This window comes from Somniosus microcephalus, chromosome 20 (assembly GCF_052327205.1).
Source record: "Somniosus microcephalus isolate GS21.2 chromosome 20, FLI_Smic_1.0, whole genome shotgun sequence".
In the NCBI taxonomy this organism is placed as follows: Eukaryota; Metazoa; Chordata; class Chondrichthyes; order Squaliformes; family Somniosidae; genus Somniosus; species Somniosus microcephalus.
In genome coordinates, this window is record NC_141006.1 from 58961047 (window position 1) to 59033135 (window position 72089).

The following is a 72089-nucleotide window of genomic DNA, read 5'->3' on the forward strand; positions in this document are numbered from 1 at the left end:
CGTGGTCAGATTCTGAGGACCAAGGTGAGAGAGTATAAAGTGCCCCCATGCTGATGGAATAGATGGCAGCTGAAGTAGAGATGACAGAAGCAATCTGTCAATGGTGGGAGAGGTAATGAGGTCAGACTGCATGGAGACTTGTGTAAAGACTTGCAGCATTCTGAATCTGTAGTGGAAATGCAGTTTAGAGAAGCTAGTGGTTAAGGAAACATTTCTCAATCAGCTGAGAGCTTTGACTTGACATTTGAAGCTGTCAACTCATCAGCTGATTCAATGGCAAATGACCTCCCACCTCAGCTTCACAGATGCGGTCTAGGCACAGCGGGAAACTGGTGGGCGACCTGTCAAATTCAAAAAGCTGGGTAAAAAGTATTGTTAAGTGGCTGTAAACAAGCTACTAATGATTTGAATTGGGTCCCCCCGCCGCTGCCTGTCAGGTCTGCTCAACACTGGTAGTCCTGACATTGGGAAATGCAGGTGTGCGCGTTTTGACAGTGGGTTCCCGACCCGCTGTCAATCATTTTAAATTTCACAGTTGACCCGCCACCAATCGGGTCTGCTGAGCGGCGGCAAAATCGCGGCCTATGTCTCCTAAACTGCTTCACCCCAACACCTAAACCAGTGATGTAAATGCACCCCAACACCCTTTATAAAATCTTTTCTCACAGCCCTGCTGATTTCTGAATACAAGTATTGTTTTTGTTCAGCTAATGAGCATATCTCGACTGAGCTGTGTGGAATTAATTGGTGGCGTGCTTAGTGGTAATCAGAAACAATAACTGGAAAAGGTAAGAAAGATTCATATTAATAAGATAGAGGTCAGCTGGATGTACCAATAGTCTTGCCCTCCCCAAAATATTACTTTGTTATTATGTATATGTAAATTTATGTTTCAGAAATTGCCTATATCCTCATAGAAGTCAGTTTTTCAAATAAAACTGGTTGCTATCCCATGGTGTTCTGCGTAGATGAAACAATAGTTATTATGACAAGAACATTACACCATGTAATGTCAACTGTGGCTCAGTGAGTGGCACTCTCATACTGAGGGAGTGCTGCACTGTCGGAGGTGCAGTCTTTCGAATGAGATGTTAAACCAAGGCCCCGTCTGCCCTCTCAGGTGGATGTAAACGATCCCATGGCACTACTTCGAAATAGAGCAGGGGTGTTCCCCTCGGTATCCTGGTCAATATTTATCCATCAAGCAGCAGCATACAAAAACAGACCAGGTTATCTGGTCATTATCACATTGCTGCTTGTGGGATATTGTGCAAATTGGCCACTGTGTTTCCTATACTAGAAGTACTTCATTGGCTGGAAAGCGCTTTGGAACATCCTGAGGTTGTGAAAGGCGCTATATAAATGCAAGTCATTCTATCTTTAATATGCAGCGTATCAAAGTGCTGCTAAAGTGCATCTGTGTTTAATTTGGTGTATTCCTTTAAGGTCACAAGGTGTTTTCCTTTGTCAATTAGAGGCTGATTATTCTTAGCATATCTTCATGTCAATTAGAGGTTGGGGAGGGGATCTTTTTTAACATATTTCTTAAGCATGACTTCAAGATTTGCATACAAAACATTGTGACGGATATATCTCAAAGCTTTATTTGTATCAGATTTATTTATAGAAGATGGCAGCTACTTTGGATCATGGTGGTTTGGCAACAGTAGCAGTGACAAGGGTGTAGATGTGAATGTATTAACCAGGGTTTTATAAGATGGTTATGTTGTTCTTATGGGGTTTGTTACTTTTAGTAAAGCTGTTGCTAACTTTGTGAAACAGAATCATTAAATTGGATGGTTCAATCTTACAGTAACTAATCTGAACTTTTTAAATTACTTTGTTGCAAACAAATCACTATTTTTGTTAATCACTTCGGGAGAGCTTGAAATTACGGTAATTAATCATATATAACAACAACTTACATTTACATAGCGCCTTTAACGTAGCAAAACTCTCATCTAACATACATATCACCCTGGTGGTCACTTTCCAGGGGTGTTTTATGTGGAAAAAGTCAATTCAAGATTTTTCCATGTAATTTAGAATTTTGAGTTTAAGCTCCTTACTCAACTTAAAATGGTGCATGCAGAGAATAATAGCAAAGTAAAAAAAAATGTAGCAAATGTTCCATCTATCGAACAGACTCTTTAGTGATGAAAAGCTTTGGGAACCATTGGCCCAGAAATTCAGGTCGGGGACTTCCCGCGGGTGCAAGCCCCCGACCCGCACTTACCTACCGCGCCGGCTGTTGAGCTGTGGGCCTGCGTGGGATTCCGAACCTGGGCCTGCTCCAACTGCCGGCGCGCAGTGCTTGCGTATCCCAGGGGCGCAGTTAGTTCGATGCGTCCCCTGGGATCACGTGGGCCATGGAGAGCCAATGGTAGCAGGGAATGCTTCATTCATAAGTTTGACAGGAAGAGCTGTCAAACCTATAAATACTATAAGCCCCAAAACATCACTAAAACCTCAAATAAATTTTTAAAAAATCACAGTTTTAAAATAAACTATAAATTACATGAAATAACTATTTTAAACAATAATTTAAATTTTTGAAATAATTAATTACATTTTCTAACAGGGCTAAAAATAAACTTACCTTTCTTTAAAGTATTTAAAAATAATAAACCTGTGGAAAAAATGTTTTAATTTTAATTAATTCACCACTTACCTTATTAAAAGCAGGCCTTACGCCTGCTTTTTAAAAGTGTAACTCCTGGAGACTTACCCTTCCAGAGAACCCTGCAAAAAAAACGTAAGTTCAATGCGCACGCGCTGCCTCTCCGGCACACGCGTTCGACCTCTGAACCTCTTCTTTCAGGGGAACGGAAGTGCCGGTTTCCTGCACATGCGCAGTGCATGCACGAAACCGGCACTTTCGTTGGGCCTACGCGTGAGTACCCCGTGCGTACTCACCCATGGGGACCCGAAGTTCTGGGCCATTGTTTTTAAAACATTTTTAATGTATTAATTCATGGGATTTGGGTATCACTGGCAAGGCCAGCATTTATTGCCCATCCCTAAATGTCCTTGAGAAGGTGGTCGTGAGCTGCCTTCTTGAACTGCTGCAGTCCGTGTGGTGAAGGTACTCTCACAGTGCTGTTAGGGAGGGAGTTCCAGTATTTTGACCCAGCAACAATGAAGGAACGGTGATATATTTCCAAGTGATTTGGAGGTGGTGGTGTTCCCATGCACCTGCTGCCCTTGTCCTTCTAGGTGGAAGAGGTCGTGGGTTTGAGAGGTGCTGCCGAAGTAGCCTTGGCGAGTTGCTGCTTTGCATCTTGTAGATGGTACACACTGCAGCCACAATGCGTGGTGGTGGAGGGAGTGAATGTTTAAGGTGGTGGATGGGGTGCCAATCAAGCAGACTGCTTCCTCCTGGATGATGTCGAGATTCTTGAGTGTTGTTGGAGCTGCACTCATCCAGGCAAGTGAAGAGTATTCCATCACACAATAAAAACAGAAAATGCTGGAACTACTCAGCAGGTCAGGCAAAATCTGTGGAGAGAGAAACAGAGTTAACGTTTCAGGTCGATGACCTTTCTTCAGAACTGGAAAAAGTTAGAGATGTAGCAGGTTTTAAGCAAGTACAGAGGCAGGAAAAGGGGGAGGGGAGGAAAGAACAAAAGGGAAGGTCTGTGATAGGGTGGAAGGCAGGAGAGATTAAATGACAAAAGGGATGATGGTGTGAGGCGAAAGGGACTGGGACAAGTAAAGAAACAAAAGATGGGTCTGGAGGAAGTGTAAATGGCAAAAACAGCTGCTTTCGGAAAAAATGGGAGCCGTGGTTATGATCTGAAATTGTTGAACTAAATGTTGAGTCCGGGAGGCTGTAAAGTGCTTAATCGAAAGATGAGGTGCTGTTTTCGAGATTTCGTTGAGCTTCATTAGAACAATGTAGAAGGCCAAGGACAGAGACATCAGAGTGGAGTGGGGCAGAGAATTAAAATGACAAGTAACCGGAGGCTCAGGGAAATGCTTGCGGACTGAACAGAGGTGTTCCGCAAAGCGATCACCCAATCTACGTTTGGTCTTCCTAATGTAGAGGAGACCGCATCGTGAGCAATGAATACAATATATTAAATTTAAAGAAGTACAAATAAATCGCTATTTCACCTGGAAAGAATGTTTGGGGCCCCAGATGGTGGGGAGGAGGTAAAAGGGCAGGTGTTGCATCTCCTGCACTTGCACAGGAAGGTGCCGTGGGAAATGGAGGGGGCGTTGGGTATGATTGAAGAGTGGATCAGGGTGTGGCAGAGGGAACGGTCCCTTCAGAATGCTGAAAGGGGAGGTGAGGGGAAGCGAGTCACTCACCTCAGAATACCCAGCTTCTGTGTTGCTCTTGTAGCCATGGTATTTATGTGGCTGGTCCAGTTAAGTTTCTGGTCAAGAGTGACCCCCAGGATGTTGATGGTGGGGCATTTGACAATAATAATTCCATTGAATATCAAGGGGAGGTGGTTAGACTTTCTCTTGCTGGAAATGGTCATTGCCTAGCACTTGTGTGGCATGTATGTTACTTGCCACTTATCAGCCCAAGCCTAGATGTTGTCCAGGTCTTGCTGCATGCAGGCATGCTTCATTATTTGAGGAATTGCGAATGGAACTGAAAACTGCAATTATCAGCAAATATTCCTGCTTCTGATGTTATGATGGAGGGAAGGTCATTGATGAAGTAACTGAAGATAGTTAGGCTTAGGGCACTGCCCTGAGGAACTCCTGCAGCAATGTCCTGGGGATGAGATAATTGGTCTCCAACAACCACAAACATCTTCCTTTGTGCTAGGTATGACTCTAGCCAGCGGAGAGTTTCCCTCTTATTCCTATTGACTTCAATTTTACTCGGACTCCTTGGTTCCGCACTCGGTCAAATGCTGTCTTGATGTCAAGGGCAATGACTCCATATTTGAACCAAGGCTGTAATGAGGTTTGAAGCCGTGTGGTCCTGGTGGAACCTAAACTGTGCAGGTTATTGGTGAGTAAGTGCTGCTTGATAACACTGTCAACGACACCTTCCATCACTTTGCTGATGATTGAGAGTAGGCTGATAGGGCAGTAATTGGCCAGATTGGATTTGTCCTGGTTTTTGTGGACAGGACATACCTGGGCAATTTTTCACTTTGTCGGGTAGATGCCAGTATTGTAGCTGTACTGGAACAGCTTGGCTAGAGGCACAGCTAGTTCTGGAGCACAAGTCTTCAGCACTACAACTGGGATGTTGTCGGGGCCTTTGCTGTATCTACTGCGCTCAGCAATTTCTTGATATCAAGTGGAGGGAACCGAATTGGCTGAAGACTGGCAGTTGTGCTGGTGGGGACCTCAGGAGGAGGCCGAGATGGATCATCCACTCGGTACTTTTGGCTGAAGGTGGTTGCGAACACTTCAGCCTTGTCTTTTGCGCTCACGTGCTGGGCTCCGCAATCATTGAGGATGGGGATGTGCATGGATCCTCCTCCTTTTGATAGTTGTTTAATTGTCCACCACCATTCACAATGGGATGTGGCAGGACTGCAGAGCTTTGATCTGATCAGGTCCAAAGTCACACCTGTTCCTCTTAAGCATGTTACACTTACCACATTGTCATGTCTCAAATTACTCATATACTGTATATATTTATACAAATATATATATTTACTAGGGGCCATAAATATAAGATAGTCACTAATAAATGCAATAAGGAATTCAGGAGAAGCTTCTTTACCCAGGGAGTGGCCGGAATGTGGAACTTGCTACCACAGGGTGTAGTTGCAGTGAATAGCATAGTTGCATTTAAGGGGAAGCTAGAAAGACTTGCATTTTTATGGCGCCTTTCATGACCTCAGGACCTTCCAAAGGAATAGAGGGATATGTTGATGGGGTTAGATGAAGTAGGGGCTCGTGTGGCGCATAAACACCGGGATAGACCTGTTGGGTCAAATGGCCTGTTTCTGTGCTGTAAATTCAATGTAGCTCAAAATGCATTACCTGCCAGTTACACACCTGGCGCTGTCAGTTACACCTGGTGGTTACACACCTGACCGTTACACATCTGGAACTGGCAGTTAAACACCTGACGCTGGCGGTTACACACCTGGCGCTGGCGGTTACACACCTGGCGCTGCCGGCTACACACCTGGTGCTGGCGGTTACACACCTGGCGCTGGTGGTTACACACCTGACGCTGGCAGTTACACACCTGGTGCTGCCGGTTACACCTCTGGCGCTGGCAGTTACACACCTGGCGCTGGCGGTTACACCTCTGGCACTGGCAGTTACACACCTGGCACTGGTGGTTACACACCTGACGCTGGCGGTTACACCTCTGGCGCTGGCAGTTACACACCTGGTGCTGCCGGTTACACCTCTGGCGCTGGCAGTTACACACCTGGCACTGGCGGTTACACACCTGTCGCTGGCAGTTACACACCTGGCACTGGCAGTTACACACCTATCGCTGGCGGTTACACACCTGGCGCTGGCGGTTAGACACCTGGCGCTGGCGGTTAGACACCTGATGCTAGCGGTTACACACCTGGCACTGGCGGTTACACACCTGGCACTGGCAGTTACACACCTATCGCTGGTGGTTACACACCTGGCGCTGGCGGTTAGACACCTGACGCTGGCAGTTACACACCTGGCGCTGGCGGTTACACACCTGGTGCTGGCGGTTACACCCGGTGGTTACACACCTGACAGTTACACCTCTGGCGCTGGCGGTTACACACCTGGCGCTGTCAGTTACACCCAGTGGTTACACACCTGACAGTTACACACCTTTCGCTGGCGGTTACACACCTGGCGCTGGCGGTTAGACACCTGCCGCTGGCGGTTACACACCTGGTGCTGGCGGTTACACACCTGATGCTGGCGGTTACACACCTGGCACTGGCGGTTACACACCTGGTGGTTACATACCTAGTGCTGGCGGCTATACACCTGGTGGTTAGACACCTGACGCCGGTCGTTACACACCTGACGCTGGCGGTTAGACACCTGACGCTGGCGGTTACACACCTGGTGCTGCAACACCTGATGCTGGCGGTTACACACCTGACGCTGGCGGTTACACACCTGACGCTGGTGGTTACACACCTGACGCTGGCGGTTAGACACCTGGCGCTGGCGGTTACATGCCTGGCGCTGGCGGTTACACACCTGGCGCTGGCGGTTAAGCACCTGACACTGGCGGTTAAACCTCTGGCGCTGACGGTTACACACCTGGCACTGGCGGTTACACACCTGGCGCTGGCGGTTACACCTCTGGCACTGACGGTTAGACACCTGGCGCTAATGGTTACACACCTGGCGCTGGCAGTTACATACCTGCTGCTGGCAGTTACACACCTGACAGTTACACAATTCACGTACGAACCGGGGTCAAGCAAGGCTGTGTCATCGCACCAACGCTCTTCTTGATCTTCCTTGCTGCAATGCTCCATCTCACCCTCAGTAAGCTCCCCACTGGAGTGGAGCTAATTCACAGAACAAATGGGAAACTGTTCAACCTTCGTCGCCTCCAGACCAGATCCAAAGTCATCCCATCCTCTGTCGTCGAATTACAGTATGCAGACAACGCTTGCGTCTGCGCTCACTCGGAGGTCAAACTCCAAACCATCGTCAACACCTTCACTGAAGCATATGAGAGCATGGACCTTACACTAAACATCCGTAAGACAAAGGTCCTCTACCAACCTGCCCCCGTCACACAGTACTGCCCCCCCATTATCAAAATCCACGACAAGGCCTTGGACAACGTGGATCACTTTCCATACCTCGGGAGCCTACTGTCAACAAGGGCAGACATCGACGACGAAGTCCAACACTGCCTTCAGTGTGCCAGTGCAGCCTTCGGTCGCCTGAGGAAGAGAGTGTTTGAAGACAAGGACCTCAAACCCGGCACTAAGCTCATGGTCTACAAAGCAGCAGTGATACCCGCCCTCCTGTATGCCTCAGAGACATGGACCATGTACAGCAGGCACCTCAAAGCACTGGAGAGGTACCACCAACGCTGCCTCCGCAAGATCCTGCAAATCCATTGGCAGGATAGGTGCACCAACGTCAGTGTTCTTGCTCAGGCCAACATCCCCAGCATTGAAGTTTTGACCACGCTCGATCAGCTCCGATGGACGGGTCACATTGACCGCATGCCCGATACAAGACTCCCAAAACAAGCGCTCTACTCGGAGCTCCAGCACGGCAAGAGAGCCCCAGGTGGGCAGAGGAAACACTTCAAGGACACCCTCAAAGCTTCCTTGAAATGGTGTAACATCTCCACCGACACCTGAGAATCCCTAGCCCAAGACCGGACAAAGTGGAGGAGAAGCATCCGGGAAGGCGCCTCAAGTCTCTTCGCCGGGAGCAAGCGGAAGCCAAGTGCAGGCAGCGCAAGGAGCACATGTCAATCCAAGCACCCCACCCACCTGCCCCTTCAACCACCGTCTGCCCCACCTGTGACAGAGACTGTAGGTCCCGTATTGGACTAATCAGTCACCTGCGAACTCATTTTTAATGTGGAAGCAAGTCATCCTCGGTTCCGAGGGACTGCCTAAGAAGAAGAAAGTTACACATCTGGCACTGGCAGTTACACATCTGGCGGTTACACCTCTGGCAGCTACGCACCTGGCTCTGACAACTACACACCTGGCAGTTACACACCTGTCACTGGCGGCTATACACCTGGCACTTACACACCTGGCACTGGCAGTTACACACCTGGCTCTGGCGACTACACACCTGGCAGTTACACACCTGGCGCTGGCGTTTACACACCTGCCGGTTACACACCTACTGCTGGTAGCTATACACCTGGCGGTTAGACACCTGGCTTTGGTGGTTACACACCTGCCGGTTACACACCTGCTGCTGGCGGTTAAACACCTGGCGCTGGTGGTTACACACCTGCCGGTTACACACCTGCTGCTGGCGGCTAGACACCTGGCGCTGGCGGTTACACACTTGCCGGTTACACACCTGCTGCTGGCGGCTAGACACCTGGCGCTGGCAGTTACACACCTGGTTGTTACACACCTGGCACTGGCGGTTACACACCTGGTGCTGGCGGCTACACACCTGGTGCTGGCGGCTATACACCTGGCGGTTAGACACCTGGTGCTGGCGGCTATACACCTGACGGTTAGACAGCTGGTGCTGGTGGCTATACGCCTGGCAGTTACACACCTGGCGCTGGCGGTTAGACACCTGGTGCTGGCGGTTAGACACCTGGTGCTGGCGGCTATATACCTGGTGGTTAGACACCTGGTGCTGGCGGCTATACACCTGGCGGTTAGACAGCTGGTGCTGGTGGCTATACACCTGGCAGTTACACACCTGGCGCTGGCGGTTACACACCTGGTGCTGGCGGCTATACACCTGGTGCTGGCGGCTATACACCTGGCGGTTAGACACCTGGTGCTGGCGGCTATACACCTGATGGTTAGACAGCTGGTGCTGGTGGCTATACACCTGGCAGTTACACACCTGGTGCTGGCGGCTACACACCTGGTGCTGGCGGCTATACACCTGGCGGTTAGACACCTGGTGCTGGCGGCTATACACCTGACGGTTAGACAGCTGGTGCTGGTGGCTATACACCTGGCAGTTACACACCTGGCGCTGGCGGTTACACACCTGGTGTTGGCGGTTAGACACCTGGTGCTGGCGGCTATATACCTGGCGGTTAGACACCTGGTGCTGGCGGTTACACACCTGGTGCTGGCGGTTAGACACCTGGTGCTGGCGGCTATACACCTGGCGGTTAGACACCTGGTGCTGGTGGCTATACACCTGGCAGTTAGACACCTGGTGCTGGCGGCTATACACCTGGCGGTTAGACAGCTGGTGCTGGTGGCTATACACCTGGCAGTTACACACCTGGCGCTGGCGGTTACACACCTGGTGCTGGCGGTTAGACACCTGGTGCTGGCGGCTATACACCTGACGGTTAGACAGCTGGTGCTGGTGGCTATACACCTGGCAGTTACACACCTGGCGCTGGCGGTTACACACCTGGTGCTGGCGGTTAGACACCTGGTGCTGGCGGCTATACACCTGGCAGTTACACACCCGGTGCTGGCGGCTATACACCTGGCGGTTAGACAACTGGTGCTGGCGGCTATACACCTGGCGGTTAGACAGCTGGTGCTGGCGGCTATACACCTGGCGGTTAGACAGCTGGTGCTGGCGGCTATACACCTGGCGGTTAGACACCTGGTGCTGGCGGCTATACACCTGCCGGTTAGACACCTGGTGCTGGCGGCTATACACCTGGCAGTTACACACCTGGCGCTGGCGGTTACACACCTGGTGCTGGCGGCTATACACCTGACGGTTAGACAGCTGGTGCTGGCGGCTATACACCTGGCAGTTACACACCTGGCGCTGGCGGTTACACACCTGGTGCTGGCGGTTAGACACCTGGTGCTGGCGGCTATACACCTGGCGGTTAGACAGCTGGTGCTGGTGGCTATACACCTGGCGGTTAGACAGCTGGTGCTGGTGGCTATACACCTGGCAGTTACACACCCGGTGCTGGCGGCTATACACCTGGCGGTTACACACCTAGCGCTGGTGGTTACACACCTGGTGCTGGCGGCTATACACCTGGCGGGTACACACCTGGCGCTGAGTTGTACCAATGCCTTAGGGGGAACCTTGTGCTCTTATAATTAAATCTGAAAGGAAAGTGAGGTTGATAAAACATAGTGCTACTTCTTTAATATTTGTCATCACGTATTGATGACATAAGTGCTTTAAATGGTAGAGCACTGCGACAAACTGTGCCTTGCCCCCTCTCCCTCTCGACGGGCAGTTAGTGCGCTCCGGCTGCCGCACCTGATTTAAATTTGCGCTCGCGCCGAGGCGGAGAGCGCGCGCGCGCGCGCGACCAGACCGGCGAAGAGGGGCGGGGTTTAGCGTGGAAGGCGTGGCACGTGACAGGCAGCTGGAGGGCGGGGCTTATGCGGCAACCTAAGACAAAAGGGGGCGGAGTCGGGGGGGCTTCAATCTGATTGACAGGGAAGAAAGGGGGCGGGGCGTAAAGGGAGGCGTTCAACCAGTTGAATGGCCGGGTATGAGGGAGCGGGGCTAAAACGTGATCGACAGGGAGCGGTCAACACACACACACCGCCACCACATCCCCAGTCGGCGATTGGTCAAGGTGACGGCGGAGGGGGGTGTGGCGCCGCGGTGAGCGCGAGCCTGAGTGGCAGTTATTTGAAGCTGGCGCTCGCGCATTGGCGGCTGGCGCGAGCGAGCGGGAAGGCGGGAGTCGGACGGAAGCAATGGCCGAGACCAGAGCGGGACAGCAGCGAGCACCAACCGATTGAGGTAGAGAGAGAGAGAAAGGGGAAAAAAACCAAACGAGCGACACATATATTTATATATACACACACCGGGTAAATAATAACAATAGCCGGTGGACACGGAAGAGCTGAGGGACGGAGAGCGCCGCCTCCCCACCCCCTTTTCGCAGGCCGCTCACTCACTGAGGTGGATCCCAATAGGGGGGGAAGGGCGATTGAGCTCTCGGTGCGGCCTACAGCTCACCTCCTCTTCCCTTTCCCTCCCTCCCTATTATTGTAATGCGGTTTGAGTTCCACCCCCACCCCCCCTTTCCCCAACCGGGGCCCAGGTAGACTCGCAAGCCTCTGGCTGCATTGCATTTTGCAGGCGGTTGAAAGGAGCGACTCCATTGAGGGAAGCTGCAGTCTGAGATGGTGGGGAGGAGGGGCCGGGCTAGGCCACACTTTCCCTTGATGCTTTTCTGTGGCATTTAAACGATTTTTCTGTTTTCCTACCGAGGAATATCTTTCCTCCACCCCCCGCCCTTGCAGCAGTTCCCCTGAACTGTTTATAATGCACTCAGCAGATTTGCTTAACACTGTTGAAAGAAAGAATCTGCATTTATATAGAGCCTGCATTTATATAGAGCCTTTCACAGCCTCAGGACATCCCAATGCTCTTTACAGCTAGTGAAGTATTTTTGAAGTGTTGTCACTTGTAAGAAACGCAGCAGCCAATTTGCACATAAAGTCCCACAAACTGCAATGTGGTAACAACCAGATAATCTGTTTTAGGTGTTGGTTGAGCGATTAAAATATTGGCTAGAACACCAGGGACAACTCCTGCGCTTCGAATAGCGCCATGTCATCTTTTATGTAAGTGGACAGGCGGGGCCACGGTTTAATATCTTGTTTGAAAGACGGCATCTCCGACAGTACGGCACTCCCTCGGTGCTCCCCTGGTGTCGACTGGGATTATGTGCTCGAGTCTCTGGAGTGGGATTGTGAACCTTCTGACTCGGGTCAGGGTGATGACTCCTTCATCACAGTTGTCAACTGGGATTTCACTACTGTGTAATGGTGGATGTGTGAATTCCCCCTGCACCCGCCACCCCTGGCAATTTTCTCCCCTTTCCAGAAGATGCTGATTGTTGCTGGGACGTGGCTCCATATGTGTTGCCTTCCTTGGTACATAGTTACATAGAAGATAGGAGTAGGCCATTCGGCCCCTCGAGCCTGCTCTGCCATTCAATGAGATCATGGCTGATCATCCAAACTCAGTACCCTGTCCCTGCCTTCTCCCCATATCCCTTGATCCCTTTAGCCTTAAGAAATATATCTAACTCCATGAATATATTTAATGAATTAGCCTCAACTAAAAAATTAGTATTTGGTACTTCACCCAAGTACTAATTTTTTTTTAGTGAACTCTGAATGTTGGCAGGCTTTACAATCCCGAGGGTGTCACAGCTGAGTTTTATTCTTGTGCTTTCTTGATATCTGCATGCATGTTTTAAAAAAAATTCTTCTGTAACCATTTAAATTCAGAATATCTGGGTTGTGCTCATAAAGACCGTTTGAACTGTATAACTGGGTGACATAGTGATAGTTGCAGCAATTTAAGGTGCTGAATTAAGATTAAACACAAGTGCATTGGCGTAAGTGATTTTCATCCCCCTCCCCTCCCCAAATAGTGTATTGGTATCAGTATGCTAAATAAGCCTATAATGATTCTGCTTGAGTTAGGGATGCATTTAAGTGTTGGCAAAACAGATCTGTCAACAGTAGGGAAATGCAAGCTAGGCTGAGAAGGATGGCTACCAGCAGAAACAAACATAATATCTTTCTAGCATTTTCACTTCCAGCATTTACTTTTTTTTCCTAAAACATCAGGCAAATGTAAGTAATAAAACTGATTAGCAAGACTTATAGATTGTATATTTTAATTGCTGTACATAAATATTAATCTCCAATTTTTAGGACATTGTATCCAAATGGGTCGTTTATTAAAACCAATATGTGTTGCTTCCAGTGAAATATTCTTGATCAGATTTTAATTCATCTTGCTCTCAACAGTAGCTGCTATTCAGTTTTAGATGGGTTTGGAGTTGATTAGTTTCACTCTTTTAATGCAAGTCTAGCTCTAAGATTTTCATAATGTTCGTTCTGTTCTATGTCTGCTAGTGTTCCAAACAAAATATGGGTTAATTGACTTTCCAGTATTGGAGATGGATTCTTTTAGTATCAAATGAAGTTGATTATGTTCTGTATTTAATAGCTTCCCATAGAGTATTTGTTATATACCATAAGTGATTACAAAATAGTAATCTGATGCATTAAGGGGGAAAAAAACTTGCATTGGGCTGAATTACATCATGAACCATGGAAATAAAGCATAAGTAATACAATATCCCTCAAAGTTACTGTTTTGCAATCACTCCATGTATTTTCTCATGTAAACATGATTGTTTCCATGTTTACACCTTTAACAGCCCAATGGACAGGATTTTTTTCCACAGTACTTCGTGTATCTCCAATATAGCGCTTTGATATAATCGAGTCATGTATGTGCCTCTGGGGGAAAGTACAGTGGATGCAAATATGAAGAAGCAAGACTTGCATTTAAAAAGCCTTATCCAATCTCTGAGAATCCCAAAGCACATTGTTATAAGTTAAGATAGCATCACAAGGTGTAATTACAAAGCTCATGTAATTTATTGGTGTTATCTGATCCCTGAAATGTACTGCATCCTCAAAAAGCACCTAAACCTATATTCTAAGCAGTAAACATTTTTTTCTGATTATGGCAGCTATTGTGAACCATGGTAAATATTGATTTGAACACATCAAGCTATGTAGTAGGTTTAATGGTTAAAATTATATAATGCATTCCTTGTTTTAATTTTATTTTAAACTTTGAAATCCTGTTACAGTATGGGAGGACAAAATAATCTGAATTTATCTATACACTCTGGTAATTCTGCATGAATAAATTTCTCTTAACCCCTCTCTTCACTCTTGGTGACAATTTAAAATTGATTGCTCCTCATCACTGATTATGCAACCAGAGTAAATAATCTTTCCCTATTCACCCTATCAAAATCCTAATTTAAAAAAACCTATGCTTGTACATTATAAATCTTGTGCAAGGCATCTACTTCCTGACTGCAAACCTTACTCCCTGTTGTTGTGATTTTTGGTCTTGCCATTGTTTACCATTGTAAGTTGCTATGTCAATATTTCCCAATTTTGCTATGTCAGTTGCCACTATATAGTTGCAGATGGCTTTCTGGAGTGAGTTTCTAAAGCCTCCCTCCCAAATCTGTCACCAGCTTTTAAATAATATAAAACAAAATTATATTAATCAACTAGCCATGGGTAATTTATTAGCTAAATCTTTTTTTTTTCTTTTAGCACTTTAGGTATGTTTGGAATCATTTGTTGGGGAGGGGGTGGGGTAAATGGACCTCTGTTGCTCCAGTTCTTGCTGCTCGTTGTACTGTGCAAGATGGACAGTGACAATTTTGTTTTACATCTCTCCAACTCTCCCCTCCATCCTCATACCCAAGCTTTAAGGAAAACAAAAACATTTTCTTTCTTAGCCTTTCACTTGATATCTGCCTATGTTGTACTGCAGTGGATATATAAAATTTTGGAAATACTCAGCAGGTCAGGCAGCATCTGTGGAGAGAGAAACCGAGTTAATGTTTCAGGTCAATGACACTTTCAGATTTCCAGCATCCACAGTATTTTGCTTTTATATAATATAATATTTTGGTTGTTTTAGGAGAATACTCTGACTTACTGAACAATGCTATTGGTTAATTTTGAGAAAGGGATGTTTGAATTGATCCCTCCCTTCCCAGTTTAATATTCTATTTATGACCCTGGTAACATTTTGAAATGAATTTTTTTTGAAGCCCAATATAACACTTTAGACATTGTGTTGTAATTTCTTGTTATGGTCATATGGGCAATGAGGAAAACCCTGAACAAACTTGATGTAATTCTGTTAAATTTCTAATGCAGAAATGCCGAGCCACTTTTCAAAAAGGCCTGTGGTTATTTAGCAGTTTCACCTTCTGACATACGATTTCTTGAGCACTGTTTTTGAGAAGGAAAATTGAACACTGCTACATGAATGGGATGGGGGTGTGTGTGTATCTGGGTTTGTGTGCCTACGTCTGGGTGTGTGTGTATGATTTTTTTTTATTTGTTACTGTGATGTGGGCATGGCCAGCATTTATTGCCCATCCCTAATTGCCCTCGAAGGTGGTGGTAAGTCGCCTTCTTGAACCGCTGCAGTCTGTGTGGTGAAGGTACTCCCACAATGCTGTTAGGGAGGGAGTTCCAGGATTTTGACCCAGCGACGATGAAGGGAACAGCGATATACTTCTGTCAGGATGGTGTGTGACTTGGAGGGGATCTTGGAGGTGATGGTGTTCCCATGCGCCTGCTGCCCTTGTCCTTCTGGATGGAAGAGGTCGTGGGTTTGGGAGGTGCTGCCGAAGCAACCTTGGCGAGTTGCTGCAGTGCATCTTGTAGATGGTACACACTGCAGCCAAGGTATGTCGGTGGTGGAGACAATGAATGTTTAAGGTGGTGGATGGGCTGCTTTGTCCTGGATGGTGTCGAGAATTAAAGTAGTTTAAATTTAGTAATAATGGAAATTTCTGTTAACTTTATTTTTGACATTGACTTTTTAAAATTTCATATTTGGTGGCTGTCTTTTTTTCAGTTATTCATTGACTTTGTGAATAAAAGGGAGCTGCAACTATAGTGTGGAGACTGTATCATTGTATTGCTGAAGAAGCCCCATACTTTAGCCACCTTTTCAACTATTTTCTGGGGGAAATTCAAGAAGGGGAAGAGATTGAGATAACTTGGAGGAATGTAGAATATTGGAGTAACACTGAAGGATACGGATGTTCATGTGCTGCAAGAGTTTGAGTTGTGTATTGTAATATGAAAAAGAACTCATATATTTGATGAAGACTATTTGAAAGATGATTTTAGAGATTGAATGGACTTGACTTGAGAAATCAAGGTTTGGAAGAGGATGTCATATGAGGGCTATGATCCCAGAGTATTGAATGCTTGGCCTGATACTATACTGTACGTGATGAAGGTTGTCACATGAATAATTCATAGTCTGTTATGTAGTATAGTGTTACTGTCTGTTTATAGAATTTTTGACTATTTGACCTAAGGTATTTTGGATGAAGTCACAATAATACAATGCTATGGAGTTAAATTCATCTCGAGGTTAAATCGACAACTTAACAGCTATTGGGTATGCAGATTAGAGTTTAGCACAAAAGTGATTAGAGCTGGATGAACTGGTTGACAAATAGTGTTTCTCGCATGCCACAACAGTTTGAGACAGTGGTGGTTTGTTAAATCATTCCAGTAAACATTCACACATGATGTGTTGAAATGACTGCATTCATGTGAGCTCAGAGGGTTAGCTGACAGGAACCCATACTTTACAATGGAGGATAGTAGGTGTTTTGATTGGTAGCTCAACTGGCCAATTCCCAGACATGGCGAGCACGTAAGGAAGTTAGACCTGGTGAGTCTAGCTGTATCCTTTAGTGCTGAGTAGATTTGGGATGATTGCCAGTCTGAAAAGTGTATTTAGCCTGCTAATGGTTGTGTACTTCATTTTCAGTGTCACGAGCAGAATTACACAATAATTTGAAATTCACTAAACAGTACTCTGTTCACATACAGGTACTATATGTAAAATAAATAAGCTTAATAATTTAGAATTAGCCTTGTCTCACTAGAGTGTTCACTTGTCTGCCTTTCAAAAAAAATAAAAAACATATTTGGGGGCACACGCAGGATTACATCCGCTAGCTTGTAAGGGGTTTTCATTGTTACGGCCCTTGTGTCATGCTATTGTGTGACTAGATAATGAGCAGTATAGAAAACTCCTGTTTGTAAAGGTTATCCAATCTGCCAATAGAAGGGACCAGTGACACTGGACCTAAGAGGATATCTAGTGCAGACCCAAAATTTGTAACAGCATGTCATCTTGCATCATATTTACAGCATAGAAACAGGGCATTCGGCCCAATAAATCCATGCTGGTGTTTGTGCTGCACACGAGCCTCCTCCCACCCTCCTTCATCAAACCCCATCAACATAGCCTTCTATTCCTTTCTCCCTTGTGCTTCTCTATCTTCCCCTTAAATGCATCTATGCTATTCACCTCAACTACTCCTTGTGGTAGCAAGTTCCACATTTTAAGTGCTCTCTGGGTAAAGGAGTTTCTTCTGAATTCCCTATTGGATTTATTGGTGACTATCTTTTATTTATGGCCCCTAGTTCTGGTCTCGTCCGCAAGTGGAAACATCTCCTCTACGTCTAACCTATTGAACCCTTTCATAATCTTAAAGACCTCTATCAGGTCAGCCTTCTCTTCTAGAGCAAAGAGCTCCAGCCTGTTCAATCTTTCCAGATAGGTTATACCTGTCAGTTCTAGTATCATTCTAGCACCTTCTCCAGTGAATCACAGAATCACAGAATCTACAGTGCAGATAGAGGCCATTTTGGCCCATCGAGCCTGCACCGACACATATCCCACCCTATCCCCGTAACCCCACGTATTTAATCCCCTAACACTAAGGGTCAATTTATCACAGCCAAATCAACCTAACCTGCACATCTTTGGACTGTGGGAGGAAACCGGAGCACCCGGAGGAAACCCACGCAGACACAGGGAGAATGTGCAAACTCCACACAGACAGTCGCCCGAGGCCAGATTTGAACCCGGGTCCCTGGCGCTGTGAGGCAACAGTGCTAACCACTATGCCACTATGCAGAGTGCCTCTGTCCTTTTTTATAATATGGAGACCAGAACTGTTCACAGTACTCAGTGTGGTCTAACCAAGTTTAACATAACTTCTCTGCTTTTCAATTCTATCCCTCAAAATGAAGCCAGTGCTTTGTTTGTCTTTTTATGGCCTTATTAACCTGTGTCACTACTTTAGTGATTTTATATCTTATTTAACAAAAACAGGAAATGCTGGAAACACTTGGGTCAGTCAGCATCTGTGGAGAGAACAGATGTCGAACTGTTGACAAGGATTTACACCTGAAATGTTAACTTGTCTGTTCTCTACAGATGTGGACAGATCGGAGTGTTTCCAGCATTGTTCTATTTTGTTTGTTTAAAAAAAAAAAAAAAAAAAATTATTTTTGTTTCATATTGTGTGCAATGCTACAGGAGGTATGTATCATACATACAATTTGACCAATAAGATGATCTGAATGAATGTAATGTATACTTTAATCGCATGGCTAATATAAAATTGGAATCATGTAATTCTATGCCCTTATTTTTATCGCCTGGTATTATAGCCTATTGGTGACTAGTTATCTGAAGGGATCCTGGTATCTTTAATAGGATTTCTGGTCCTGGTGGATCAGTGCGTCAGCCCTAGACATCAGAGTTCAAGCATTCTCTCCTCTTTGTGCTACTTTAGTATGAGTGTTCAGCTGAGCATAGCGTGCAGGATTCAATAGTGTCAAAATTATCTTGCATCATCTGGGCAGTTTTCTGAAGGTCCTTAATCTCTGCAGCAAAAGTAGTTTTGACAGTGATAAATTCTGCAAGCTCTAATTTGCCTCAAGATCAGCAAAGGCAATGCAGACAAGAACTGCAGAAGAGAGAATCTGTTTAATGGTAAGAAATTGGACCACGCGATGATGAGTGCGAAGAAACCAAGAATTTAGGTTTTTTTCTAGCCCCCTTTTTTTCTTTGTACTAACAAGGTGCCATTCCCTTCTGAAGTGAATTTATACACTCTGCATTTAAGACAGCAAAAATGACAGAACTAAATATGGGAGCAACAGCACAATTTGGGATAGGGGTAAGGGAACTTTCATGATTTAGCATTTTGTGTTGGGAGGTCTTTTTGTATGGGGCTTGCATTTTTCTATTTTGGAAGCTTGCATTGTGTAATCATGTGGCCCACTCGATGGCTTTGCATGCATTATACTTCCCCCCCCCCCCCCCCCCCCACTCCGAAAGGTCGGTCACCCCTGACATCTAGTATAATTATGGGAAGTGTAAAAGGTGAGGCAAATCAGCACACATGCACAGATTACTTAGAAGGAAATACAGTAATTAAATCAAGAAACTGAACTAGATCTTGTGTAAGCCAAGAACTGTTGTAGAAGGGTATATAACAGTTTTGTGATGTCCTGCGAACGTCCTGACTCTGACCAATGTTGTCTTGCTACTGGTGGGTGGGGCAAAAGCCAAGTAGCACGGAGTTGATTTGAGGAGAAGGTGGGATCTTTCTGTTGCTGTAAGGCAACATGTTCCTTTACTTTGCAGAGGAATGAAAGGTTTGAGATACGATGGTAGTTGGACTGTAGAGGCGCTTTGGGGGAAGTTAAATTGGGTTGTCAGAAGCAGGATGGGATTAGATCAAGGATGTATGTGGTAAAATTTATGAATGAGTGAACTGATGGAAAGATGGTTGAAGAAACTGCAAAGAACAGGAAAGTGAGGGGACATTTAAGTGGCGAGCAGATAGGGTGAGCTGAGAATTTTGCAGAATTGGGTGGGTGGGGGCTGCTCAGTCAGGTTTCGGTGGCTTCAATTTTGGTATTAATTCTTGAGGTTCTTGCTTTTGAGTCTGGTGAGGGTTGAAGCTGTGAAGAATGATTAGTTGTGGAGAAAAGGAATTTGGAATAAAAACAGAAAATGCTGGAAATACTCCAAGTCAGGCAGCATCTGTGGAGAGCGAAACAGAGTTAACATTTCAGGTCGCTGACCCTTTGTCAGAACTGGAAAAAGTTGGAGATGTAACAGGTTTTTAAGCAAGTGTAGGGGCGGGGGGAGGGGAGGAAATAACAAAAGGGAAGGTATGGGATGGAAGGCAGGAGAGATTAAGAGACAAAAGGGATGATGGTGCAAGGCAAAAGGAGATGGTAATGGACAAGTTAAGAAACAAAAGATGACTCGAGGAATTTGGAGCTGTGTTCTGGGATAATCCTGGCGTGGTAAGCAGTTGTGACTAAAGCGAGGGAATTAAATTACAACTTGAAATGATCGAAACAGAGCTGCTGCATGACGGCCAGGCCGGATGAATGCAAAGTTTTGAGTTGTAGCATGGTGATTTGAGGCTGTGGTGGTGGTCAATGCAAGAGCAACCATGGACAGTCCGAATGCACGATGAATAAATAAGTGTGGAGGACAGAAACGGGAGCTTTGACAAAAGGCTGATGAAATCCCAAAAGCAGCACTAGTAATTAGGCAAAACAACTTGTAAAAATGTACAGGAAACTTTGTGCTATCTGGCACCGACGGGACCGAGCCGTTGCCGTCCCATCAAAACTGCCGGACAAACCAGCGCTAATGTTGAAACATATGGAGATTTTGAGCTCCGTATCTGGCAACAAACCCACAGCTTCTAAACAGTCGGCCGTACTTTACAAGCGTCTCTGTAGCTTAGCAACAGCTTCAGCGAGACCTTGCAGAGCCTGACTGGTGGGGGGGAAAAAGCAACGAAAAGAAAAAACGAAACGGCTCCTGATTTTTGCCGGTGGCTCGAGCATTCTGGACAATTAACCTCCGGATAAACCAAAGTTTCCTGTAGTGCTAACTTGCAAGTCACTTTAGTAATCTATGTAAAAATCTGGCTGAAAGTCCCTAGAATTTTGGGCCAGTAAAACCTGGGAATCTTAGTACTGTTGTCAATGAAATGTTACTAGTGGTTGTAGTGTATTCGGTGGTAAAAATCCACTAGCATGTTGCTGGATAACCTTGAGTAAATTTGAGCCAGGTTGATGGTCATAATGATGTGATGTCATACTAGACTGAAATGTAGCCAGTGGCTGTACAGGGTAAACAGCACCACTTTTGCTATTGCAAATTTTGGTGTTTTGCTGCATTAATGCGATAACGTGTACACTTCTTAAAGGTGATGAAGGAAGACTGTTGTAAGGACTTCGGTGTCAAGAATATAACAGCACTGATGTATATGCTGTAGCAGTAAAACCTATAATCCATCATTTTGCCTTTTTACTTGGGTGGATGCTAAAAGGTAAAGTTTATGCACAATGTTGTATGTTTCTGACTTGTTTTATTGATGCAATTGGAGTAAATATAGGATAACTCATGTGTTGCAGGTAGAATAAGGTAAAAATGGTATGTACAATAATGCATCAAGAGTTTTGGGTAAGGACAACCCCTGTGCCCAGCTTCTGTATAGTCCACCCTGTATTAAATATTTAGGCTGGGAAGGTTTCCAAACTCTCTCTTGTGATTAACACGTGACCACTTTTTTGATGAGAAAAATAACAACCATTGGAAATCTGCAGTCAAAACTGGAGCGCACAAATAATTGATCAGCACCATAAGGGAAAGATTGGAAACTATTGGTCCTATCTGCAAGAATTTCTCTTTTTTGGGTAATTGACTTCTGTATTTTCTAGTGTTTCCTATTTGTAGTTTTATTACACTATGTTTCGGGGGAAATGATCATGTATTATAACTTTCCTAGTTAATTTAAAGTTGACAGTATTGAAGTGATATGGGGAAGATGTTCAGAATGATACAGATAAAAGTAATGAAGGTCAGTAATGTTGCTGTGAAGAATGTATCATGTAACATCATGTGAGTTGCACCATTAGGCACCTCCCTATGGTGTCATGGCCCAGATCAGGAATTCAGTATGTGGGGAATAGCTTATCATTCTAGTGCATTGCATTTGTTTCAGTGTGGAGCATCACTGGATTTTTTTAGTGAATATGTATGCATTATAGTGAACATGTAAAATCTGAAACTGAAGTCAGCAGAATACAGGGTCAAAGCTCTCGCCATCCTTTGGCAAGATGTTTTGTTGCAGTATTCTCCACTTGAATCTTAAATCTAAGCTTATTTCTTCCCTCTGTGGTGATTATTGCATTTTTCATCAGTGCTGAAGTGATCTTATTGGATGCTGCTGATTGCTATGCAGAACCAGAAGATATAGATTTGCGTAGCTCCCTACTTTAGCGGCTTGCTAACAAATTCTGTAACTGGTGTTGCGAGAGGTTCTCTGGTGACTTCAGAAGCACTGTACTGCTTTAGTGGTACTTCAGTATATAGGCATGTATTTGCCATTTTTAATTTGTGTACAGCAGCTGCCTAATTTGACCTGGAAATCCTGTTCTTCATTGCAAAAATGTGAACTATGTGAATGCAACTAATTATAAATATCCAGTACATAATTTTTAAGTGACTGCCATATTTTGGTACAACCATTGCATGCAATATTTTCAATTGGAGGTAGTCAGTTTGTGGGTGAACAATGATTATCGCAAGTCTGCAGATGGAAAACAGAAACTTATAACTGAGTGACTGCTGCCAACGAACCGGAAGCTGCGCAGAAGCATTCTGCGCATAAATGTTAACTTGCATAAACCGATAGAAACACCAATTCAACTTTTAATTTTAACTTTCTTTTTGGCTCAGTTTGGCAGCACATAAATGTTAACTTTCTTTCTCTGCTCCGTTCGACAGCAATGATTTCTTTTCCCCACCCCCTCCCCATCTTTCTCACCAATCTGGGCAGGCTGGCGAACATCCAAAAAGCCACTGGAACTGCGCATGCGCAACTACTTTATTTTGTTGGCAGCAGTCATGTCCAACTTCTAATGGTTTTCTTGTAGTACATGAGTAGATTCATTAGTTCCAATTTACAAAACCAGAATGTAAGTTGGAATGTGATGAGCCTGGTGGTAAATTGAACAGCTGTTATGCTTCTGCAAATATGTGAATTAAAAAATATTGCAAAAAGTTTTTATACAAAAGGAGTTTTTTTTCCTCTTCCCCTGTGTACCAGATGTTTGGGTCAAGTAAAGGAAAAGTAATAGCTTGGATTCCAAAGCTTAGTGTTGCAATTAGTCTGTAATTATTTCAGCGAGGCCTGATTTGAGTAACTCTTCTGGCTACATTAGTCAACATGGTGTTTAAACTTTGTTTTGGTGCACTTCGTGTCCTGTTTGATGTGTGGGCTATAGCTTGTATAGATCCATTGGCCAATTCTAGTTCTGATGGCACGAGAATACCTTAAATTGAATTTTCCTACTACTTTCATTTATACAGGTGTAGGTTTGTGTCATAAGAAATAGGAGCAGGAGTAGGCCATTTGGCCCTTCAAGCCTGCTCTGCCATTCAGTGAGATCATGGCTGATCTGCCTCAACTCCATTCACCGGCCCTATTGCCATATCCCTTGATGCCTTTACTGGTCAGAAATCTATCGACTTCTGTTTTGAATATACCCAATGACTGAGCCTCCGCAGCCCTCTGAGGTAGAGAATTCCAAAGATTCACCACCCTCTGAAGAAATTTCCTCATCTCAGTCCTGAATGGCCTACCCTTTATCCTGAGGCTGTGGCCCCTGGTTCTAGACTCGCCAGCCAAGGGAAACATTCTCCCAGCATCCACCCTTATCGAGCTCTGTAATAATTGTGTATGCTTCAATGAGACCCCCTCCTCATTCTTCTGAATTCAAGAGAATACAGGCCTAGTTTACTCAATTTCTTCTCATACGACAGTCCCGCCATCCCAGGAATTAATCTCGTGAACCTTCGTTGCACTCCCTCTATGGCAAGTATATCCTTCCTTCGGTAAGGAGACCAAAACTGTACACAATACTCCAGGTGTGGTCTCGCCAAGGCCCTATATAATTGGATGGAGTAAGACCTCTTTACTCCTGTACTCAAATCCTCTTGTAATGAAGGCCAGCATACCATTTGCCTTCCTAATGGCTTGCTGCACCTGCACATTCACTTTCAGTGACTCATGTACAAGGACACCAAGGTCCCTTTGAACAGCTGCATTCCCCAATCTTTCACCATTTAGGAAATACTCTGCCTTTCTGTTTTTTCTACCAAAGTGGATAACTTCACATTTATCCACATTATATTCTATCTGCCATGTTCTCGCCCACTCATTGAGCCTGTCGAGATCCCCTTGAATTCAATTGAACACGTCAATTCAAGATGGCGACCGAGGCGGTCCGGAGCTAAGCGCTCTCCTGCTTCGGACGGCCCTCCCCCCCCCCCCCCCGCTCCCGATGCCGGAGCGATGTGTTCGGCAAGTCGGGCGGAAGCGGCAGCAGCAGCCACGAAGACCCGCTTCGGCATGTCGCCTGGCAGCTCCTCGTCGTGAATTTCTGTTTCGGACTAGGAGGGGGGGGGAGCCGGGCATGGCGGTTGGAGGCCGGACGTGCGCGTGAGAGGCAGGCCCTGGGCCGTTGCAAATTTGAACCGGTGACAGTGTGGGAAGCTCGCAGTTCGAGGGGAAGGAGGGAGAGCCGGGCATGGAGACCTGAGGCCAGACGGTGAGCGTGAGAAGAAGGATACCATATTGTGGAGCCAGCAACGGGGAGGAGGAGTCCACGGAGACGGAGCGGCTGATGGACATCGCGTTCCCACTGCCATTGGACGCAATTGAATTGACTTTTACTGAACATGGCGCTGTAGAATAGCGACGTGTCTCTGTGAGCTCCCATAGCCTATTGTGGAAGTGATCGGGGAGTAAAAACATTCCATTGTAGTAATACATATGGCAAATAAAATTGATTTTTGAAGCCTCGTCACGTCCTCTTTGCAACTGACACTGCCACCTAGCTTTGTATCATCAGCAAATTTGGAAATGTTACATTTAGTCCCCTCATTCAAATCATTGATATAGATTGTGAATAGCTGGGGCCCAAGCACCGATCCTTGCGGTACCCCACTAGTCACAGCCTGCCATCCTGAAAAAGACCCATTTATCCCTACTCTTTGTTTTCTGTCTGTTAACCAATTCTCAATCCATGCTAGTATATTACCCCTAATTCCATGTGCCATAATTTTGTTCACCAACTTCTTGTGTGGGACCTTATCGAAGGCCTTCTGAAAATCCAGATACATCACATCTACTGGTTCCCCTTTGTCTACTCCACTAGTTACATCCTCAAAGAACTCCAATAGGTTTGTCAAACAGGATTTCCCTTTCATAAATCCATGTTGACTTTGCCCAATCTTGCTATTAGTTTCAAAGTGCCCAGTTATTGCATCCTTTTATAATAGATTCCAGCATTTTCCCAACTACTGATGTGAAGCTAACAGGTCTGTAGTTCCCCGTTTTCTCTCTCCCTCTCTTAAATAGCAGGGTTCATTTGCTATCCTCCAATCTGCAGGAACCATTCCAGAATCTATAGAATTTTGGAAGATGACAACCAATGCGTCCTGACGTAAGAAAACTACTAGGCACTTGGTCTGAGTATTAAACAAGGCTATAATCGACTGTTTCACAACATGGAGGTCTAGTTGTCCTTCACTAGTTCCTGTTTACAAAATGTCCTGAGCAAGATGGGCCAGTGCCCGAGTATTTATACTCTCCCTGGACAGCGCCACCAGCAGGCCGCCAAGTATTATTTCATAAGTAATTTCTACATGAATGGCAAGATTCATGTCACGTCCACTATCCCAATGGCCACCTCTTTCAAAACCCTAGGATGTGGGTCATCCGGTCCTTGGGATTTATCGACTTTTAGTCACATTAATTTTGCTAGTACTGTTTTTTACTAATTTCTTTAAGTTCATCATTCTTGCCACACCCTTGGTTTTCTTGTATTTCTGGGAGTTTTTTTGTGTCTTCCTCTGAAAACAGAAACAAAGTATTTATTTAATTTCTCTGCCATTTCCTCATTTCTCATTTTAAATTCTCCAGTCTGACTGTAAAGGACCTGTGTAGTTGATCAATTAAATTGTTTTCGTGTTAGGTACCTTGACAATTTCACAATCTGGATTGGGAAACCTTGAAACCATTGCATTTGTGGACTACTGTACTATGTTAAATCCAGCATAGAAATTTGAACATTATAGAGCTTTATGGTTAAGTTGGTCCTATGCATAAAAATGTGACTTCAGTTTTTACAATACATAAAGTGTGTAATTGGCAAATTCACATTGGGCCAGAAAGTCGGGTCGGAGGCTTCCCGCCGTCGCAAGCCCCCGACCGGCACTTACATAGCGAGCCTGCCGTTGTGCTGTGGGGCCACGTGGGATTCTGATCCTGGCCCGCCTCCAGCTGCTGATGTACAGTGCTTGAGTATCCCAGCGGCGAAGTTACTTCGCAGCGTCCCCTGGGATCACATGGGCCATGGGGAGCCAATCGGAGCCCCAAAACTTAAGTAAAACTTAAAATGTGATTTTTTTTTTTTTTTTTTTTAAATAACTATAACTTACATAAATTTAAATTTTTGTTTAAAAGTTAATTTTTGAAAATTAAGTTTTTAACGGGGCTAAAAATAAACTTGTGTTTCTTTAAAGTATTTTTAAATGATAAACCTGTGGAAAAAATGTTTTAATTTTACTTAATTAGCCTCTTACTTTGTTAAAAGCAGGCGTTGCGACTGCTTTTTTCACGCGCAGCTGCTAGGGCCTTACCCGCACGGAGAAACCTGTATTTAAAAATAAATAAATACATTTCGGAAATTCCAAGTCTACGTGCTGCCTCTCTGGTACACGCGTTTGACCTGTGAACACCTTCCTTCAAGGGAACGGAAGTTCCGGTTTCCAGCACATGCACAAAACCGGCACTTTCGTTGGCCCTACGCGTGAGTACACAGCGCATACTTGCCCCCGTGGAGACCCGAATTTCTGGCCCATTGTTGCAACCAGCATATCTGGGGGACATATCTTCAGTGTTTTGCTACTTGCACGAAAGCAATGGATTAACTTTACATTGCTTTTGACAGTATTGTGAAATCAGTGTTCTACAGGATTGGATATTGCGTTGGGTAATATTGTTCAATATACAGTACTATGCTCTTGGATTCGCACTTTATCTTGGTACAGTTTTTTTACTTTAAAAATTCCTTATTACATTCTGTTGGAAATATTATAGTATCCATCAGTAGTATCCCAATATTGACTCCAAAACTGGGAGAATGTAATTGTTGGCATTACTTCTGATTCTTGTGAACCATTGCTTTCATTTATATTAAGGGAATCAAGGGATATGGGGATAGTGCAGGAAAGTGGAGTTGAGGTGGATGATCAGCCATGATCATCTTGAATGGCGGAGCAGGCTCTGGGCTAAATGGCCTACTCCTGCTCCTATTTCTTATGTTCTTATTTATTGAGGTATAGTACTTTTTTCAATATCTCAATAGTGACTATACTTGCAGTTTTAAACTCTAAGCAAAATCCAACATAACAGCTATGCAAAATCCAACATAACAGCAAAGCAAAAGCAAAATATTGCGGATGCTGGAAATCTGAAATAAAAACAGAAAATGCTGGAAATACTCAGCAGGTCAGGCAGCATCTAAGAGAAACAGGGTTAACGTTTCAGGTCGATGACCTTTTGTCAGAACTGGGAAAAGTTAGAGATGTAACTGATTTTAAGCAATTGCAGGGGGCAGGGAAAGGGGAGAGGAGGAAAAAACAAAAGGGAAGGTCTGTGATAGAGTGGAAGGCAGGAGTGATTAAATGATAAAAGGCCTGATGGTGCAGTGCAAAGGAAATGGTAATGGGACAAGCAAAGAAACAAAAGATTTACTCGCAGACTTATCCCTCCAACAAACTATAGTTGTATTAATATTTTGAAGCAATGAAAGAGAGCAATTGGACGAGTTTGAGATTCTGAATGGCTTCTGTGCTGCAGAGAGGAAAAAACTGGTCCATAAACCTTTTAATTGTAGCACAAAGGATAGTGTACACCTGATTTTCAAATCATGATTAATATTTGAGGTGCTGGTGACCAATTGGCATTTTCTCACTACTGCTTTATAGTTTGGAAAAACTTACTGTTCCTAAGTAAGTCAATAGATCAGTGATAATGCCTCGTGTTACTTAAAATCCCAAAACTAACGCTATAATACATTTATAATAATGGGTTTAAATATGATTACTGTCTATTGTATACTTTGTGTTGCCCTGTTGATTCAATTTCTATTGACTAGCTGCACATAGCTAGTGCTCAGCATTATTAATTTTGCAAGGCAACAAAGCCTAGTAAGTTAGAGCAGCTATACTGCTGACAATGTGTATATTAGAATTTAACATTTAATGATGGCAGAGTAGTCACAAAGACATAAGATTTACTAACATCCGAAGGGAAAATAAGTAATTTATTGCTGTATGTCTACGCAATATTACTAATTCAAGGTTGTTTTGCCTCCGAAGACATTCTGAAGCCTGTAGCCTTAATATTATGTAAATTCTGTTAAATAAAATAATGATTTACAGTCATCAAAAATTACTGTCTCAAAGGCTTATGGCTTGAATCTCTAACATTTCACTCGCATCACTTTGTTTTGCCATGTGTTCGAAGCACAGCTATATTTCCTGTTGCTTGTTTGTGTTCTGTGAAGCAGAATTTATTACTTGATTTTTTTTTTTCTCTCCAGTTTAAAAAAAATATTGTCCATGGCGAGTAGTAGAGAGCCAAAGTACAACTTGGTGCGCGAGTTGGGACGTGGCAGTTATGGTGTAGTATATGAAGCAGTGGTAAGAAAGACTGGAGCACGGGTAGCAGTCAAGAAAATTCGGTGCCACGCACCTGAGAATGTGGAACTGGCCTTGCGAGAGTTTTGGGCATTAAGCAGTATCAAGAGCCTTCATCCTAATGTGATCCACCTGGAGGAGTGCATCCTGCAGAAAGATGGAATGCTGCAAAAGATGACGCATGGATCATCCTCTTCCCATTACTTAAAGGTAAAAGTTTCACTCTTTTTGTTCCAAAAGGCTGCTGATAGTACACCTCTAACGAGGGTGGGGAATAAAAGTCAAATAAATGGTTGTAAACATAACCCTAGTTTTTCATATTTGGCTAATTTTTGAAAATGGTTAATTGTGAATCTCTATTTCAAAGACTGCAAAACTCCCATAATTTAGATGCAAGGTTTTAAGTGTAAATGGGTAAGGGGGAATGTCTTTGGTTTAGATCTATTTGTTGGATGTAACATTGATGTGCATATGATTGTTGTAATGAGGATAAGGTCACCAAAGCATGTTAAATGGCAAGTGAACATAACATAAGAAATAGGAGCAGGAGTAGGCCAATCGGCCCCTCGAGCCTGCTCCACCATTCAATAAGATCATGGCTGATCTGATCCTAACCTCAAATCTACTATCACTCTACATCCCTCCTGAACCCATGTGATCTCCTGGGAGAGGCGAAAAACCAGATTAAAAAACCCAATGGCCAATTTGGGGGGAAAAAATCTGGGAAATTCCTCTCCAACCCATCTAGGCGATCGAAACTCGTCCAGGCGATCACTGTCCCTATTTTCTACAGTACTTACCTTCTGTAAAAGGTGATCTCCACCCCAGCCAGGAACAGGAATAGAGCCATCTCCTGAAATCTAACACATAATTAGAACACAAGAAGTAGGAGCAGAACCAGGCTACCTGGGCCCGCTCCGTTACCCACAGGGCCATGACCGTTCCGAACATAGACTCATGTCCAATTTCCTGCCCGCTCCCCGTAACCCCTAATTCCCTTTACTTTAAAAAAAAAAAAAAAACTGTCTATTTCTGTTTTAAATTTATTTAATGATGTAGCTTCCACAGCTTTCTGGGGCAGCAAATTCCACAGACCTACCACCCTCTGAGTGAAGAAGTTTCTCCTCATCTCAGTTTTGAAAGAGCAGCCCCTTATTCTAAGATTATGCCCCCTAGTTCTAGTTTCACCCATCATTGGGAACATCCTCACCGCATCCACCCGATCAAGCCCCTTCACAATCTTATATGTTTCAATAAGATCGCCTCTCATTCTTCTGAACTCCAATGAGTAGAGTCCCAATCTACTCAACCTCTCCTCATATGTCAACCCCCCTCATCCCTGGGATTAACCGAGTGAACCTTCTTTGTACTGACTCGAGAGCAAGTATGTCTTCTTAAGTATGGACGCCAAAACTGTATGCAGTATTCCAGGTGTGGTCTCACCAATACCTTGTACAACTGCAGCAATACCTCCCTGTTATACTCTATCCCCCTAGCAATAAAAGCCAACATTCCATTGGCCTTCTTGATCACTTGCTGCACCTGCATACTAACTTTTTGAGTTTCGTGCACCAGGACCCCCAGATCCCTTTGTACTGCAGTACTTTCCAGTTTCTTGCCATTAAGATAATAACTTGCTCTATGATTTTTTCCTGCCAAAGTGCATAACCTCACACTTTCCAGTATTGTATTCCATCTGCCAAATCTCTGCCCACTTACTTAGCCTGTCTATGTCCCTTTGCAGGTTTTTTATGTCCTCCTCACTCACTACTTTCCTTCCCATCTTAGTGTCACCTGCAAACTTTGATAAGTTACACTCGGTCCCCTCCTCCAAATCGTTAATATAGATTGTAAAGAGTTGGAGACCCAGCACTGACCCCTGCGGAACACCACTAGTTACTGATTGCCAGTCTGAGAACGAACCATTTATCCCAACTCTCTGCTTTCTGGTCTCTAATTCCTAATTAATATAGTTTGGTGATAATTGTATTGTCTGTTGTGAGGAAATCAAGATACCACAACTTAATTTTGTATTTGGCACTTATTATGGTGAAGGATATTAATACTGCAGAATGGAACACTCTTTTCATTTTGGGCATCTTGTCAGCATCAAGAACTTCCAGGCCATGTATAGCTGCATGGCTAAGATGCAGATTACGTCCCTCTTTACTCAGCGCCAACAATGTACTTTCAGTTTAACTGGCAGATATTTTCTTTTATTCATTCAGTCATTTATCCTGATTCTAAAGTGAGATTGCTAATTGAGCCAAGTGATGGGCAGTTTTGTGATGTGGATTTATGCTCACTTGAAACTGGATGAGACTGTTGTCCCATATTAGTCTGAGATGGATTTTTTTCTCTCTCAACTGCCTTTTCACTTAATTGATACAAAAAACGATGTATTAATAGATTGCACCAGTATTTTGTAACCCTGTAAGCAATGTGCACATGTTAGACTAATCTCTATTTGAAAACCTGTCAATAACAAATATTCAGCTAACGGGCGAATGTTAGGGTGGGAGAGAATGCATTCTTTACAAGCTGGATTACTCCATAATGAGGGTATACATATCAGGAAAGGATGAACAGGCTGGGTCTCTTTTTTTTTCTCTTTAAAAGAAGATCCAGGGATGGATGGGCGGCGCAGACACGATGGGCCGAAGGGCCTCTTTCTGTGCTGTAAAACTCTATGACTCTATGAAAAAGAAGGCTGAGGGGTGACCTAATAGAGGTCTTTAAAATTATGAAAAATTTTGATAGAGTGGATACAGAGAGAATGTTTCCACTTGTGGGGAAGAGCATAACTAGAGGCCATTAATACAAGATAGTCACCAAGTAATCCAATAGGGAATTCAGAAGAAACTTCTTTACCCAGAGAGTGGTGAGAATGTGGAACTCGCTACCACAGGGAGTGGTTGAAGCGAATAGTATAGATGCATTTAAGGGGAGGCTGGACAAGCACGAGGGAGAAAGGAATCGAAGATTCTGCTGATAGATTTAAATGAGGAAAGACGGGAGGAGGCTCGTGTGGAGCATAAACGCCAGCATGGACTGGTTGGGCCAAACGGCCTGTTTCTGTGCTGTATATCCTGTGTAATAATGTGATTGTATTGCTCAGAACATTGCACTATATACTGAAAAAGAAATGCAGAAGTAGTAAGATTAGCATTGGGAGCCAAGTCTTTTTGGTTGCTGATTTGGACAGTGCAGGTATTCAGCCCCACTCGTGTTTTGCTTTTGAGGTAACAGCTAGGTATTAACCACAGTTAATGTGGTTTCCCTTGCACAATTTTCAAACATGCCTCCTCCTGAATGAGAGGCCAAATATTGCTGTTAAATTTAAGAAAAAGGTTTTGTGCCCCTATAAAATGTGACCTGGCAATTAAAATCAATTTGGATACCCAGTATTGGCTGTCCCAGGTCAAGCATGGGATGTAGAATAAAGCTTCTTGTACTGTTCTTTTAGCCCCAACTTCCAAAGAGTGCCCCGAGAGTAACAGTCACTTCACTTTCTCTCTCTGACTTGCTATAACATGGCAATCTGAAGGCTGACATTTGGACAGGTTTGAAGATGATGCTTTTGTGTTTATGGGTGTCCATTCAGATAAAATAGTTGCTGCTAGTAACTTAAAAATATATTGATGTAAATCCTTATCCAAAACTTTTTCTTTGAACTAGCTGATGATTGTTTGCACAAACTTCAGTAAATGTAATAAGAATTACTGTACATATGTTGACTAAATCAGGTGCTGCAGCATTCCCCGGTAGTAATGTCTAGATCGGAACAAGAATGGAGGCTCAATAGCTGGAAAGCTGCATTTTCTGCTAAAAGTGTATGTATGTTTAATGGGAACAAACTTTTATTTGTATTTACTTTTAAAGCTGGTGGAAACTTCACTGAAAGGGGAACTCAGCTTTGATACTAGAAGCTCCTACTATCTCTGGCTTGTAATGGATTTCTGTGATGGTGGGGACATGAATGAATATCTGCTATCGAGAAAACCCAACCGTCGGACCAACACTAGTTTCATGCTGCAGCTCAGTAGTGCTTTGGCTTTTTTACACAAAAACCAAATTGTGCACAGGGACCTGAAGCCAGATAATATATTGATTACTGAGACTGGATCGGAAGCTGGAGGAGGAGGTCCCGTTCTAAAAGTGGCAGACTTTGGTCTGAGTAAAGTCTGCTCGGGACTGGGAGCAGACCAAAAGGAACCGGTTAATGTGAACAGATGCTGGCTTTCTACAGCTTGTGGGTCAGATTTTTATATGGCACCAGAAGTTTGGGAAGGTCATTATACAGCTAAAGCAGACATCTTTGCACTGGGAGTCATCATTTGGGCCATGTTGGAAAGGATTACTTTCATAGATTCGGAGACTAAGAAAGAACTATTGGGAAGCTACGTGCGTCAGGGGACAGTGATTGTACCTCTCGGCGAAGCACTATTGGAAAACCCCAAGATGGAGCTCAACATTCCTGTAAAGAAAAAGTCCATGAATGCAGGAATGAGGCAGCTAATTAAGGAAATGCTAGCAGCAAATCCACAGGACAGACCTGATGCTTTTGAACTAGAACTGAGGATATGTAAAATCACATGTAGAGAGTGCAGCCGGACTGCGTAAGTCTAAGAGTGCATGTGAAAATAAGAAATGTTATACAGGGCTGGCTCTGACCAATTTTGAGGCTTGCCAAAAGTTTTAAATTGCAGGCAAGTTTTTTTTTTGTGCCACCCCTGTCCCCCAAAGTATAAATTCAAAAGTAGCTCTCTCAAAATTTAACCTACAGTTCTAGAGTGCTGCTGCTCATTGGTACCCACATCCTAACTTGGAAACCGACTCCGCTGCTGTTACGTTGCCAGATCCCCGGTTGACATTTTTGTCCCTTAGCCTTGCAAATCACTTAGCGGATGTGTGACTGCAGTTAAATATTATTCAGTACTGAAGGGTGTAATCTGTTGTATGGTTCTGATAGAATGCCATTTGTTGGGTTTCTGTGGGGTTTTAGCTGATAAATGAACAATGCTCTCTCTTTTTTGCAGAATACCTGAAAAATATCTGTCATCCATTAATTACTTTTTCACAAGTTCACTTTCTCTTGTTTTCTCCCACCCCCCTCGGCAAAACAAAACTCTTGACCAAAAATGTCTTAATCATTCTCGAGCAGTGTTCTACTCTTAAATGGCTTCTGATGGCCCCTTAAGGTTTTCTTTTCAGTCAAACCTTATTCTTTCCTCCACATTTATTGATTTTTCCTTTAGAAATTGTTGATGCCACCTGATTCACCATGGCTTCCTTTTGTTGGAAATGCCAGGCAATGTACTTTTCCACAATTGATTTGCCATTAATGCAACTTTGTATGTCAACATGAGCCATGCTTTGGCAGCGAGTAGACTGGTGGTAAGTTAATAACTGACCCTGATTAAGAAGTCACCAAATTTGATCTTGTATTGAGCTGTGTTCTGACACTCTAGTTAAGACAAATGTAAATTTGGAGTTGGGTGTTGTTTAACAGCAAAACATGTAAACCAGCGTGGCTTCAAGGTGGTGCCTGAACTTTGTGTATGACAATTTATAGATGAGTGACTGACTTTTTAAAAAATATATAATTACTCTTTCTTCCCCCTCTGCCTTTGAAAAGCTTTAAATGCTGCTTTTCTGTGGTTATTGAAGATGGCATTCTAATTTTGTGGAATAGAAACCAGTAGTGATACCTGTTCTTTTGGACAAATAACTCCAATGTCTGCCCAGATGTTTCAATTTTTTTTTAAAGGGAATTAGTAATGGAAAATAACTTGGGGAAGTAAGTTTCACCTGTCTGAACACTTGAGAAAGTAGCAATCATTTTCTTGGTTCACTGAGAAGAGGCAGTTTGAAAGTGGATTTTTGGTAGATTGGCTTTACTTTGGCTATACAGGGAACTCTTTTTTATCCGGCACCCGACCGGCGTAGTGCTGGTTTATCAAAAAGTCCGGATTACAGAGAGGTATAGTTAAAAAATACGAGAGCTCCGTACAAAGCAACAAATCCAGGTTTCCTTGTTGCTTAGCAACATGTGCGGGAACCCCAGCCACAGACCAATCGTCCCTGTTGTTTAGCAACATGTGCACGAACCCTGTTTACACAGCCACAGATCCAGGAACAGCCACTAATATGAAGTAAAACTTACCTGAACCTACTCCTGAATTTTGCTGGTTAACCGAGATTTCTGGTTATTTAGGTGCCGGTAAATCGAGAGTTTCCTGTATTTAAATTGGATTCTTTTCTTTGCCTTGACATGTTTGACTAATTGAGTTAACTTAAAATGGGGGAGGAAATGAGTATACAGGTGGGTAATCCCCATATTTGTGTCCTTTTTTAAAATGAAATTTAGAATGGATTGTGAGGGTGAAGGTAATGAGGGTGTTTCGGAGAGCGTCTGACTACGCAGTTAATACCTTTTGACTGCTGTCATTGTCATGTTGCTGTATTAAGAGCTAAAACATCTAGAATCCATCAGGTCAAATGGAAGCTATTTACGAAAGAAAAGATGGAAGTGATGGTGATGTAATACAATATTACATCAGGCTACAACATGTAGGAAAACTAGTTTATAAAAAAAAAAAAAAAAAAAAATTCAAGGCACTACCTTGTTAAGTGGGGGTTACCTTTCTACTGAAAACATGAAAATGTATTAAACTATATGTAAAGTTTACTGTGAAATTTGTAAGATTGTGTAATTTATTCTAAATGTAATATGTATAAATAAAATTATATGAAAACCTAATTCTGTATTTAATGGTGACTTCTAATCAAAATGCACAGGTTGTTGATTAAGAGACTTTCTTTGGGGGCTGGGCAGAGTTTTAGTGGGAGTTTTTCTAAAACCTTGTGTTTAGTCAGTTTATACAGCAAATCCGCGATTGCTCGTGATTGGAAACCGACACTGAGGAGATTGTTGTCCAGTTAATACCTGGGTTATCTTATGTATACGAAAAATCAGGAGGATGGGTGCAAAAAGACATGGGGTTAATTTTAAGTACTTTGAATCACAAGGGTTTGCCATTTTCTCCTATTTAGAAATAAGTTGCTGTAATTTCAGGGTTTTTTCCCAATTTATTTCCTAAAATGTAATTGAACTAAATCCAGATGGTAATGTTTCATACAATTTTTCACTATTATTCTGCCAAGGAGCTGAAAATGGTTAAATTAAAAGATCGCTCTGCATTTAGTGGAGCAGATTATAAGTAAATTATTGGGTGCTAGAGCAATTGCACTTATTTAAATTTGCATATAAAATTGCTGTTTGGAGCTTTCTTGATTCCATCTTAGTTGCCAAGACAATAAATAGCTGGAACATATAAATCAGAAAGTACTAGGTTTGATCGCTGATCCCTTGTAAGGGGGTGCTGGTGTCCCTCTGGGCAAAACCAGCTAGATTTCTTATGCCTGATCTATAGTTCAGTGACCCCTGTGTGTGTTTTGCAGTGAGCATAATTGAGTTTAAATATGATGTTTACCCCCTCCCCAAGTCAAAACACCTAGGATACCTTCCATGTGCAAATCATAAGGACACAGTCCCTTTTTTGATTTCATAGGAAAGCAAGTATAATGGCTGTCCTGCGAAGGATTTTGAACCATGTTATTCCATCTTCATTGAGCAAAGCTGTTTGGTATTTGCAGAATATGTTCTATAGTATGCTGCTGTGGTTGTATTGTACCGTCTGTTTTTGGCCTTTTTGTCTTGCCTGTGGAGTTATTTTATCTTGCTCTAGCCATGTTTCAAATCCTGTTTGTACCCTTCATGGACTTGACAGCAGCAGCCTTATCTTTGGGTATTTTCTGACCAGAAGCGCAAACAATATTTTCAACCTTTGTAGTCTGCGCTATGGACACTAGCTCTTCATCTTGGTTTCTCAATTTAAAAATCCCATGCCTTTTTGAAGATTGCTCAACACTCCTGAATTGTTTTGTTTTTAAAGCCAAGATGGCATTGCTGAACTAGCATCCTCTGTACTAGGATGAGTCGTCTCGTGAAACAAGAGCATCACCCCAAGTAAAGTACCTTAGAAGGTCTTGGAATTGAGGTTGTCAAGAATGATCAATATATTGAACTCTTCTCTTGACACAGTAGTATTCACCAGCTCTGAAATTCGCTTCATGCTGTTGGCTGCCGGTGAGGTTGTTTTGGCAACTCCATGCCAGGAGAATCATTGTAGCCAGTTGATAACATAAGAAATAGGAGTAGGCCATTCGGCCCCTCAAGCCTGCTCCGCCATTCAGTAAGATCATGGCTGATCTTCTACCTCATCTCCACTTTCCTGCACTATCCCCATAACCCTTGATTCCCTTAATATCCAAAAATCTATCGATCTCTGTCTTGAATATACCCAATGACTGAGCATCCACAGCCCTCTGGGGTAGAGAATTCTAAAGATTCACCACCCTCTGAGTGAAGGAATTTCTCCTCATCTCAGTCCGAAATGGCTAATCCCTTATTCTGAGACTGACCCCTGGTACTAGACTCCCCAGCCAGGGGAAATATTCTCCCTGTATCTACCCTGTCGAGGCCTGCAAGAATTGTGTATGTTTCAATGAGATCACCTCTCATTCTTCTAAACTCCAGAGAATATAGGCCTCGTCTACTCAATCTCCTTACGGGAGAATCCCCCCCCCCCCCCCCCCCCCCCCCCACACAATCCTAGAAACCAGTCTGGTGAACCTTCGTTGCACTCTCTCTATGGCAAGTAAATTCCTCCTTTTGGTAAGGAGACCAAAACTCTGTGCAGTACTCCAGGTGTGGTCTCGCCAGGGCCCTATAATTGCAGCAAGACTTCTTTACTCTTGTACTCAAATCCTCTTGTAATAAAGGCCAGCATACCATTTGCTTTCCTAATTGCTTGCTGTACCTACATGTTAACTTTAAATAATTTGTGGACAAGGGCACCCAGGTCCCTCTGAACACCAACATTTCCCAATCTCCACTTAAAAAATACTCTGCTTTTCTATTTTTCCTACCAAAGTGGATAAAGTGATATCACCCACTCAAACCCATATTCTGACACACAGCAAACGTGCATTATATTTGACTACACAAATCATGTGTGCTTCAAATGTCTGAGATTTTCCATGACATCTGTCCTGATTATGCACATCAAAGATTCAGATGGTTCTCACGCAGATGTACTTGGGGATTACATATGGTGAAGATTTTGAGATCTGTATTGGTACTTGCATTTCATATATCCATAGTGTCTCTTCTGCAGAAACTAAAAAGTGCCTTGTATAAGAGCATCGTGAATTGAAGGCTTCTCATGTGTGAGCATGTGAATAAGCTTGACCACTGTTCCTCCTTTGAGTGCAGTAGCTTCATATCTTCCCCTGTTTGGATAATTGGCTCATGTCTGTCCCATCAATCAGAAGAAAATTTAAATACAGGCTTGGAAAGGCCTATTTCCCATGGATGTTTGGCACAAACATCTCTTGCGTTTTATTTTTGTGCCATTGAATTATTGGGGCAATTGGAGTTGCCCATTCTGATGGATGGCTATAAGGTTTCAGTGGAATCGCATTTGTGGGTTATATTAGAAGTGGTAATCTCTGTTCTGCACATTTTTCATAAGGCTTGCAACTGCCCCTCCATGGCCTCCGCATCCCCTGAACAGTATAGAGCGATCAGGTGGGGGCAATTGCTATGAACTATTGATTCCAGGAAAGAAGTTCCCCTCAGTCCCTCCCCTCCTTATTGGAATGATTTATCCCAAATAATCTAACACAGTTTATCACTGTATATTTGTTTTCTTGATGAAAGAGTAGCTAAAGCCATGGTACTTTTAGTGTGGAGGTGGAAAATTGACATGTTACAAAGTCTTGCATAAACTGTTCTGTGTTTTTTTTTCCTGACCGAAGTACTTTGGAACAAGGCAGACTGAACTGGTTAGACAACCTAACCTGGAAAACTTTAAAAATCTTTTTCATTTTAATTGCACTTCTCTCATTCTCCCTCCCTACTGATACAGTTTTAATACTTGGGACACAATTGTATTGGGCGCCTTCTGAAGTGTTTAAAGATTGTGCACCCATATTTTACATAAGTATGGGGTCATTTGTGATCTTATATAGCAATAATTCCTGGCAGATCAATGGGTGTGGTAACTCTGGACCAATCTTCTATCTATATATATATATATATATATTACATACATACGCCGATCTGTCTGTCATTCCATCTGTATTGTATAAACTCAAAAGTTATAGAGCGTACCTACACGTGTGTTACATCGAAAGAAAGCTTACGATTCCAGAACCGTCATAAGCGTATTTACTTTTCGCTCGGACAAAAATTGTTCGCGCCTTATGCAAAAAACCTTCAAAATTCCGCTCATTATCTGCTAATTAGCATTGAGTGACTGACGTCAAGGTTCACCAATCCTACAGTTCAGTCACCTGATGGTTGGCCAATCGCTGTGTCTGTGGGCGGGACTAATGATTTTGAACTCCAGCATCGGGCAGCCATTGCTTCAGCTACTTCCAGCTCAAAATCTGCTAATCCAGCTTTGAAAAAGTTAGTATCTCTTTTAAAAATAACAAGATTTACCAAAAAACGTTTTTATAAGTACTTTCACTTTCATCTTTGAAGGTATTAAAAGGTAGAAATGTTGCCCGCCAGCAGATTCAGAGGGACACAGAGACAGGCCCGAAAGCCTGGGACTCGATTTAAAATGTTGCCCGGCAGCAGATTCAGAGGGAAGACCAAAGCCATTGTCTTTGACCCCTTCCACAAACTCCACCGTGAGGGGGTGGGGGGGTGGTGGTGCGGGTTGTTGGGAGGAAAGCTACCAAAGACACTAGTCCTGTACCCATCAAGTGTCCATGCCTTCAGGGGAGGGGAGAAAACAATGAAAAAATGAAATGCATAGCTGATGGTGGTGAATAGAGTTTCCTGATTTCTTCTGTCTTTACTCCCGCAATCCCCCCCAACTCCGATGTACATCTACAAGGATAATCAACTGTGGTTGAAAAACATGAAAATGCCCCAATCAGTAAGTGTATGTTTAGGCCATTCTTGCTTTCTTGTTGTGTTCCTGTTTCTCATTGTTCATGTGGTATAATGATGCAGGAGAATTTTCAAGCTTTTGAAGTGGTCATAAATAATTGATGCATCTCCTGATCAGGTCATCCTAGAATACTAGCTGAGTTGTGACCTTTTGGTCTCTGCAGTTCCTGAATTTGTGTTCGTGTCAGCAGAGCTGTTGTGTAGCCTGAGACAAGGTGACATTCATAAATTCTCAATACAGGAAACTTCGCGATATCCGGCACCGGCGTGATGCCGATCTATGAAAACTTCCGGACAGACCAGCGCTAATGTTGAAGGATACGGAGGTTTTCATCTCCGTATCTGACAACAAACACTGTTGCTTAGCAACAGCTTGTAAACAGTCGGCCCGTACCTTGGAAGCATCTCTGTAGCTTAGCAACAGCTTCAGAGGCTTTCCAGAGACTGACTGACTGTTTTTATATAAAAAAAATGCTAGGAGAAGAAAAAAAACCTAACAAAACGGCTGCTGATTTCTGCTGTTAGATCGAGGTTTCCGGCCATACAACCTCCGGATAAACCAAAGTTTCCTGTACCATGTTTAAGCTTCTATGTGCTGAAAATATTTGCTGTATTTTGCGCAACCTCATTTACTTTATTAAAGCAATGCTTCAGTTTGATTTTAACAAACCTTATCAATAGAATATTTGCTTCTATTCATGAAAATTGATGTATAAAATCTCACCCATCAGTTATGATATTTGGAACTTTAGATATTGCACCTCTTGTACAGAATATTAACCTTTGATCTAAGGCAGTCTTGTATTTGCAGGTGTCCAAGCTTTTGTCTTTGTACCATGTTCCTCTGACCACAAAGTTTAAATGATGTTCCCATTAATCCGCTGTTGCCAAAGAGAAATTGCCGACTAGCCATAAGGTATGGTTACGCACCAGTTTTTTGCCACATGCATAGGAAAACTCCGTGACCAATACAGGCCACGTAAAGTACACATGAATACACTGCGAATGAGTGTTGAGGTCACATGCCTAATGACAGTGCCTATTACTCACTTTTATTTAATCAAAAATGCAATTTCACACATCTGTTATTTCCAATTACTGTAGCTGCATGTGGATAGTGTCGAATGTATTGATCAACACTGCATTAATCTGCATCTATCTCCAGTTGCTGCTGCTAACAGAACTTGGTGATTTAAGATTCATCCAACAATGAGTCAATGTTATTAAGAATAGCTCTTTCCAAACCTCAACAGCAACTTGCATTTATGTAGCACCTTTTTTTAACGTCGTAAAACATCCCAAGGGGTGTTATTAAACACAATTTTACACTGAGCCACATGAGATATTGGGGCAGGTGACCAAAAGCTTGGTTTTAAGGAGCATCTTAAAGGAGGAAAGGAAGGTAGAGCGGCGGAGAGGTTTAGGGAGGGAATTCCAGAGCGTAGGGCCTAGGCAGCTGAAAGCACGGCTGCCAGTGGTGGAGCCATGAAAATCGGGAATGCTCAAAAGGCCAGAATTAGAAGAGTACTGATATCTGAGGGTTGTGGGGTTGGAGGAGATTAGAGAGAGGGAGGGGTGAGGCCATGGAGGAATTTGAAAACCAGGATGAGAATTTTAAAATCGAGGTGTTGCTTAACCGGGACTTGGTGCGAGTTAGGACACAGGCAGCAGAGTTTTGGATGACCAAGGTTATGGAGGGTGGCAGATTGGAGGCCAGCCAGGAGTGCATTGGAATAGTCAAGTCTAGAGGTAGCAAAGTCATGGATGAGGGTTTCAGCAGCAGATGAGCTGAGGCAAGGGCAGAGTCTGGCGATGTTCTGGAGGTAGAAATAGGCAGTCTTGGCGATGCCCCAGATATGTGGTCAGAAGCTTATCTCTGGGTCAAATAAGGCACCAAGGTTGAGACCTTGCCAGTGTCAACTGTGGCTCAGTTGGTAGCACACATGCCTGAGTCAGAAGGTTGTGGGTTCAAGTCTCACTCCAGGGACTTGAGCACATAAAGCTAGGTTGACACTCCAGTGCAGTGCTGAGGGAGTGCTGCACTGTCGGAGGTGCCATCTTTCGGATGAGACGTTAAACAGAGGTGGATCCCATGGCACTATTTCGAAGGAGAGCAGGGGAGTTATCCCCGGTGTCCTGGCCAATATTTATCCCTCAACCAACATAACAAAACAGATTATCTGGTCATTATCACATTGCTGTTTGTGGGACCTTGCTGTGTGCAAATTGGCTGCCGTGTTTCCCAAATTACAACAGTGACTCCACTTCAAAAGTACTTCATTGGCTGTAAAGCGCTCTGAGGTGTCTGGTGGTCATGAAAGGTGCTATATAAATGCAAGTCTGTTTTTTACCTGTCTATTTCAGTTTCCGGCAGTGGCCAGGGAGAGGGATGGAGTCAATGGCTAGGGAACGGTGTTTGTGGTGGGGACCGAAGGCAATGGCTTCGGTCTTGATTTAGTTGGAGGACATTTCTGCTCATGCAATACTGGATGTCAGACAAGCAGTTTGACAATTTAGAGACAGTGGAGAGGTAGAGAGGTGTGGTGAGCTGAGTGTCAGTGTACGTGTGGAAACTGACGCTGTGTTTTCAGATGATGCAGCATGTAGATGAGAAATAGGAGGGGGGGGGGGTGGCCCCCAAGGATAGATCCTTGGGGGACACCAGAGGTAATGTGCGGGAGGAGGAAACAAAGCTATTGCAGGTGATTCTCTGGCTACGATTAGATAAAAATGGAACCAGGCAAGTGCAGTTCCACCCAGTTGGAGGAGGATGATGTGGTCAACTGTGTCAAAGGCTCCAGACTGGTCGAGAAGGACGAGGAGGTATAGTTTACCTTTGTCACAGTCACACAAGATGCCATTTGTGACTGAGAGCTGTATTGGTACTGTGGCAGGAGTGGAAACCTGAGTGAGAGATTCAAACATGGCGTTCCGGCAAAGATGGGCACCGATTTGGGAGGCGCCAACATATTCAACAACTTGGCGAGGAAAGGGAGGTTGGAGATGGCGTGGTAGTTTGCAGGGATGGAGGGGTCAAGGGTAGGCTTTTTGAGGAGAGGGGTGATGAAGGCAGATTTGAAGAGGGGACATAAGAAATAGGAGCAGGGGTAGACCATTTGGCCCTTCGAGCCTGCTCCACCATTCAATAAGATCATGGCTGATCTTCTACCTCACCTCCACTTTCCTGCACTATCCCCATATCCCTTGATTCCCTTAATATTCAAAAATCTATCGATCTCTGTCTTTGAATATACTCAATGACTGAGCCACCACAGCCTTCTGGGGTAGAGAATACCAAAATTTCTCCTCATCTCAGTCCTAAATGGCTGACTCCTTATTCTGAGACTGTAACCCCTGGTTCTAGCTTCCCCAGCCAGGGGAAACATCCTCCCTGCATCTACCCTGTCGAGGCCTGTAAGAATTGTGTATGTTTCAATGAGATCACCTCTCATTCTTCTAAACTCCAGAGAATATAGGCCTAGTCTCGTTAACAATGTCTGCTAGCATGGGAGTTAGGAAGGGAAGTTTAGTGGGAATTAAACTAGTGCCTCCAGACATTTTGGGACAATGTGGCTGCTCTCCAAGGAGAGGAGCCAAACCACTACCAATAATGAGAAATTGTCAACAGCAAAAATCATTAGCCTCCATTTGACTTTAGGATGCCCCCATTTTGGCCACTTTCCCAGAAGCCGTGGCCTTGATGGTGCAGACTGCAGGTTAGCTGCTGAACATTACAACCATGCAGCAGACCTAGACCACCCTGTGTCTCTGACATGTTTCTCACTTGTTTTAAAAGCACATCTCTCTAACTCTGCTTTACTATCTTTTCTCTCTGGTATTATTTACCTCTTGGGCACCTCTATCGCCCTATCTCCTTGTCTCTGTATATGTTTTTGTTTCTTTGTGCCTCTCGAGCATTGTCTCTTTTCGATGTCTTTCTTTTCTTGAATACCTCCCACACTCTAGTTTATTCCTCATCACATGGACTTGAAGGCTGACTTTGGATATCAGTCCAAGCCTTTAGAAATCTCATCTCTCCATTGGAACAGAGAAGCAGCATTTCTCATTTTGCTGCATTTGGTGTATGCCTCCATGCTGGAAGTGCTACTATAATTAAGTATCTGAAAAAATGATGACCTACCTTGTAAGGGTTTCTTTGTTCTTCAAATGGAAGCATCCTCCATGTATCATGTACTCTTGTCAACCAGACCAAATCTGTCCCTTTTGGAAGATGCCATGAATAATATGAATTCAGGTCTGGCATTAGGGTTGCCAAGTCTCCAGGAATTGAAGATTAATCTCCAGGGCACTGCTGCAAGCAACCCAGGAGAAATGATACGGGACATTAAACAAAATTGTGGGTTTTTATATCTTTGAACACTTTTTTCATGTATTAGTTATAAAAATATTGGGGATGGTTGGGAGGGGGTTTAAAAAAAAAAAAAAAAAAAAAAAACCTCACTAACGGTCCCGATTAATCCAATTGTGTAACAGTCTGTTCCCTTTCCAATTAGCCATGGGAAGATGGTGCGCCTGGAGGATGGGCCAATGGTGGGAGTGTGGGGGTGGTGTGAGGTAGGTCATGTGATGTAGCCTCCAGGAATACACCAACCAGAGTTGGCAACCCTACCCAGCATCGATACCGTCTCAAGTTTAGTGGCGTCAGTCACTCCTGTAAGCGGTCTGAATGTCTTACTTTTATGGGAGTTGGCTCCCACTGCCCTATATCTACTTGTACATTAGTGAGACCTGAGGGGTGTAACAATGTGATCTGACCAGAAATGTGTCTTTGCATATGTATCTCTTCAATCTCTTTGGCTGAGGAGTTAACACTAGCTGAAGTGAGGCTTGGTGCAAGTTACTAACTGCTTTATTCCACAGTAGTGTGAACGTACAGAGCAATAGTTACGTTCAGTTTCACTTAGTTCAATTGATACAGCTTATCTCCACTTAACATAAAAATAATGAACACACTACAGCACCCCACTTAACTGGGTAGTCTTGCTTGACTTAAACGGCTAACTCCTTTGCATTCTGTTTTGCAGCACAGAAGAACCTTCTCTTACTGCAGATTCCTGTCTTTCACAGCCCTTTGCTGCCTGATTGCTTGTACAGCGTCCTGTTTCTAAAAACCAGACTGTCTTTTTGGTGTCTGTATCTCTCTTAATCCCTGCTTTACAAAATGAAAGAACTTGCATTGATCTAGCTCATTTCACAACTTTGGACCTCCCATACTGCTTTTCAGCCAATTAAGTACTTTATTGAAGTGTAGTCACTGTTCTAATGTAGGAAGCGCAGCAGCCAATTTGCGCACAAAGTCCCTCGGACAGCAATGTGCTAATGACCAGGTAATCAGTTTTAGTGATGTTGGTTGAAGGATAAATATTGGCCAGGGCACTGGGGAGAACTCCCCTGCTCTTCAAAATAGTGCCATGGTATCTTTTACGTACGCCTGAGAGGGCAGATGCAGCCTCAGTTTAATGTCTCATCCCAAAGATGGCACCTCTAACCGTGCAGCACTCCTTCAGTACTGCACTGAGAAGTGTCAGCCTACATTATGCACACAAGTCTCTGGAGTGGGACTTGAACCCACAACCTTCTGATTCAGCGGTGAGAGTGCTACCACCTTTTTGTGGAAAAAATAATCCAAAAAAGTGATAATTATTGTAGTTTGTATAGGTATTCTCTTCTATTTAACACACAATTCAGGCTGGCTCTCCACGCCAGTACTGAGGGAGTGCTGCACTGTCAGAGGTGCTGCCTTTCAGATGATATGTTAAACTAAGGCCATGTTCTCCCTCGGGTGAACATAAAAGATTCCATACCGTGAAAAGCAGAGAGTTCACCCAGTGTCCTGGGGCCAATATTTATCCCTCAACCAACACCACTAAAAACAGATGATCTGGTCACTTCTCTCATTGCTGTTCTGTGGGACCCTTACTGTGCACAAATTGGCTGCTGTATTTCCTTACACTACAATAGTACCTACACTTCAAAAGTACTTAATTGGCTGTGAAGCACTTTGGGACGACCTGAGGATGTGAAAGGTGCTATATAAATGCAAGTGTTTATTTTCCTTTCCTCCCTCGCTGGGTGCAGAGGATGGGCACAATGCCTGTTATACCATGAAATGTCATCAATGACTGTTAACAATGTGACCATCCCTATTGGTGACTTTGACTTCATCTTCCATACACTCATAGGGGAGATGAGGGGAATTTGTTTTGCGCACTGAGTTATGATCTGCCTGAAAGGGTGGTGGAAGCAAAAACAGACTTGCATTTTTGCAGATTTGATGGTAAATTTCAAAAGAGAATTGGATAAATACTTAAAGGGGAAAAATTGCAGGGCTATGGGGAAAGAGCAGGGAGTGAAACTAATTGGACAGCTCTTTCAAAGAGCTGACCCAGGCCCGATGGGCCGAATGGCTTCCTTCTGTGCTGTATGATTCTATTTGAAGACCGAAGATGGCCCTACTAGGCAGGTTACCCATCTTTTATGATCAGTTGAAAATATCCAATGAAGTATGCTTTATTGGAGCTTTTGATGAAGCATTTTTAAAAAAATTCCTACTGTCTCCTGATGATGTAAGTACTGATACCTGCCCTGCATTGGTCTCTGCACTCCAAGATAATTTTATTGTGAGAAATACGTTTTGAGCTGTTTTTATAAAAAAAAAAAAAAAATACAGGCACCTTTTACTTGTGGTAAAGTGAAGACATGACTGATTTCTGAAATGAAACGTCCTGCATTTGTGACTTGTTATATGCTGATATGCATAACTTGAACTAGGAGACCTGGTATAGGTAAGATCTAAAATTGATTTCACGTTTTCTTGTATCTATACTATATTAAGTCTTGTATTGAGTGCACCCTTCCTGTATCTCAATTTTTGTCACACCTGTGCCACGATTTGATCAGCCTGGGGTAATGTCTGGGTATTAAGGTTATGGTATGTGTACTTACCACTATACTTACCTTTCAGACCTCCCAATGAATGTTAGGTGGCGTTGCTACTTCTCCAAGGTTCATTTTAGCTTTAGAAAAATAGGAGCTCTAGGTGGCACTGAAGATAAGTTTTACTTTTTTGTTTTGCTTCCAAATGCAATTTAAAATTTACTTACCAGTTGCTGCATCCAGCAAATGTCTGACCTGGCTCATTTGTGATGAATTCAACTGAAGAGGTTTGAGGAAAGTGGAGTGAAATTGGAAAGCTAAGCTGTGCCAATGGATTAAAAAGTTTTTAAAAAAATGCATATTGTGTAAAGTGCTTTCTCCATGCTGGGAGAAGAACACTTGCTGCCTAAGAATGTACCTGTAAGTAGTTCAGAAGCCTTGGATGAAATAAGCAAAGCATCAGTAGCTAAAGATGCTATGACATTGGTAAGGAGAAAGTAGACAAGATCTTAAAATATTCATGAAACAAACAGGATATGAACATTTAGAGAGACAGGCAGAGAATCGCGAGGGGAATTGATGACATTTTGGTCTCTACTTTGAGAAGGATATTAAATTATTTTGGAGTATAAATTAGAGCGATTGGATTAATGGGGCCAAGGGGCAGACCTGTGAGGAGACCTTGGCTCTCAAGTCTTCTCCTCCTTTCAATAAAGAGAAGTCTCAGAGGGGTGTTTAAGATGGAGCTTGAAGAAGCTAGGGAAGTTTTTGCTGTGTTAATGGTGCTTTCGATATAAGCAAATTACATAAAATTTACAGCACAGAAACAGGCCAACTGGTCTATGTTTATGCTCCATACGAACCTTCTCCCACCCTACTTCATCTGCATATCCTTTTATTCCTTTCTCCCTCGTGTTTATCGAGCCTCCCCTTAAATGCATATATGCTATTCACCTCAAGCTCCACATTTTAACCACTCTGGGTAAAGAAGGTTCTCCTGAATTCCCTATTGGATTTATTAGAGACTGTCTTTCATATTTATGGACCCTATTTTGAACTTCCCCAAAAGTGGAAACCTCTTCTCTGTCTACCCCATCATAATTTTGAAGACCTCTATTAGGTCACCCCTCGACCTTGTTTAAAATTTTTTTTTTTTTTTAAGTTGCAACTTCAGTGCCTCAATATCCTCCAGAACTGAGCACAGTACTCTTAAGTTGTTGCTGTCAAAATCCTGGCACTCCCTACTTAACGGCACGGCAGGAGTACCTTCACCACACGGACTGCAGTGGTTCAAGAAGGCAGCTTACCAGCACCTTCTCTAGGGCAATTGGGGATGGGCAATAAACATTGGCCTTGCCAGTGATACCCACATCCTATAAACAAATGGGGAAAAAAAATTCAGAAAAGTATTTTTGCCTGTACAAAAATCAAGAGCAAAGAAGTTACAGTTTCAAATTAAGGACGACATAAGAAAATGGGAAATTCGGACACACTTTTCCAGCTAAAAAGATGGCTGAACCTGCTACCAGCAAAGGTGGTGGAATATGAAACTGACCAGGCTGAAAAAGGGGCTAGACAGATCCTGTCGGCAAATATAGAAACATGGAAGATAGGAGCAGGAGTAGGCCATTCGGCCCCTCGAGCCTGCTCCGCCATTCAATGAGATCATGGCTGATCATCCAAATTCAGTACCCTGTCCCTGCCTTCTCCCCATATCCCTTGATCCCTTTAGCCTTAAGAAATATATCCAACTCCTTGAATATTAATGAATTGGCCTCTACTGCCGCCTTTGGCAGGGAATTCCACAGGTTCACCACTCTCTGGGTGAAGAAATTCTGCCTCACCTCTGTCCTAAATGGCTTACCCCTTATCCTTAGACTGTGACCCCTGGTTCTGGACTCCCCGACCATCAGGAACATCCTTCCAGCATCTAGTCTGTCTAGTCCTGTTAGAATTTTATAAGTTTTGATGAGATCCCCTCTCATTCTTCTAAACTCCAGCGAGTACAAGCCCAATCGACCCAATCTCTCCTCGTACGTCATTCCTGCCATCCCAGGTATCAGCCTGGTGAATCTTTGCTGAACTCTTTCCATGGCAAGAACATCCTTCCTCAGATAAGGCAACCAAAACTGCACACAATACTCCAGATGTGGTTTCACCAAGGCCCTGTACAACTGCAGCAAGACATCCTTGCTCCTGTACTCGAATCCTCTCGCTATGAAGGCCAACATACCATTTGCCGCCTGTTGCACCTGCATGCTTACTTTCAGCGACTGGTGCACAAGGACGCCCAGATCTCGTTGCACTTCCCCTTCTCCCAATCTATTGCCATTTAGATAATCTGCCTTCCTGTTTTTGACACCAAAGTGGATAACCTCGCATTTATCCATGTTATATTGCATCTGCCATGCTTCTGCCCAATCACCCAACCTGTCCAAATCATCCTGGAGTTTCTCGGCATCCTCCTCACAGCACACACGCCCACCCAGCTTTGTGTCGTCTGCAAACTTGGAGATATTACATCTAGTTCCCTGATTCAGGGTTATTAGGTTTAGAAATAGGTGTTTCAAAAAACTGGTAAGGCCAGACTTTATTGCCCTGATGTGGTGGTAGTGGCCGGCTTCCTTCAACTGCTGCGTGTTAGTTTGATACAACTGAATGGGTTACTAGGACGCTTCAGAGGGCAGTTAAGAGTCAACCACATAGGTGTGGGACTGGAGCCACATATGTAAAGAAACAAAAAAAGAACTTGCAGTTATACAGCGCCTTTCACGACCTCCGGACATCCCAAAGTGCTTCACAGCTAATGAGTACTTTTAATTTTCAAGTGTAGTCACTGTTGCAATATAGGCCAGACATGGTAAGGACGGCAGGTTTCCTTAAAGGACATTAGTGAGCCAGTTGGGTTTTATGACAATCAGACCGCTTCATGGTCACTTTTTTACCAGCTTTTCATTTACAGATTTAAAAAAAAATTGAATCCAAATTCTTTTTAACTGCCATGGTCGGAGTTGAGTTCACATTAATGGATTATTAATCCAGCCCTCTTAATTACTAGTCTAGTAACATAACTTATCTTGATGGGGATGAGATGGGCCAATGGTTTACTCTTGCCTGAAAATTGTTACTATGCAATATGATGCACAGCAAGCTTTGGGACACTAATGTTGAAATTTCTTACTGAGACTTGAGGACACCTCAAACCTCTCGTGATTAGCAAGTAAATTTGATACAGTGGATGAAAACCTCCATATATTAAGAGGATAGCTAAAGAAAGGGTAGGACCTATTAGAGATCATGAGGGTAATCTGTGTGGAGGCAGGAGATGTCGGTAGGGTTCTTATGAATACTTTGCATCTGTTTTCACAAAGGAGAGGGGCGAAGCAGACATTGCTATCGGGGAGGAGGAGTGTGAAATATTAGATGAAATAAACATAGTGAGAGGGGAAGTATTAAGGGGTTTAGCAGCTTTAAAAGAGGATAAATCCCCAGGCCCGGATGAAATGTATCCCAGGCTGTTAAGCGAAGCAAAAGAGGAAATAGCAGCGGCCCTGACCATCATTTTCCAATCCGCTCTGGCTTCAGGTGTGGTGCCGGAGGACTGCTAATGTAGTACCCTTGTTTAAAAAGGGAGAAAAGGATATACCGAGTAATTACAGATCAGTCAGCCTAACCTCGGTGGTGGGAAAATTATTGGAAAGAATTCTGAAGGACAGGATAAATCTTCATTTAGAAAGACACTGATTAATCAAGGATAGTCAGCACGGGTTTAAGGGAAGGTCGTGTCTGACAAACTTGATTGCATTTTTTGAGGAGGTAACAAGGAGGGTAGATGAGGGTAGTGCATTTGATGTAGTGTATATGGACTTTAGCAAGGCTTTTGATAAGGTTCCACATGGCAGACTGGTCACGAAGTTAAAAGCCCATGGGATCCAGGGCAAAGTGTCAAGTTGGATTCAAAATTGGCTCGGAGACAGGAAGCAGAGGGTAATGGTTGATGGGTGTTTTTGTGACTGGAAGGCTGTTTCCAGTGGGGTTCCGCAGGGCTCAGTACTAGGTCCCTTGCTTTTTATGGTATATATCAATGATCTAGACTTGAATATAGGGGGTATGATTAAGAAGTTTGCAGATGATACTAAAATCGGCTGTGTGGTTGATACTGAAGAAGGAAGCTGTAGACTGCAGGAAGATATCAATTGGTCAGGTGGACAGAACAGTGGCAAATGGAATTCAATCCGGAGAAGTGTGAGGTAATGCATTTGGGGAGGGCTAACAAGGAAAGGGAATACACATTAAATGGTAGGACACTGAGTAGTGTAGAGGAACAAAGGGACCTTGGAGTGCATGTCCACAGATCCCTGAAGGTAGCAGGCCAGGTAGATAAGGTGGTTAAGAAGGCATACGGAATGCTTGCCTTTATTATCCGTGGCATATACAAGAGCGGGGGGCTATGCTTCAACTGTATAAAACACTACTCCGCTGGAGTACTGTGTGCAGTTCTGGTCACCACATTACAGGAAAGATGTGATTGCACTATGGAGGGTACAGAGGAGATTTACAAGGATGTTGCCGGGAGTAGAGAATCTTAGCTATGAGGAAAGACTGGATAGGCTGGGTCTGTTTTCCTTGGAACAGAGAAGGTTGAGGGGAGACCTTATTGAGGTGTATAAAATTATGAGGAGCCTAGATAAAGTGGATGGGTAGAAAGGACCTATTTCCCTTAGCAGAGGGGTCAAAAACCAGGGAGCACTGATTTAAAGTATTCAGTGGAAGGTTTAGAGGGGATTTGAGGGGAAATTTCTTCACCCAGAGGGTTCTGGGGGTCTGGAACTCACTGCCTGAAAGGGTGGTAGAGGCAGAAACCCTAACCACATTTAAAAAGTACTTGGATGTGCACTTGGGATGCTGTAACCTGCAGGACCACGGACCAAGAGCTGGGAAGTGGGATTAGGCTGGTTAACTCTTTGCTGGCCGGCGCGGACACGATGGGCCGAAATGGCCTCCTTCCGTGCTGTAACTTTATGATTCTATTTTAAATGGATTTAAGGTACTTGGCAAAAGAACCAGAGGCGAGATGAGGAGAATTTTTTTTATACAGCAAGTTATGATCTGGAATGCACTGCCTGAAAGGGCGGTGGAAGCTGATTCAATAACAACTTTCAAAAGGGAATTGGATAAATACTTGAAGGGGGAAATCTTGCAGGGCTATGAGGAAAGAGCAGGGGAGCAGGACTAATTGGATTGCTCTTTTCAAAGAGCTGGCACAGGCACGGTGGGCCGAATGGCCGCCTGTGCTTATAATTCTATGGTCCACTGTGGAATTCTAGGGCTACTGTCAATATTTAAATGTCTCTCAGTCCTGTCACCCTCTAGATCTCAATGACCTACATGGGGTGAATGTTCTGCCGTTTCAACAGGCCAAATTTAATGTCTCCCAAGTAGAGGTTGCTCTGGATTGGAGAAATACAATGATGAAAAATATAATCTGTAGCAATAAGCCAAATTCTTTCTCCCCCCCCCCCCCCCCCCCCCCCCCAACCAAACCACCCCACATCTGAAAGAGTGAAGCCATTGTTGGTGGTTGATCAGACCACCTCATTAGAGTGTATATCTGTGGACTATCTTAAGTGTTTAGTGCAGTTGGCGACGATAGTAATCTGATCTATGAAGAACTGGTAAGCTGTGTCCTTTAATAACGGAATGATCTAGTTAACTGAATGATCTAGTTAACAATATCTCGAGTTCTTTTGACCCAGGTAAATGATTAAGGACTTCCTTAGTAATCCTGTAGTGTCTGTCAGTGTGTGACAGTGGATAGAGACTGAAGTACGTTTCATTGCAGCAGGGGTAGTCACTAGTTAATCTTGAGGCTCAAATCACTGACAATGTTACAAGATTTTTTTTTTCAAAGCCCTACAATGCAACCGGGTCTGGACCAGGAGATTTAGTGGAAGGAACATTAAATGTAAAATCTTAATTAGACAGGAAGAAAATGGTTTACTGACTATACTTTTTTGGGGTTACAATCCTATCTAAATGTACTCATTGAAAAAAAAAATGCATTTGATGTGATAAATGAATGAGATCCAACTGGATAGTTGGATTTGAAAGATTCAGTTAGATAGCCATGTTCTAATGTGTCTACCAATGCCAAGTTAACCGGGCGTAACATGCTCTTTATTTGTTTGTAATACTGAAAATCAGCTCTCGGAGCTGGAAAATTTTATGCAGATTCTATATCCAGTGCAGTATCATTGATCTATGACAGCTACCGGTAAAGCAGTTATTCCAAAGTCCTGTTTGAATGCAATGCAATGATTTGTTTTTGTTTAAAAATGAACTGCCTAAGGCTGCATTTGAAGTGCATTCAGAGCACTTATTAAAAATAAGAGATCACAGAACAGGAATACACATGGTGATGATTTAGCAAACATCCACAAGATGTTTCCAGGGGAGGGGGGGGGGGGTCCAAAACTAGGGGTCATAAATATCCAATAGGCATTTCAGGAGAAACTTCTTTACCCAGAATGGTTAGAATGTGGAACTTTCTACCACAGGGAGTAGTTGAGGCAAATAGTGTAGATGCATTTTAGGGTAATCTAGATAAATACATGAGCGAGAAAGGAATAGAAGGATATGCTGATGAGAGTTATGAAGAAGGGTGGGAGGAGGCTCGTGTGGAACATAAATGGTGGTATAGAACAGTTGAGCCGAATCGCCTGTTTCTGTGCTGTAGATTCTATGTAGCTTGATAAAGTGTAGAATGCAGTGCTACTATATACGAAGCTGCCCTGGAAACACCAAGGACCCTGAAGGCAGTAGATGGAAACATTTGGCTCCACCTCAAATGTAATCTACTCAAACCACAGCTCCCTGTTGCTCTGATAATGAAACCACTGTAAACTGAAGGTTGGAGATAGGTGGAGGTTAATGAACCCGATGCATTTTAAATGTCGCCCTTTCAGCTCCTGCCCAATCATGTGGAGAAAGTCTGTCACAACTCCTTTTTTAAAAGAAACAAACTTGAATGGTTGGCTACAGTAGGAAAGTCCCTTCTTCAAAAAATAACATTGCAAATTTTGTGTTCTGTTAAACTAGTGTTATCAAGATTTATTACTGTAGTATTCTCAACGTCAGACATAATTCCTACTTGTACTGAAACGTTAACTATTTAATGACCGAATTTCCTTCTGTAGATCACACTTCACCAGTATATTCAACACTAAAACATGAATCCCACTAAGTGTAAACTATTGAGCCAGGTTTTGTATTGGAGCAAGTTTGCTGGCAAAGGTGGAAAAGTATTGGCAAATTAAAGAGGGAACTGGATAGATGGTTAGCTGGCAGAGAAACGGGGGAGTGGTATGAGAGATTGAGTTAGTGTATGGTGTCTTTCAAACTTTGGGACAGGCTGCTATGGGCTCTACTGATGATGGCTATTCCTATGTTCCAAATTTGGGGATTAAAGATGGATCACAAAGGCAAAGATCTAGTGGAGTGAAAAAATTACACTAATTAAAGCAGAAAATACTTTTGAGGACGGGGGGGTGGTGGTAGAGAGGGAATAAAGAAATAATCTGAGGGAAATTCTTGGAGAATGTCTCCATCTGTAGAGGAGATATTGTCTGTTTTGTCTTGGGGATGGAGATCTGCCATTTTGGGTCTCCAAGCCAGATGTGTTCCATTCTAATCCTTCCCGCTGCTGCAACTAATCTTGAGGTTGGAATGGAACTGGAAGACTGAACACCTGTCAGGGCTCTGAGGCTCTCTAACATCGAAAATAGAGAATATTTCCTCAAAAGATGCATCCTTTTGTGTTTCCCCCCTTCACATCAAGTTTTTGAGGGGAGTACTTTAGATTTAAAGTACTTTCCCTCCCTCTGTGTTTTGGTGGAAGAGTGAGGGGAGGTGGGGGAGTCTTGTTGCTTAGGTTATTCAATCACACAGTTGGCTTGTGCTAATAGTTCCCCAGTTGAAAATGGGTGTGATTGTGCAAGGAAGCACCATGCTGCCTGAGGCAAGATGGATCTTGGGTTGCATTGCTTAGTCAGTGCAGGCAAACGTTGAAAAAATAATTTCACCTGAGCTATTACACTTGTCGGGGCAGGACAGAAGGGAGGTAAAACTGCAAACTGGATGAGTTGAAAACCTGTGTTTGCATAGCAGTTATAATCCGCACCTGTGAAGAGACGCTCGGTCACTCGACCAGGAAACACCAAGACTGGTTTGACGAGAACAACCAGGAGATCCAGGAGCTAATAAGCCGCAAGCGCAAGGCATTCCTGATCTGGAAACAGCAACACAACTCGAGAGCAAGAAAGCAGCTCTATAGACGCCTGAAGGCCAAGGTCCAACAAAAAACTCGTGACCTAAGGAACAGATGGTGGGTGGAGAAAGCGCAGGAGATCCAGCAGCTAGCCGACAACCACGACGTGCGTGGATTCTTTAGCGCAGTCAGGGCCACCTACGGCCCAAGCACCCAAGGTCCTACCCCACTGCGGGCCAAGAGCGGAGAGGTACTCGAGGACAGGGAGGCAGTCAGTGCCTGCTGGAAGGAGCACTTCGAAGATCTCCTTAACCGAGACTCTGTCTTCGACGCGTGTGTCCTCAACTCCATCCCGCAGCATGCTACCTGCCACCATCTCAGCACAACACCAGGCCGGCATGAGGTTGAAAAGGCCATCCAACAACTGAAGAACAACAAGGCCTCGGGAGCAGATGGAATCCCTGCCGAGGCGCTAAAACATGGTGGAGAAGCAGTACTGGCGTGAATTCATGAACTCATTTCTCTTATCTGGAAGGAGAGCAGCATGCCAGGGGATCTCCGATGCCGTAATTATGGCTATCTTCAAGAAAGGTGACCAGTCCAATTGCGGTAATTACAGAGGAGTTTGCCTGCTGTCTGCCACAGGGAAAGTCATTGCAAGAATCCTCCTCAATCGCCTTCTCTCAGTGGCTGAAGAGCTCGTCCCAGAGTCGCAGTGCGGATTCCGCCCACTAAGGGGCACAATGGACACAATGGACATGATCTTCACCATGCTCCAATTACAAGAGAAATGCAGGGAACAGCGCCAACCGCTGTACATGGCCTTCTTTGACCTCACAAAGGCCTTTGACTCTCAACCGTGAGGGATTATGGAGTGTCCCCCTCAAAAGTTTATCGCCTTCCTCCGCCTGCTTCACGATGACATGCAAGCCATGATCCTGACCAACGGTTCCACCACAGACCCAATTCATGTATGGACCGGGGTCAAGCAAGGCTGTGTCATCGCACCAATGTTCTTCTCAATCTTCCTTGCGGCAATGCTCCATCTCCCCTTCAGTAAGCTCCCCGCTGGAGTGGAACTACTTTACAGAACAAACGGGAAACTGTTCAACCTCCGTTGCCTCCAGTCCAGATCCAAGGTTGTCCCTTCCTCTGTCGTCGAATTACAGTATGCAGACGGCGATTGTGTCTGCGCGCACTCGGCGGTCAAACTCCAAACCATCGTTAACACCTTCACCGAAGCGTATGAGAGCATGGGCCTTGCATCCGTAAACATCCATAAGACAAAGGTCCTCCACCAACCTGCCCCCGCCACACAGTACTGCCCCCGATTATCAAAATCCATGACAAGGCCTTGGACAACGTGGACCGCTTTCCATACCTCGGGAGCCTACTGTCAACCAGGGCAGACGTCGATGACGAAGTCCAACACTGCCTTCAGTGTGCCAGTGCAGCCTTCGGTCGCCTGCAGAAGAGTGTTTGAAGACCAGGACCTCAAACCCGGCACCAAGCTCATGATCTACAGAGCAATAGTAATACTCGCCGCCCTCCTGTATGCCTCAGACATGGACCATGTACAGCAGACACCTCAAAGCACTGGCGAGGTACCACCAACACTGCCTCCGCAAGATCCTGCAAATCCATTGGCAGGATAGGTGCACCAATGTCCGTGTTCTCGCTCAGGCCAACATCCCCAGCATCGAAGCTCTGACCACGCTCTATCAGCTCTGATGGACGGGTCACATCGTCCGCATGCCCGATACGAGACTCCCAAAGCAAGCGCTCTACTTGGAGCTCCGACACGGTAAGAGAGCCCCAGGTGGGCAGAGGAAACGCTTCAAGGACCTCCTCAAAGCCTCCTTGAAAAAGTGCAACATCCCCACCGACACCTGGGAATCCTTGGCCCAAGACCGTACAAAGTGGAGAAGTATCCAGGAAGGCGCCGAACACCTCCGAGTCTCTTCGGGAGCAAGCGGAAGGAGCGCACGTTACCCCAAGCACCCAACCCACCCGCCCCTTCAACCACCGTCTGCCCCACCTGTGACCGAGACTGTAGATCCCGCATTGGACTCATCAGTCACCTGAGAACTCCTATTTTTAATGTGGAAGCAAGTCATCTTTGGTTCCGAGGGACTGCCCAAGAAGATAAAACCTTGTGTGGGATTTCACAACTGCAGTAGAGTAACTTAATATCAGCTTAGAAATACTTGCACTCCAGAGCTTTAAAAATCCTAAATGGTGCACAGCTCTGTGTAGTGCTCAAGAGAGAGGTAAGTATAGTGGGATGTATATACTGGCCTTTCACCTTTTTTGAGACCTGGGATTTGATCCAGCCCAAACTGATGGGATGAATGTCTTCCCTGTTTGCTATCCTTACGTGAAATGAGTTGGGCAGTCTCAAACCAGCTCCAGGTGGACATGGACTTGATTCTGACAGACAAAAATGGAACAATGTTCTATTTCTGTGTGCTAATGTAACATCTAGAGTACTGCGTGCAGTTCTGGTCACCACATTACAGGAAAGATGTGATTGCACTATGGAGGGTACAGAGGAGATTTACAAGGATGTTGCCGGGAGTAGAGAATCTTAGCTATGAGGAAAGACTGGATAGGCTGGGTCTGTTTTCCTTGGAACAGAGAAGGTTGAGGGGAGACCTTATTGAGGTGTATAAAATTATGAGGAGCCTAGATAAAGTGGATGGGTAGAAAGGACCTATTTCCCTTAGCAGAGGGGTCAAAAACCAGGGAGCACTGATTTAAAGTATTCAGTGGAAGGTTTAGAGGGGATTTGAGGGGAAATTTCTTCACCCAGAGGGTTGTGGGGATCTGGAACTCACTGCCTGAAAGGGTGGTAGAGGCAGAAACCCTAACCACATTTCCAAAGTACTTGGATGTGCACTTGGGATGCTGTAACCTGCAGGGCTACGGACCAAGAGCTGGGAAGTGGGATTAGGCTGGTTAACTCTTTGTTGCCCGGCGCGGACACGATGGGCCGAAATGGCCTCCTTCCGTGCTGTAACTTTATGATCCCTTGTATTAATGAGCAGAAATTTCACCTAAAAATGAAGGGGGGACAGAGGGCACTTTGTGATCAGTGTGTATTTCATTTTTGTAAGTGGGTGGGGGGGAAGGGGTGTTTACCCTTTTCCCTATAACACTTATTCTTCACCTGGCACCTCCACTACCCAGTATCTGTGGCACATTTCTTGTTGGTGATGGTGGTCTCTACTTGAAGGTATTGATATGGGGGGAGGGGAGCAGGCAGGTAAGCAATTAATTTAGTTGTAGTGCTCTGGACATCATGGGATGAGGCAGGCTTGATGGACCAGCTGGCCTTTTCCTGCCTGCCAATTTTGTATGTTTGTAAAATGTGGTAGTTCTCCTGGCATTGGGTCAGCAGTGAGGGGAAAGACATGAGTGCTCAGTGTGTGGCGGAGGGTTTGCAAGGCTACAGCAAGCAGTGGAGGGAAGGTACAGGTGCTCTGGGTGGGTCAAGGCGAAAGGGTACGACCCCGGTGATGGAAGGAATACCTGAGCAGTGACCAAACTTTTTTTCCCCTCCCACCTCTGCTGCATCTCTTACTCCACCTTCCCCCCCCCCCCCCCCCCCCCCCCCCAAAACCTTTCTCCACCTTCTCTTTCCGCCCCCCCCCCCCCACCCAAAACCTTTCTCCACCTTCTCTTTCCGCCCCCCCACAAATACCTGCGACCTGACATGAGCCCGACGCTCAACATCTAGGCTGGCTCAAGATGTCCTGGGGAAATCTGTTATTTAAAATAAATATAGATATTTAAAATGCCAAAACTTAAGCCAGTTCCTGGCAAGAGTTGGGAATATGGCTTTTGCCACACCGGACCTCGGATTGGGTCAAGGATTTCAGAGCAATTGGAGTGGCAAGGAGAAAGGAGGCAGCATTGGACCTATCGCTCAATTTTAGAAGCTCCAGGTTGGGTGGCACTGTGGAGAGCAATGCCAGTTTTCCATCAATCTTGGAGACACGGCTGTGAGGTCTGGTGAGTGATAGTGCCACGCAGCTTGGACTCAGGGAAGTAAATGAGTAGTTTTAAGTTTAATTTGTAACAAAAATGTGACCGATAGGCACGATAGAATTTGTGTGATGGAAGTAGGCGTGACAAGAAGTGTTTCAGAAAATAAGTGTTACTTGGCAGGAGGTGTGGATGTACACATGACTCTTCACACAATAGCATACCTCCAGTGGTTTTGCACATGGTGAATTAGAGGTTATACAAGAAGAGGGGAGTTAAATCTTCAGGGCAACACAGATTTACCTGCACTGATGATAGCTTTTGGACCTGGAAGGTCTGGGAAGAGGATCTCTGCTCTTAACAGTGTTGGGACTGGGTCACAGCTCTCCCAGTACTTTGAAGGGGGATAAGGTTACACTGGGCCGGGGGGTGGAGGGGATAGATGGGGTTGGGGATCTGGGAATGAGGTCCTGGAAGTACTGGGAGGAAGACTCCATAGTCTCAACACTGGGGTGGGGGGGGTCTGAGGGGCAGAGAGTACTGGCAATGTGAGCCATGGGTTTGTCAGTGCGGAGGGGTTTTGGAGTGGGGGGCCACTCCTGGCGTCCAGTAGGATTGGGATCTTGGGAGCTGTTACCTTTTTGGTCTTTTCTAACCTGTTACGCTAAATAACTTGAGCTCTCATAGATTACTCTCGCTGGTGAGTCACCAACCCCCATCCGTGTCTTGAGACCTAGATGTTAACACGCTTGGGGAAATGAACAGAAAAGCCTGTCTGGTAAATTACCTTCAGCTCCTGGACTATCCTATGCCTCTAAGATTTCACGCTGGTCTTCAAAAGCAGTAGAGCATCACGTCAGGCTGTGTTTGGAATTGTAAATATTGTGAATTTACCTTTACAGAAGATGGAATAAGCACACAAGTAACAACCATATTACAAAGATACATATTTACAGTAGCCATCCTTCCACCTAACTCCTTGAGTGGACATAATTAAAAGATCATAACTCTTGAGAACTAACCAATGCTTTGAAAATAATGTTTAAAAGTTACATCAAATGAGAAACAGGAAACACGATTATATATGCAACCAATTGAAGTAGCTAAGAAATGCAACAAACACCCTAGTTGAAGTGTTTTTGATTTACATGTTGTAAAAGATACCTTCAGAACACTTTGAAGATATAACATCAATAGATAGCACCAAGCAATCGCATTGTGTTTGTGTTGAACTTGGAACATACAGGAGTCACGACGTCTGCTTTCTAACAGCAGAGGTGATTTTAGAATTGAATGGAAGACCTTCGATAAGAATTACATCAGAGATAAATCTGTTGTAGCCATTTTATGATAAGTTTTTGGAACACCTAAAGGTAGAGACATAATTATGCATGTGGCAGCTAAATTGACAGTAAGAATAGAAAAGAATTCAACAGAAGATGACTAGAGATAATTAGCTCATCAGCAGAAAACTTCAAAGAATAAACCACTACAAAAAAAGTATAATAATAGAGCTTTTCAGATGGAAAATCAGAAGTCGCTGGAAAGGGCAAGCGATTCTCAACTTCAGAGGCAGTCTCTAAGTTTTTAATTCTTTGAATCTCGGGGATCAAAAAGGTACTCTTTGGTGGATATTCTGGATTAAGAATAGAAATGTAAAAATGTACGAAGTTAAGATTTGAGAATAAGGATCTCTGAGAATAAGAAATGTAAGCTATTTGTATTTTGAACTGTTAAAGTTGCGATTGACTCAACAGCTGTTAACTGTATCTCGGCTCTTAAATAAATCGATATATTTTTAGAATTGTCTCAAATAGTATTTCTGTATTAAACTCGCAAACTCAATTTCTGTACACTCTTGTAAGGAGTTGCAGAATTCTGGGGGCGGGGGGGGGGGTGGTTTGGACCCTCATAATATCCGGAAGGTTACAGTCTAGTTAAACTTATTAAAAGTGCTATCTGGAGGACGGTAACATCTTTACGTTGTTCCTTTCCTTTAGAGAGAGATAGCCTGGACCTTGAGACCCAATTAAGCGTCTTATAGAATTCGGCTATCTCTAACTTTCGTTGAAGGTGAACGTCTGGGGAATACGCCTACTCTGGGGTAGCCCGAAAAGGGCTCGGACTAGTAATTATGCCTTCAGCAGGATTTCAAAGTGATTGGGGTTGATTTTCCCGAAGCTGTCGGGAAGAAGGTGGGTCTACAACTTTCGGGTTTTAGTCCCGCCTACATCGACGTCCGGCCAATCCGTGCGATGTTCCCTTGATTGATCTTGTTGAGCCAGCCCAGCGGGCTCAGCAGGCCAATTAAGGGCCACCCGGCAACAGGTGATGTCACAGACTGCAATTTCATCTGTCAAGAGTTCTTGACAGATGAAATATCAGTGTTTCACAGCTGTTTCAAGGTGTGAAACACTGACAGTCTGAGTTCTGACATGAGTCCTTCTGCACACACTCAGTTAGAACTCACATCGGCGCTCAAAGCTGAAGGCTGTCACCTTTCACAGATCGCAGCCGTTCAGCTTTAAGTGCCAGCTGAGTGATGGGCTCCCGATGGCTATAGGAAGAAAGGCTGTGAAGGTAAGTACAGGTAAGTAAAAGTTCTTTACACACTTTAGACACACCAAACACACTTACCTTTGCACTCATGCACCCATCACTCACCTGAGCGCCGACATCGCGACCCCTCCAACTCCTTCAACCCGACGGCCTGCCTGCTCTAACCTGGTGTGGTTTGGAGCCATCGGCAAACCCACACGAAACCCCTCAAAATAGGGATTAGGCTTAAAAACTGCCTGTTAACAGGCAGTTAATTGGCACTAATCCCTTCCCACCTGGGGTCGGCGGGTCCCAGTGCGGGGCGGGTACCCGCTGCCTCTGAAAGTTGCGTGGAGCGGGGTTTTGGGCGGGATGGTGTCGGGACCCCTGAAATCGGGATTCCCCCCCCCCCCCCCCCCCCACACGCCTGAAACCCCACCCGACGGCTCCATGAAAATCGACCCCATTGGTTCCTTCTGAGATTTTCAAACGGACTCTAGGATTTGAGCAGAATGACTTTTTAAATTATATATACTTGGGGGAAAAGTCTGCCTGGTTCGAATAACCCTACCACTCAAATTTAAAAAGGAATAGTCAGTGCTACACAAATGGATCTAATTACACTGCCTTGTTTAAATTTGAATTATTTCTGTAACTGTTCCAACTTGTAGTATTGTATTGGAATAAGCCTGATACAGGGAAGCTGAACTACTGTCACTTTTAAACTGCATCTGTACTGTGACTGGATTTAAAGGAACAGATGTTAAAACGAAAAGTTGACAAAAGTCCTTTTTCTTGTCACAGGAGAATGTGAGAGAAGAGCTTGGCAGTTTTGGGTGGGGTGGTGGAGGTTTGAATTTGGCAGGATTGGGGGTGGAGATTAGGATCTACGGAATGGGGACATGAAATTCTCTTGGTCTCTTTTAGACCATCAGTTGACGGCAGCACCCCAATCGCGTTCTTTCCCGTTAGCTCCCCTACCCTTCCACTGACGGGCACCCCACACCGCTCTCCTCATCAGCCTGTTCATTTCTTGATGTTCCTGTCTTGAGGTACTTGGAAAACAAAGACTTGCATTTATATAGTGTCTTTCACGACCTCAGGACATCCAAAAACGCTTTACAGCCAATGAAGTACTTTTGGAGTCTTGTTACTGTGGTAATGTTCGAAACGCAGCAACCAATTTGCACACAGCAAGGTCCCACAAACAGCAGTGAAATAAATGATCGGATCATCTGTTTTAGTGATGTTGGTTGAGGGATAAATATTAGCCCCAGGACACTGTGGAGAACTCTACTGATCGTCCAAATCGTGCTATAGGATCGTTTACGTCCACCTGATGGGAGATTGGGCCTCAGTTTAACATCTCATCCAAAAGACAGCACCTCTGACAGTGCTGCACTCCCTCAGTACTGCACAGAAAGTCCCAGCCTAGGTTATGTTTTCAAGTCTCTGGAGTGGGGCTTGGCTGAAACAAAGCATTGAGAATTCAATCTCTAGTTTGTTTTGAAGTCTTTTGGGGGTTAAAGGCAAAGAAACTTACAAATCCTCACTAGGCTAAGTAGATATTCTCTTTACTTCCCAATAGGAAATATCGAGTCGTCGTATCCCGTGCCGTACCTTGAAGCACGTTAGCCATCCCTCGGAGAAAGCACACTTGTCAGTGAGCTCCATCTTTGCGTAGAAATCCTTCGCTTTTTCGATTAGCATGGGTCTGGAAATTGGAACACCCTCTGAATGCTTAAGAGAAAACCACTCATAAAGCACGGTATCCAGCTCTTCAAGCTTAGGCTTATGAAGCGTACACCCATAGATGTCTCCGAGCTTGAATAAAACTTGAGCAGCTTATCCTTCTGCGATTTGATGTTGTAGATTGTTGATGTTGTATCCGTGTGTTAATAGAGACACTGAAGGCAGGAGTTGGTTTCACAGGTGTTTACTGAACAAAGTCTGGAGGTGAACTAACTGATACAACACAATATACAGGCTTATATAGCCCGAGTGGCCATAACCGGCATTATAGTACACAGGGGGCTCTTAAAGGCACATACACTACAATTCCTCCCCTTTTAGCCAACCAGTACATAATATTTTAAGTAATCATTAATTACATGTTACAAGAACAATAATCTACACATTGCTGCAGTTAATCAATTATAAGTCAGTCTCTCTGGAGGCTTCCTGACTCAGTCTGGATAATGCCTCGGTGGTGTAGTAGTTTCTGGTGGTGTAGTAGGTTCTTTTGGCAAGGCTGATTCGGCTTGAATGCCAGTGTCGGGTTCATCTGGTTCCAGTATCACCGGATCGGAGGTAGATACGATGGGTATCTCTACTTCATCATTAGGCGTATAGAGTTGTGGTGTAGGTTGTCCCTTTTCGGATGACTCTATGATCTGGTCAGCATGGCGCCTTATTATGCTTTCTCCAATGTCCACGGTATACATCAGCGGTCCTAGTCGTGTGCAAATAGTTCCAGGCTGCCATTTCTCGGTACGGTAGTCCCGGGCCAAAACTTGTTGACCTAGCTGGAAGGTTCTAGTTGGCCTTTCATTCATGCCTTGAAATTGCCGGTTCTCCACGTCCCTTCTGATGTTTGGCTTGATCAAATCCAGCCGGCATCTTAGGCTTCTATTGAAGAACATCATGGCGGGAGTTTGGTTTGTAACCATGTGTGTTGCATTCCTGTATGCAAACAAGAAGTTATCTACCTTATGCTGAAGTTTTATGTCTTCATTACCCATGGCCTTCTTGAAGGTCTGGACAAACCTTTCAGCCAATCCATTGGTGGCGGGATGGTATGGGGCGGACGTGTAGTGCTTAACCCCATTTTTTTTTAAAGAACTTCCTGAATTCTTCGGACACAAATTGCGGTCCATTATCGGAACAGATCTGTTCAGGCAGCCCATTCCTGGCAAATATGGTCCTTAATACTGTGGTTTTTTCTGTGGTGGTGGAGGACATCTTTATTACCTCTGGCCACTTGGAGTGTGCATCAACCGCGATTAAAAACATTGAGTCCATAAATGGACCAGCAAAGTCGATGTGTACCCTTTGCCATAGAGATGAGGGCCACTCCCATGGATGTAGAGGGGCTTGTGGTGGAGTGTTTTGGACCTTCTGGCATCCTAGGCAGCTCTTGGTCATTTCTTCGATGTCTCCATCGATACCTGGCCACCATACAAACGCCCTGGCTAGGTGGTTCTTTTTCACTCCACCCAGATGCCCCTCGTGAAGCTCCTTTAGCACTTTATCCTGGAGTTTGGGGTGGAATCACCACTCTGGATCCACACATCAAGGTTCCTCGGCACACTGACAGCTGTTCTCCTCTTTGCGAGAATGCTGGCAACAGTGGTTCGCCATGTGCTGGCCATCCCTTCACTGTTAAATCGTAGACTTGTGAGAGAGTCGGGTCATTTCTCGTTTCCCTTTCAATGGCAGAATTTGTTACTGGTAGACATTCGACTATGGTAGAGTGGAACATCTCCACTGGGTCTACTGTAGGTGCCTCTTCTACCGTTGGCAACGGTAGGCGCGATAAACCGTCAGCATTCCCATGCTGTTTTGATCCTTTGTATTCTGTCATATTGGTGTGCCCCTAGAAAAAGGGACCACCTCTGTAGCCTTTGCGCTGTCATAATGGGAACACCCTTTTTAGGGTTGAATATGGAGATGAGGGGTTGATGGTCAGTCAACAAGGTAAATTTTTGTCCATGTAGGTAATGGTTGAATTTCTTCACTCCCCATACCAGGCTGCGTGCTTCCCTGTCGATTTGGGCATAGTTACGCTCAGCTGAGTTCAATGAGCGTGACGCAAAAGCTATCGGCCGTTCCGAGCCATCAGGGAATCTATGCGCTAATACCGCTCCTACGCCGTAAGGGGATGCATCGCACGCCAGTTTGATTGGCAGTGATGGGTTGTAATGAGCCAAAACTTCCTTGGATGTGATTAAGTCTTTGCATTTATGGAAGGCACGTTTACAGTCTTCGCTCCATTTCCAAATTACTCCTGTTTGTAGCAGTTCATTAAGAGGGTGCAGAAGAGTTGATAAGTTCGGTAAAAATTTATGATAGTAATTTATCAATCCCAGGAACGACCTTAATTGTGAAACATTTTCAGGTGCTGGGGCTTTTATGACCGCTTCAATTTTTTCAGGTGACTTATGCAACCCTTCCTTATTAATTATGTGGCCACAATATGATATTTGTTTCTGGAAAAATTCGCACTTGGGGCGATTTGCTCGTAGGCCCCGTTCTCTCAGCCTAGTGAGCACCTGCTCCAAATTGGCAAGGTGCTCATTGTCGTTTTCCCCTGTTACAAGGATGTCGTCTAGGTAGCATTGAGTCCCCGGAATCCCTTGGAGGACTTGCTCCATAGCTCTTTGCCAGATAGCTGGAGCTGATGCTACTCCGAAAACCAGTTGATTGTACTGGTACAGGCCTTTGTGTGTATTTATCGTGAGATACTTTCTAGAGGCCTCTTCAACCTCCATCTGTAGATATGCCTGTGCCAAGTCAATTTTGGTGAAACGCTTCCCTCCGGATAGTGAGGCGAAAATATCTTCTATCCTCGGAAGAGGATACTGTACCGTGTGAAGGACCGAGTTTACAGTCACCTTGAAGTCTCCACAGATGCGAATTTTTCTCTGTTCTTCAGATTTATCATTATTCAACGTTTTCTTCATGACCGGGGCGATGGGTGTTGCCCACTCGCTCCAATCTATCTTGGATAATACGCCTGCCTTTTCCAAATTCTCCAGCTCTGCCTCGACTGCTGGACGAATTGCGTATGGCACCGGCCTTGCCTTAAAAAACTTGGGAATTGCCGCATCTTCCACTTTTATTGAGGCGGTGATGCCTTTCAAGGTTCCTAGTTTCTCTTGAAACACTTCCTTGGCGTTGGCCAAGATGTCTTTTAATCATTCAGGTATGACGTCATCGTCATTTTTTTTCCTTACTGGTCACTGTCAGTGCCTGAATGGAGTGCCAGTCTAAACGTATCTTCCTGATCCATTCACGTCCCAACAGCGGTGGACCACCATCTTGTAGAACGTATAAATACAACTTCTGTATTTCCTTGCCGTTGTATACAACAGGCACCCTTATTTTTCCTTTGGGGTATACTTTCTGCCCCGTATATGTTTTCAAGATAATGGATGTGTCTTTTAAAGGTATATGTGGAAATAGCCGCTCGTAATCCCGTCGATTTATGACGGTCAGAGCTGATCCTGTATCTAGCTCCATTTTAACTGGGGACCCTGCTATCGTGAGGGTAACCCAAATGGTCTGGTAATCTTCTTTGGCAATTACATTATGTAATTTGAGACAGCTTAGTCTCTTGTTTCCGGAGTCGCTATCGCTCTTCTGGTCATCGGAGCTACTGTCCGTCATCATTTGTACCTTTCTGTACTTTTCTTTATTGATTTTTTTTTTTTCCTGTCCGTGGATTTTTTTTGTCCAGATCGGCATACCCGTGCAATGTGTCCAATCTGTCCGCATTGCCTGCATGCTTTGTCCTTGAACCAGCAGTCCCTCTGGTCATGGGTGGATCTGCCGCAGCGATAACATCTCTCAAAACCCTGTGTCATTTCATGGGTGCCAAAGTCCTGTGTCTTTTGCTGTATCTCTGCAGCTCCTCTTGTGGCTGCTTCGTATGATACAGCCATACTGAAAGCCTTGTCCAGTGTCAAATCTTTCTCAGAAAGCAGCCTTTTCTGTGTTCCTTCACTTAGGAGACCGCAGACGAATTTGTCTCGAAGAGAATCTGCCAGTCCTGCCCCGAATTGGCAGTGCTTTGATAGCTTTCTTAATTCGGTGAGGTAATCAGCGTTACTTTCATTCTTGTGCTGATTCCTCTTGAAGAATTTGAATCGTTCCGCTATCAGATGCGGTGTTGGGTTTAAGTGCTCCTGTAGGGTATCAACAATTTCCTTAAAATTCTTGTCCTTTGGTTTGGCTGGAGTGATTAAGTTTTGTAACAGCCCGTATGTCTTTGCGCCCATTAGATTTAGAAGTACTGATGCCTTTTTATCATTTTCTATTCCATTTGCTGTGCAATATACCTCCACTCTTTCCACATATGTGGTCCAATCCTCTATATAGTTATCAAAAGCATCAATATTGCCAGCCTTAGGCATCCTGGAAAGAAAATGGCGCTTCCTGTGCTTTTCTTTCTTTCCTGCAGAAAAGAAATGTCGCTTCCCGTGCTTTCCCGCCGCTGCTGCTGACGACGACGCTGTTTTCCGCGGTTTTTAAAAAATAAAATATTTTTATTTACAGGTGGAGATTCGTTCCTGCCGGGGACTCTGGGACATTTCCCCCCCTCTGCTAGGTCCGAACGCCGACCTGCTTTGCAGCGCCGGCCGTCTCCCGAGTGCTCCCCCCCCGGCTGTTTTTGCTTGCCTCCGCCTTCGCTGCTTGGCCTCGCCGCAGAGCCAGCCGATGGAGCCCCAGCCCGCCCAGGAAGGATTATTGCAGTACCTGCCACCAGCTCGGCTAGCTGGTGAAACCACAGTTTTTTTTTCTTGCTTTTCTTCGACTTTGGACGTCTGAGGAATCGATGTCCTTGAGGTGCTGCCGAATTGCAGGTAAGTCCGTTTCCAATTTGTCGCCACTGTTGTATCCGTGTGTTAATAGAGACACTGAAGGCAGGAGTTGGTTTCACAGGTGTTTACTGAACAAAGTCTGGAGGTGAACTAACTGATACAACACAATATACAGGCTTATATAGCCCGAGTGGCCATTACCGGCATTACAGTACACAGGGGGCTCTTAAGGCACATACACTACAGTTGACGAACCGATTTTGAATTCATTCATAATGTTGATACGCTTCTCTCCCCTTTCTAGTCATTGGCATATCTTGATTTTCTGTTTTAAAGTTAACACCACTCTCTCTTCCTTTTGCTTGGACCAACTTTTGGGATTTCCATAATGCAATGACTACCAGCAGCGTGGGAGACACACAGTACCCCTGTAAAATGGCGGATCAGAAGAGACTACCGGCAGCGCGGGAGAGTCAGACTCCTGTTACAGGGGTTTTGAGGTGTTCCGACTTCCGACAGCGCCAAGAAGCCGAGTAGTGGCAGTTTGGAGAACTACCCCCACTGACTAACTCGGCCACCGCGGGAGACTCGGACTCGGCAACATTGCCGGTTACTGAGGTGTTTTCGGAGAGAGAATTCCGGATATTTAGGTGCCGTTTAAAGGAGAGTTTCCTGTATTAGTAGATTCTCCTAACTGGCCATTCGGGATTGTTTGTTTTCATAAGTCCTTAGAGGTTTTTTTTGGTAGTTTTGTGGCTGCTTACCCGGTTTTTGATTCATAAGTTCCTGACTCCTAGTTTTGATTTGCTGCTGTTTAACTTTGAATTAATTAACAAAGTGTGATGGTGAAATGTTTACACTTCACATTTAGCTAATAGAATCACAGCCCTGACCAAATTGGCTGCCCTGTTTCCTACATTACAACACTCTAAAAGTACTTCAATGGCTTCTTCAGGAGGCTGAGGCCTTCAACTAAAAACCTTAATGACTGCATTAAAAGGATAATCTGAATGTAACCATGTTGCGAAATAGGTACCTTTTTAAAAAAAATTATTTTGTTTAGAATCTAGTTTTGGACATTAGAAATTTCAGTTACTGAGTGGGGAAAAAAATGGCAAGCAAATGTTTTCAGAAAACATTGAGTTATTTGTGGGAATAAAATATAATACCACACTGTGTGGTATTACATGGAGCCATGACAAGTAAGTCTTATGACACACTCTAACTCCTAAAACTTCACCTACAAGGAAACCTTGTGAACATTTTAATGTTGGAATTTGCATAAGAAATGTTTGCATATCAGTTTTCAACAGTGTGCAATTAACGTAAGAATTTTAATATAGAAGGATAATTGAAGTATACTGGGGAAGGCACTATAATATCTGTACTATATGGAATTATAACTTTAAAAATATGTATATATATTGCAGATAGAGACTACGTGGGCTACCCTCTACTTATCCGCCTCTCTTCAGTAATACACCGATTGTGAGCTTTCTTTGCCAGCTACATCAGGACTGATAACTCAATCTTTTATAAACCAATACTTCACACCCAAGCAAGAAGCTTTTCTATTGATAACCATGTGGAAAGTCTACTCTTCATAATTTAGGTGTGGAATATGTTCACTGCTTGAAAGAATGGACCTAACAGCCCACCTGCTGGGGACGAGCGCTCTCTAATTTAATGTCATTGTAATATCGCTTATGAATAAAGCTGTCTTTAACCAAACTGGATAATGGTTTAGTATGCTCCATTATGGTACCTTCTCGGTGCCTCTGTATATGGGAGTCTCTGATCCTGTGTAGCAGCTCCTGCACAGTTCACAAGCTGGAACACCGAGGTAGGTAGCCTTTTGAACAGAATGGGCCATTTGCAGCCCACCGCTCCCCTTCTATATGTAGGCCTTGGCAAATTGCTACTTCACAGAACCATAGAATGATACAGCACAGAAGGAGGCCATTTGCTCCTTCCTGCCTGTGCTGGCTCTTTGAAAAGAGCTATCCAATTAGTCCCACTCCTTCCTGCTCTTTCCCCATTGCCCTGTAAATGTAAATGTTTCCCCTTCAAAGATTTATCCAATTCCCTTTTGAATGTGCAACCTGCTTGCCTATGGGATGTTGACGATGCTGGAATTCCCATGGCGTTGCCTCCTTTTCATGCTCTCTGGCTAAAGAAGGCAAGTTAATGTTTAGACTGCATGATTAATCCAGCTTCCTTTTTTATAGTAAAGGCCGCAATGAAATCAAACTACTGATTCTTTATGTGGGGAAGTGTCTGGCCTCCAGTGGGTTATGATTGAAATCAGGAGCTTACTGTGGGGAACTGCAGCATAAACCCGATCACTTCATTTCAGAGTGCTCCTTAAACAAGATTTTAGTTGAGGTTGTGACCCATGGCAAAAGGTTCCTGAGCGCAAACTGTTCTAGAATGTGCTACTGAAACAGCAGCTGTGTTTATAACGAGTAGTGAAGGTGGAATTTTGGGCAGTGAATTCCCCAGTACAAGCTGGGCTGAATTCGAAGGCATCGTCGGACAATTAGTGTACGGTTAAAACAAACCCCCAGAGATGTATAACTAATCTCCCGCTCACTTTACCCCATGAACTGAAGGGTTTGAGATATATCTTGGCAGGGTTTGGGAACGGGATGTGACTGGTAGCCATTTTGTAAAGAATGTCATCACTTGCATTGTAGGGTTGGCAACACTGGTTAACATATCCCAGGAGGTGTCATGTAATCTCCTGCCTCCAACCGCCTTACCCCCACGCTCCCACCATTGGTCGCTCAACAGCCCATAACTTGTGGTGCCCTGCTTTCTCTCTCCAATCAGAAAGCGAATAGACTCTTCGTTACCTGATTGAATCACTCTTGACTGTGAGTCAAACAGCCTTTATTCATTCCCATGTCTGATTTTTTATAACTAATAAAAACAAAACTGTTCAAAGAAAATTTTAAATAACAGCATTTTTTTTTTTCAATTGCCACCGATTTTTCTCCTGGGTGTTGATCGCTGCAGTGCCCTGGAGATTAATCTTTAATTCCTGGAGGGTTGGCACCCCTAGTTTCATGTGATGTCTGGAAGGACGGAGGTGGGTGTGGGGGAAAAAGCAGATGGGAGGGCCACCCGAGCTGGGTGGTACCTCAGCAGCCGAAGAGTTTACTGGTAGCATCCTGTCCATACTGTTGGCAGAACTAATGGGCTTGGAGAAATACAGGAAAATATCACGAAAAAATAAATGAAAATTATGGGGAGGCCAGTCCTGGTGGGGTCATCAGTTGACGAAATGTTAGCGAGGGGACTGGTGCCAGAGAGCTCAGACTACAGTCTCTCCTTGTGATCATTTTCAGCAGGTTAAACAGGAAAAAGTCCATTCCCACCTCCTTAATATTAAGGAGAGCTTCATAGCTTGAGTACAGCTCTAATCAATCCGCTGAATAAGTGAGACATCTAAAGCAGTCAATAAAGTGCTGTTTTCTACTAATCCTCCCACCGAACCAACTTAATCTCCACCTTGCTCACAGCTCTGGCCACCGTGACGTATGGGAGGGATATGAGCCCTGACTGCAGGGCAGAAAAACATCCAAGCTGGTGCTGGGAGCAGCAGGCCATTCAGCCCCTCAAGCCTGTTCGGCCATTCAGTTAGATCATGACTGATCTGTATCTTGACTTCATCTACCTGCCTTGGTTCCATATCCCTCAATGCCCTTGCTTAACAAAAACTTAGCAAATCTCAGTTTTGAAATATTCAATTGACCCCCACCCCGTGTCAACAGCTTATTGGGGCAAGAATTGAATTTTCACTACCATTTGTGTGAAGGAGTGCTTCCTGACATCGCCCCTGAACGGTGTAACTCTAATTTTTAAACCCTGCCGTGTTTTCACTATCCCCGCTGACCCCGAACGATCAGTCCTCAGCAAAGGTATAAGCTTCATCCCCCTTACGCCCCCACCTCAATGAATTTCGAGCTCGGCATGATGCTGAGCTCTTTTTCAGTTGCCTTTGTCTCCCTGCCCACTTCTTTGGCCACATAGCTGACTCTTTCTCCCTTTTTCA

General features: G+C 44.2%; 1 protein-coding gene across 2 annotated transcripts; it reads left to right on the forward strand.

The window, feature by feature from the left end:
* The first annotated feature begins 11062 nt into the window (after positions 1-11062).
* On the forward strand, positions 11063-35533 carry pdik1l (PDLIM1 interacting kinase 1 like). 2 transcript variants are annotated; one of them, XM_085962799.1, is made up of 4 exons: positions 11063-11307; positions 12057-12137; positions 28674-28980; positions 32653-35533. In XM_085962799.1, exons 2-4 carry the CDS (start codon positions 12124-12126, stop codon positions 33391-33393), a joined length of 1062 nt encoding a protein of 353 aa, XP_085818925.1. In that variant the 5' UTR covers positions 11063-11307; positions 12057-12123; the 3' UTR covers positions 33394-35533. The 2 variants fall into 2 exon arrangements, with proteins under 2 accessions (XP_085818925.1, XP_085818926.1); XM_085962800.1 differs by lacking the exon at positions 12057-12137 and having other exon boundaries at positions 11064-11307.
* Positions 35534-72089: the final 36556 nt, after the last annotated feature.

Coding starts and splice junctions, on each gene's coding strand:
- pdik1l (XM_085962799.1), top strand. Junction 28,981..32,652: donor CCTCTTCCCATTACTTAAAG/GTAAAAGTTTCA, acceptor TTACTTTTAAAG/CTGGTGGAAACTTCACTGAA.